Below are 72089 nucleotides of genomic sequence, written 5' to 3'. Positions count from 1 at the left end.
CTTTGTATGTCGCAAATGGATCAGTGACTGGCCACAATTCTTGGTGATAACCAGTCGTCATCCCGAAGATACGCTGTAGCCTGAATATTTTATCTTTTGCATTAATTAAGGATTTCTCTCATTTATAGAACGCTTTTCATACGAACTTTAGAACAAGATATCATTCGTTGTAAGTTGTATTTTGTTCACTGTGAGTAAGTTGTATTCGAGACCCAAGCATTAGGCGAGGCGTAATACGAACAATTCGTCATTTTTCTCCCGAATGAGCCACTTTTGGTTAAACTTGATATTCACTTGGTGCTTTTAAACAACAGTGCTTGTGTTAGATGCAGTTTAATATGATTCCACTGAAGTCCACAGAACGTCCACCTGCTTTTGAAATAGCTCTCGTTTGTGTCAAAAAAAATGCAGATTGTGAAAACCATATTAGTTGCTCCATTCTTGCTAAAAAACCATCGTGTTCGCCAGTAACATCACAAAATTTTACTTCATAGTTTAGTCGCAACATGGCGAAACAGCAATTATATCACAATTGAGAAAGCAACAACGTCTATGTGCAGCCTCCTGAATTTATGTGGAGAGGCCAACTGCGGAGAACCTTGGTCAACGGAGCATAAGGACAATTCCAAATTTCGAAGTGACAGGAGAGAAACAGAACGCTGAAGGTCTCAAGTAACTCTGACTCGTCATCTTGTGTTGTAGTCATCTTCGCCACCCACAGTTTTCGTTTTATGTCCCGTACAACTGGAAGAATCAAGAGTCATGCCCTGTGTAATTACAGTTACACAATAATTGCATTGCATAAGAGCTTGAACGAGCTATCAAGGATCAATGATCTTTATTCACGCGGCTCACAGTGTGTGGTCCGCAGTTGCATCCCCTTAGGTTACGTAAACTGCACATTGCATTCCTGGCTAGAGAAGTCCAATGCTTCGCTCACTGGGTCAGGCGTTTGTTTAGGCGTATTGTAAAACGCGCTTTGTTTCTTGCTCTTTTCGTTTTTTCCTAGTTGGTGCCTTGCACATTACCATAGTCATGGGATGGTAGTACCTCACCGTCACGCGAACAGACTTGGTAGGTGTCAGCGTTGTTTTTGGGAAGCAGTTGCCAATCAAATCACGTTTTGCAAAGAAAAACAACCCCTTTTCAAGCCTCATATCACTGACATTGGGTTTGTAATCTTCATAAGAGTATACTGCAATTTTCCCCCGCCTGGCTTATCGAATAATAGTAGCTAAAAAAAATAATCCCCGCCTCATCTGACGCGCTTTTTTTAAGCATGAAATGCTTTTAGCTTCTGTTATCGGCAGCATTCAAGGCGCTCCTTCTGGCTGGCCAGTGTGCTCTGTCCCCTTAGCGTCTTTCACTGCATGTCGTGCCGCCTTCAGCCAGTATTCATCTTCTAGCTGGGCAGCGTCCATACGAACCAGTGCACAGTATGGCGTGTTGCCGTGTGGTATGGTGGGCGGTGCCGTTGCGAACATGCACTACACCAATATTAAGGTTGTAGCTAATGTCATCTCCAACCAGTCTGCTTTTCCGTGTAGCCATTTCATGCTTACATCTACTCTCGATTACGGGAGAGCCAGCAATATTTTTTTTCAGAATTCGGCATACCAATTTGCCTCTACAAACACACGGCATACCCTATAATAAGTAAAGTCCGATTGCTTAAGTTTTTAACACATTAGAGGGCCATGAAGAGAAAGATATAAGTCCTTCTGGAGTACCATAGAATCCTCGTCATGTGTGGGGCTCCAGGATCCTGCCGCAGCATTTCCGAAAACCACTGCTTTTTAAATGCAAATAGTCATGTTTGTGGCACGAATGTTGAACTCTACTCAATGATAAATATATAGCTTTTGACCTTGTGATCAAATATACTAGGTGCACATTATTGTACGTCATAGCACGCCCTAGTACATTGCGTCCCAATATGGACCATCTGCAATGAATAAAACAAACTACGTGCGCATTTATTTTCTCTGCCTCTCCTGCCTGTCCTGGTCAATGCCAATTCTTTCAAAGGATTGGTATGGACCTTCCAAAGCCATTTTCGTCACAGCTGATTAATATCTCTTTAAAATGTTAGTGTTCTTCCCCGACTGACTTCCTTGACAGTAGCCCTTTCTTATTTGTGAAATGAATTTAGAATCATCAGCTTTTTCATTTGACACGCGATGTGGCATGCGTGCAGCGTAGCTTGGACTCGCGCGTACAAAATGTGCTTTGCAGTTCGGTCCACCTGTCCCAACATGTAGCAGTTGCGTGTAGCAGTTGCATGCTGCATGTAGCTGGACCTGGTCAACTCAAGCTGGCTAGGTGACTATTTGCCCCACCCCGTTTTAAAGATGTCAATAAACCATCATTATCATCATCATCACCAATACCAACAACAACAACGTACCATGCCACGGGGTCAGGGTATGTGAGATGTGCGCCACGTATTCAGGATACCTCTTCTGTACACGTTATGGTGCCTCCTCGCAAACTACGAACTGTTGCTGAAGAAGCGAATCGCAGAGCTACGTGCGCGATTGCCACGGGGCATCATCGGGCTCAGCAGACTGCTGTGCAGAGAGCAGTACAAGCCGCAGCTCGCCGTTGACGCCGGGTGGACAATTCGATTATTCTCGTGAAAACGAAGCGAAGAGACTTCGCCGCCAAGATCCTGTTGTGCGTGGTGCCGAAATTGGAGCTACTCTTGAGCGTCTCCTCCACCTTACGCTGTGACTCGGCTGCGCGTGCCACACAGGCCTGCTACTTTTTATTGCGAAAGCAATTACATGGACACTTCAGCCGCATTTCTGCCGTTGGCGTTGCCGTGAGGTTCCGTATAAAGTCCAAGGGCGATAAAATCGTGGCCGCGCGCGGTATGCGCGAGCGAAAGCGTGCGGGGGACGCGCGCTATCGCGGAGAGCGAACGCACGGCGGAAAGTAAACGACCGTCCCTCGAAACGCCGTGGGTATGGGAGGGAGGGAGGCGGGGCGACGCTCTTCTGCGGCACCAAAGGCGTATCTTGCAACCGGGCGCAAGGGGAACTGGCCACTCAATTTCCCACGCGAAAGCAAGAAAGCGGGAAGAGAGCGCTGGAGAGGGGGGGGTTGGGGGGGCGCAGCTTATACTTTGCCAACCACTGCGCTCGTACTTTGCCCGGCTGTGGCGGTCGCCGCACCGTCTCTTATCTCCACACGGCTCTGACCTTTGGATGCACTGCGCATTCGTCGCTCAGTTTCCGTGGAAGCGATAGACCGCACGAACCTTCGCCCGCTGCGGCGGCTTCCCTTGCTGCCAGCGTTTTGACAGCCGTTGTCTGCGGTCATTCAGTGTGATCTATTCATGTTTGCTTGTGCGCGCTCACACCACGTTTGTTAATTCAGTTAGTAAGCAAATGTTTCCAAGTTTATGCAGCCGATAAAACTACTATCCCTACTCCGAATAGCCCTCTACTAATTTCCTATCGCAATTGATGCTTCGCCTTTCGGGCGAAACTGTGACATTCTTTTCCTTCGTTCCTTCCTTCTTTTTTTTTTTTCTTTCTTTCTTGTCCCTATCTCATACCCGCTTATGCAATGTGGGTATGCGCCACACGTGAATTTTTTGGTGACTACAACGCCGCCCAAACTTGTCAGCCAATATAGGCTTCACTTGAAAGCGTTTAGCTTAACGTGGAGGAACCGGTAAAAAAAACACGTGCGGGCATACCAAACATGCCCAAAACAAGGTAATTCATAAGCCCCAGGTTGCCGTTTGCTGTACCGGTGCGTCTCTACAGGCCTGCAGACTGCAAAATTACCAAAGAGTCTCTCAAGTTATGGTCGGGCTTGGCTCAGGTCACGTGTGTTTCGGCTGGCTTGAATGGAAGCAAAATTTGAAACAAAATTTATTCGGGACGAACGATAACGAGAGCCTGCAGATGTCAACATCATGAGTAAACTATTGCAACGATATTTATTACTTCAAAAATCCCATTTTAGTGTACGCATAACAGCATTTTAAACTTCCAAATAACTTATATAAATATAGCGTACGTAAGCCACGGGAAGGCGATAAGGCGGCGAACAGCCGGCTTGAAGAGAACGCAGCTTCTTTATGTACGTAAAGCACTCCCGTTTGGTCGCGAAATCTATTTTATGCAAAACTGCATGAGTTTATGTCTATACTTTGTGACTTGCTGCACCAGATGATGATAGAGAAAGAGAGTGAGAAATAACACTTATTAGTCTGAAAGGAATTAAGACCCCAGTCCGCGGGCCTCCTGGTAGGCCCATGCCGCCTGGCCCAGCACGTTCTTGACGTGCTGCACCTGAAGCGGCCACCATAATTTTGATGAGGAATGGGTTCCACACCGATCTCTTCAATTTTAGGTTATATTTCACTTAAAGCACGTGCCCCTCTATCGCGAGTGCTTTAACCACGTAGTACGCATAATGCTTTAAAGTGTTACGGAAAGACATACACTCCTTTGCGAAGCAGAACTCGTAAGAAGCACGAACTCGTAAGAATCGTATACGAATCATCGGTTTACGAAACCCAAGGCTTGCACTGAGGCAGCGTTCACCGTCGGCTCTCTCGACTCACTCGCTGCAATTGAAGAGGACGCTCACTTCGCGTACCCGTAAGCGTCCAACCATCTCCGCGTACCAACGGATCGCGAAAGTTCTCGCAGCGTGTGTACTCACGGTTCCGGAAACTTGCTCGCGCCATTCCGAGTAAAGGCGACACTCGCGTTCTTAGGGCTTTCGCTCTATTTCTGTTCCAGGATGAGCCACAAACGCAGCACTGCGCGTAATAAATCACTTCAAGTTCGCTGCGCTTCACGCGTCCGACGTAGATGTGGTGCGTGGAAACTTGCCGAAGCATGGCAACCGCCTGGGGACACACCCAGGGTCCAAAGTGCGATGAACTATTGCTATTCGCCGAGGGAGCGTGCCTCCCTCGGAGGGGGCATTTTTAACACGAAAGTGTTTTATGCCTGGGTCCGCCAAGACTTCACTGACGTATTTCCGTCACGGAAATACGTCAGCTTACAATGTACACGAACATAATACAAAGAAAGAAACCTGAAGAAAAAGTTCCACAAACATGCAAAATTTGGAAATCGAACCCACGACCTCTCGGTCCGCGACGATAGATCGCCGAGCGTTTAACCCATTGCGCCACAAACGCATTTGCAGAGAGCTACACAGACGCGCCTTATATATCTAACACTCCTCCGTGTACCCGCGCTCTTGCTCGGGGCGGTGCCGCCGCCTACGAGCAGAAAAGAGAAGTACTGCATTATGACACTAACGCGCACCGACAGTGAACGCTTCGGTGGTCTCAGCACTACGACGCCTCGATGCCAGCATTCGAAGGGACGCTGGCATCAAGAAGCACTACCAACGCCACCTAGGTGGCGTTCACCGTACTCAGCACAGCGGAGCGTGGCCTCCGCAATTAGCTCTGAAAATGTTTCTGAAGTTGATCGCGGAGGCTGCAATTACGACGCGCTGTACGCGCTGATTTGACTCGGTGACGATTCAGTTACGTGCTTTGTCTTGCACGTTGTATTAGTGTGTCAGTTACGTGCTTCGTCTTTCGCGTTGTGCTAGCGTGTGCAGCGTAGTGCAGCTTCCATATGCACGACGGTTGCTCATGGTCATCGACGTTGGTAGTCGTGATGGAGGAGACGTGCCACCAGGCGTCAGCGTGGGTGCATCAACGCCTAAGGACGCTTTAGCCACAAAACACCAATAGACATTATATATCAATGTGCAATAAACATTACACTACTTCTGTGAAGACACGTTTCACTTTCGTGTTCTATACCGATTCCTATATAAGAGGGATCAACCACATTTTTTTTTATCGTTTCTTTGTCTTTAGCGGCAACTGCGGTACTTGTAACTTTTCTGACAAACAGTCACGCGGTTACGTCATCTTGGATAGCGGAAATTAGTGCGAAAGGAGACTCCGTAAAGCAGACGATACGTTCCTGCTTGTTTATTTCGAGGATTTGTTTATTCGATTCTTCAAAAGTTGAATTTTTATTCTGCATGCGCGTTCTGACTCGAGAGTTGGAAGGCATGGCTAAGGTTACCCTGTCTTCATGAAATGTGTATGATTATGTGGCTATGAATCATCTTTTGTTTCTACCACGAGAGGTGCGCCAGTGCAGCATTCTAGGCCCTGTCTTACTGAATGCTTATAATAATTACCTTGAATGCGTTGACAAGTCAGTAAATTATTTTATGTATGCTGAAGACAGTGCCATTTTTCTCTGTGTTTCTGACGTAAATGCTTTAATAACACAAACGAATGATGTTTCATCAAAATTTTTCGCTTAGTACCTGTCAACCAAATAAAAATTAAGGTTGCAAAAACAAAATAAATCCTTTTCCAATCAAGGAATAAGCCATCTAACATGAAAACCTAAATTATAAATGAAAGTAAAATTATCGATGTTGTTAATGGGGATAAATAATATACTTGCTGTCACATATTCTCCACACCTCAGCTGCAACTCACACATTTATACGCTTATGCAAGAAACTTTCTTCCGCAAACGGTGTACTATTATGATGCCACTCTCTTCTCCCCTATAAAGTAAAAGTGAATGTTTATGATACATTTTTTGGACGGTATATTAGCTATTCCCGCTTAGACTCGTTACCTACAACAAAGAAAAACTTGACAGAAATTTTTCTTTCGCAAAGGAAGATTATTTCCCAAGTTGCACATTTGCCTTAACTTAGCCTCCACTCAGAATGTGTTTCAGGAGCACATATTTATCAAAATCTAGCGCTTTTCCAACATTGAAGTCTCGCAATCTCTTTACTTTATATAACCGGCTTATCAGCAGTTTTTAGCAACCGGCGCGTCCTTAACCCCAAACGAAAATAATATGTATATACGCAGGATTTTTTCATACTATATGCCTCGTTTTCAGACGAAATACAAAAAGCAAGTACTTCAATTTACAGTTCTGTTTATTCTCAGCAAATACAGCCATGCGGCTCTCACTACAAACAATTGTACAGTTTCTTCGTTTGCCAACCTTGACGCAGGACTACCCAATTTCATGGCTATGCTTCCTCCTGATTTTATGGTCTTCTTTCGTGCACAAATAAAACTCGTATTACACCTGTGAACACATAGTTTACACATCATTGTATAGTCATACGGGCTATCTCTGCCCATTAGGCCTCTCTGGATTTTTATATATGTAACTGCTATTATCGCAAGTCCTCTAAAGTGGTACGCTTTATTTGCTTCTGCTCTCATTACCCGAGCTGCTGTTGGGGTACTATAATTTTTTATATGCTATTTTCTTTTCTTTGTAATGCGCTGTTGCATACTGTCAATGTAGAGGGTTTTCAGGGACTCTGTCAAGCTGCCTAGAGCAGCTTTACCCGGGAAATCCTTTCAGCATTTTTTTGCTAGACAAATAAAGCTGACTTGACTTCACTTGTCTATACTAAAATTTACCAATCGGGCAAGACAGCTAGGAGCCAGTACCCGAAAAGGGATGGGTGAGAGGGGAGGATGGTTTATAGGCAAAAAGCAAACTGTTCATTAGAAATAAGAAAAGCCACAGGCGTGCGTATTCTTCATCTATCCTTTAATTTTATATTATTCTTCTTCCTTACTTGTGCGTGACGTTGACGGCGCGGTTTAGTGTGGATTTTTTTAAAAGAAAAGCGATGCCTTGCCCTGCACTGCGTGCCTTTTTTAAGGTTTCGCGAAGCGATACCGGATGGCGGAAGGTGCTCGTGTATAGCGAGCAATTGTGTGTTTCACGCGAGCGTGTGTGCACCGGCACAGAACACACGATCGCAGGACGACGACGGCGACAAGACATTGAAGCACTGAATGCACTCCCTTGATCAGAAATGGTGTCTGTTCATTGTGTACTCGTGTATGTTTTATTGTCGAGTGAGATGTGTTCATGTTTCCCTGTGCGTGCGTGACACCATGCTTGTTAATTAGTGAGGGAACGTTTACAGGTTTATGTGGCCCATAAAACTACCATACTGGGAGTTCAGAACTAGTTTTTACGGAATTTTAAAAATTCGCCCGTGGCAGGTCGCGTAATTTTTATCCTTGAGCTGGGTTATTTGAAGAGGCGGACATTAGTAGCACGAGAAATCGAAACACATATTCATCTAAGGAACAATAAATGAGTAATAAACTGCTTAGTTAATTACTTTACGACACATATTGCAAGTTATGAATTGCAGCCGGTGAGTTTGGAAGGCGCATCCACTTGAAATGAATTTCTAGGATGACATCCGCTTCGAGATATTATTTCCCGAAGTGTGGGGCGAAATACATGGGCATTCCACTTACTTTTGTGCTTCAATGTATAAAACAGCATTTTGGGAAAAAAGTAAGGGGAACAGCAGTGCATATTTATGGCGAGATTGGGGGTGGGGGGGGGGGGGCATATCTCTACACTGGTGTCATTCTAGCAATTTATTCCGAGTGGATACGCCTGAAATGCTCACCGGCTACAATTCGTAAATTGCGATATGTGTCATAGTAATTAACTACGAAGTTAGTGAATTTGTGTCAATTAGTTGAATATGAGTTTTGATTTCTTGTGCTACTAATGTCCGTTTATCAAGGTAACCCAGCTAAACGATAACAATTATGCCTACATCCTACAGGCGACTTCTAAAAATTTCGCAACACTTTAAAATCAACACCCTGTACTTACTACCTATAGCAGTGTACTAATTCACTAGCGCAACTGCTACTTCGCCTTTCGGGCAAAACTGCAACTTTCTTTTCTACACACACAGAACCACCTACGACAGAGATTGCGCGGGATTCATAATTTATGAAATTGAATTGAATGTATATAGTTCACCTCAGGCAAGGCGAAATATGTTTTACCTCATCTTCCCCGACAGCAAATATACCTTTAACAGCAAAATAAAAAAAGAACATGGTTTCTGTGCGCGCGTGAAACCCATTATTGAATCGCTCTCCGAGTCATACGTCGTTTTCAGGCTCCCGGGGTCCCCCCTAAGAATAGCCTGCTTCCTTAATGAGAGGGTGTAGCGACGCGTTCTTAACGCCGTTCCTTGGGCGCTAAGCGGCTGCGTTCGGCATTCAAAGAAAGATGCAGCCCGTGCAGGCTATCAGAAATAATGGAGGGTACCAGCAAGGAAACAGCCATTTGAGACCGAAAACAGAAGTTATGGCTGCGTTCTGCGCTCATTCTCGAGTAAACACTTCTACTCATGGTGATTGATGATTCCAGAGGCAACATCGGACACGTTCGCGAAGCTGCAACAATTCGCAACTTTTCTAGCAAGATAAAGGAAGAGTAAAGTTATATTCCTTTTTTAGCAGGCGAAAAAAAAAATACTAGGGCGGAAACTCTTTCCCGGCATCGTTAATCATTCCTCTCAATGTTTCAGCAAGGAAAAATGAACGTAGTGGTTCGTTGTACCAAACGTATGACGCACATTATAAGAAGACTAGTTTAGCATGGTCCGCAATGTTTTAAAATAGTTAAGCTAGCACTAAGGCTACGTGGGCCTTTTTTATCCCTAACTCAAGAACATTATTAATCTATTCTTATGTATCAGTCGCTGAACAATTCATGTACAAAAACAATTTACACGCCTCAGTAAGCAACATATCTGAAACGACATAACAAATGTTTAGAATCTGACCGGACGATCCGACGTCATTTTGGGATGGATATTTATGCTGTTGTTTTACTGCGCTCTCATTTCCCAGTGCTGTGCTTCCTGGGATTATTTAAAGCAGCCTGATAAAATTTATACATATTTCTTTTGAGTTAGCTGACCCGCTAGATATTTCATACCACTTGTGGAATTGGGCTATTTAATTACACTCACGTTATAAGCATAACTCGTTGTGTTATCTCCCCTCTACCGTACATTTCTATTTGTTGTTGTTGATTGGTATCATGTAAATTGTCGACTGGAAACGTATGCTTACATCCCTGAATAACTGTGTTGGTGAGTCAATCCGTCAGTGAGTGAGAAAGCAGGTTTGGCAATAGCTAGCCAACGAGAGAATATGGTAATATACGTCATACTACGAGTTAGTAATCAGCTGTCTACAAATGTGACAGGGCTATAGTAGTTGTAGATGTAGTAGTAGTATACCTATTTACTGCTTGCCTACACGCACAAGCGAAGACACACAAGCGAAAGGCGCTTTCTACATCTGACAAAGGTTTCTGCAGCTGCGGTTCGCAACATATACACTAGTGTTACAAAAAAATATCACATTTTAACGCCTCATAAAACAGCGTAAGCGATAACAAAGCGGTATTTCGCACTTACAAAATGAGCTAATAACATACACTTCTCATAGAGTAGTAAAGAAGGAGAGGCAATAAAGAAAACAGCATCCCCTTGGGCCTACATATGACAAAAATATAATTGCCACATAAATTCTACGCAATATTGTTTAGTATTGATAAATTATTTGTTGCTCAAAAATGTATTTAGCTAGCCTTTTAAAAGCATGTGGGCTAACACAAATATAAAAGCTACGTTCCAATTTATGCCATATTCACATTGCCTGGTATTGCATTGTTTGTGTTCCATAATATTTCCTCCTTTTTGGCAATCGTACATTTATTTTGGCTTGGTGACGCTGTCTATTTTCTTTGCGTATGTAAGTTCCTTCTTATTTTACATTTAAATAGTTTAAGGTAATATATTTTTCTTTCTTTAAGCAGTTATTGTTTATAAAATAACGTTGGTGTACGCAAACGGTCGATACTACCATGGCAGTTGTCATAACAAGGAAGTGTTTACTTTTGTAGCACAATAACCTTCTTATATTTTTGTACTTGCCGTCCCCCATGCTATTACGCAATAACAAAGCAAAGAATAGAATAACGCATTTCACAAACCTTTTTTTAGCCGCTGAGAAATATGAAAACCAATACTGCACAGGCATAAGAACATTTGAGCAATTTGTTGACCTAAATAGTTGCTGTGGACGTTCCACGTTAAGCCTGACCTGAACCACATGCCAGGAAAGCTTTGTTGTTTTATTCGCGTCAAAGTTTATCGTTGTACCATGTTTTCAATGTTCGTTTACTGTGCGAAATATTATATACCTTGAGTTCATTCCATATCAATGCAGCTTGTTTTGTTTGAGTCACATTGACAGTGATGTCATGTCATGATGTCATTTTCTTTAGGTGTTTCTAAATTTTGTAACGTATATAAAAATAGCAGCTATTCCCCTTTGTGACTTTGGGCGACCAGCGGAGCTGTTCTTCGGCAGTACGCACTACGCGCGGCCTGCCCACACCAGTGCACGGAACATTCTAACTGCCTATTCGGTTGTTTGCGCAGGCGGGGAAATGCAGAAGGTGGCTTGTTAGAAACCACGTTCAGACCAAATGATCAGTGAGCGCTACGGCCATTAGCGTTCCCTCGGCGCAGCCAAACCGAGCAACTTGCTAAGGCAGGAGATGGGGTACCTGTCAAAACCGCATCACGTTCACGCTTCGCGACATCTAAAACGTTGCCAATCACCATCAAACCGTTTCGAACCGCAGTCGATCGCACACCGCACAACTGAATCCGAAATATCTCCCGAGAAAGCTCCTCTGAAATTTCGCATATGCACACTTGTGCTCATCCAATTTACTGGCGTGGTACCTGCGTCACCTCACCGCATTCTCCGCTTTGGAGCACCCGTCTTCCTGTCGAGTTCGCCGCTTACGGGCAGCCTTTCGTGCACGATATTCGCTGTTACTCGCCGGCCATTTCCTAGCTTTCCTCTTGCTACGCCAGGTGTCAGCACATGTCTGACTGGTTTGCTCCTACTTCTCATAGAGGAGGCAGAAGTATGGCGTTTTGAGGCATGCACATTGAAAAATCTATGGGAGGGTAGACATATACAGCTCCGCTGTAATACGTTCAGATCGTCTGCATACAAAATGAGCTGTGGAGAGTCCCGTATAAAGACGATATCATTCATGTAAACCAGGAAGAGTAAAGGATCCCATATGGAAACTTGCGCAACTCCTGACTCCGTTTAGAAGCTTGAATTTGGAATACTTCATACTGGTTGCACAAGCAACTTTCTAAAATCTCAATGGCAACCCCGATTATGCCATACCTTGACGTCTTCTGTTTTAACACGAAAGTGTTTTATGCCGGGGTCCACGAAGACTTCACTGACGTATTTCCGTCACGGAAATACGTCATAGAACATAATACAAAGAAAGAAACCAGAAGAAAAAGTTCCACAAACATGCAAAATTTGGCAATCGAACCCACGACCTCTCGGTCCGCGACGATAGATCGCCGAGCGTTTAACCCATTGCGCCACAAACGCATTTGCAGAGAGCTACACAGACGCGCCTTATATATCTAACACTCCTCCGTGTACCCGCGCTCTTGCTCGGGGTGGTGCCGCCGCCTACGAGCAGAAAAGAGAAGTACTCCATTATGACACTAACGCGCACCGACAGTGAACGCTTCGGTGGTCTCAGCACTACGACGCCTCGATGCCAGCATTCGAAGGGACGCTGGCATCAAGAAGCACTACCAACGCCACCTAGGTGGCGTTCACCGTACTCAGCACAGCGGAGCGTGGCCTCCGCAATTAGCTCTGAAAATGTTTCTGAAGTTGATCGCGGAGGCTGCAATTACGACGCGCTGTACGCGCTGATTTGACTCGGTGACGATTCAGTTACGTGCTTTGTCTTGCGCGTTGTATTAGTGTGTCAGTTACGTGCTTCGTCTTTCGCGTTGTGCTAACGTGTGCAGCGTAGTGCAGCTTCCATATGCACGACGGTTGCTCATGGTCATCGACGTTGGTAGTCGTGATGGAGGAGACGTGCCACCAGGCGTCAGCGTGGGTGCATCAACGCCTAAGGGCGCTTTAGCCACAAAACACCAATAGACATTATATATCAATGTGCAATAAACATTACACTACTTCTGTGAAGACACGTTTCACTTTCGTGTTCTATACCGATTCCTATATAAGAGGGATCAACCACATTTTTTTATTTGTCTTCTGTTTTAAAAGCGTTTTTATTGTCCAGGTATAAACCACGCGTAGATTTATCATTGACCACGTTTTCAATTATTATTGCGATAGCATTTATTGGACACTCCAAGGGCATTTTTGCCGTCGTCGTCGCCGTGACCTTTCACATAAATTCGAAACATAACAGCGTCATCCCGCGCCGTACACTGTATGTGCGAGGGAAAGCTTGCGAGGGTAAGCCGACGCTCGCGGCTCAATCTCGCGCGCGTGAGGTACAAAGGCTGGCCAGAAGCGCATCGTCTTCTTTCGCGCGCGAGGCACGGGTGGGGGGCGGGGGAGAGGAGGACGTTCTTCTCAGGCGACTGCTGCTTACGGCGTGGCTGCACGGGTGCCGTAACTTGAAAGCGATCTGCGATGTGGGCCAAGTGCGCGCCCGAACGGGCCTCATCTTCAAAGCAATCTGCGATGCAGACAAAGTGCATGCGCCCAGTGCCGTTAGCTGCGTATGCTCGGTGCTTTCTATGTTTTGTTCGCGTTGAAGCGAGAGTCAGCACGAAGGTCAATTCTCTCACTGCTGCTGACGTGCTTCCTATCTCCAGCGTTTTGACAGCGAGTTCCCGTGGTCATCGAGCGAGATGTGTTCATGTTTACCTGTGCGTGCATGACACCGTGCTTGCTCATTTAGTTTGTAAGCGAATTTTTACAAGTCTATACGGCCGATAAACTACCATTCCTACTTTGTAGAGCTGCCTACTAATTTGCTGTCGCAATCGATGCTTCGCCTTTGAGTCAAAACTGCGACTTTTTATATTTTTGTTTATGCTTATATATATAAAAGGTCGCAATTTCGACCGAAAGGCGGACAGCACGAAGTTATCTTTTTGTTTACGGCTGTGTGGGCTCTCCAAGAGGCTCTTGCAAATCGAGGGCATAAGTCATACCCTCTACGCCGACTGTATCACGGTCTGGTGTACGGGTGGTAGCGAAGACAGAGTACAGGAGGCACTCCAACAGGCTGTGGATTACACCGAGGCTTTCCTTAGTGGAACCGGACACCGACTCTCTCCGAGCAAGTCGGAACTTTCGCTGTATAGACCCAAGAGAAGAGGTGTCAAACCTAATGGCTGGGTCCCCCTCTCGGACGTCAATATAAAGCTTCGCACCAGATCCGTTCATCTCATCCCCAGGGTAGAAGTCATCAGAGTTCTTGGAATGCTTATAGAGGCTAATGGCACAAATGAACAGACCATAAACAAGCATACAGCTAAAACGGAAAGCATGGTTCCACTTATTACTGCAGTCTCCAACTCTCGAGGTCGCCTCAGGGAGGACAATTTACTAAGGTTGTTCCACGCTTATTTAATGAGCAATATTACCTTTGTTGCTGGCATGCACTGCTGGCAGGGTCATGAAAAGACTAAGCTCAATCTCTTGATCTGCAAGACCATCTAGAGAGTGCTAGGAGTCCCTTCGAGCACTAGCACGGAATGCCTCATGCAACTGGGTATTCACAACACGTTGGAAGAGCTAATCGAGGCACAGCATACGGCTCAGATGGCCAGGCTTTCCTCCTCGGCCTCGGGAAGGAGCATCCTGGCCGTCCTAGGATGTAGTCCAGCTCTTGAAGAGGAACGCAAACATAATCTCACTAAGGATCAAAGGTCTTACATTACGGTCTCTCCTTTTCCCCGCAACTTTCACCCGCAGCACAATGCGGGGAGGCGGAGGGCCAGGGGTGAAGCCCTGCTAAAAGACGTTCGTACAAACCGACAGTCTGAATGCTTCGTAGACGCGGCGCAGTAAGGTCAATCGGCCAACTTCTCGGCCATCACCGTTAATCAGACAGGTTTTGTTCCCCACTCTGCTTCTATCAGGAACGCCACTCCCACTAAGGCCGAGCAGGTAGCTATCGCTCTTGCTCTCCTTGACGATTCTAAGCAACAGATCTGCACACACTCCCGAGCGGTGGTCAGGGCCTACCCTTATAAAAATGACTATTGAAATGTTGTTGGCATATTGTTGAGGAATTGTTGACACAATATCCTTTCAATAATGTCTCAATAGTTATTGAACGTACAAACAATACCTCAACAATAAAGTTGTTGAGCGCTTCACAACAGTAAAGTCATTGACTAATTGCTGTTGACATATTGTTGAATAATGTTGAGTACTATTGAGAATTTTTGAGCAATATTGACATTAAATATATATCTGAAACACACACTTGTAGACGTGTATGTGTTTTACACATATATATCGTTTTATTGTTCACTTAATCACCACTAAATATATAGAGTGTCACATAACTTGAACCAAATGCCTATCTCTCGAGTCGTAACTGGTAGGACCTTGTGGCAAGACGACGCTGCCGCAGGCATTCCGCTTCGTTTGCCCTAAATTCAGGGTCGGCGGCTCTTCGCTGACGTTTCGCCTGGGCCTCGGAAGCCGTCACGCTAGAATCAGCATGCTAGAATCGGACGACAAGCTTCGCTTACTAGAATCGGACGACAAGCTTTGCTTACGTAAGATATGCCTTTGCTTACGTAAGATGCTTACGGCGACAAGCTTTGCTTTCAGATATATATTCAATGTCAATATTGCTGAACACTTCTCAATAATACTCAACATTATTCAACAATATGTCAACAACAATTAGTCAATGACTTTACTGTTGTGACGCGCTCAACAACATTATTGTTGAGGTATTGTTGTGTACGTTCAATAACTATTGAGGCATTATTGAAAATATATTGTGTCAACAATTCCTCAACAATATGCCAGCAACATATCAATAGTCAGTACTCCATTTTCTCGACAGAGGAAAGGCTGTTAACTTTGTCTCTTTGGGTCCGACGTATGACAAGGGCAGTTCAAGGAAGCGTTAGAGGTCCCCGTGCCCACAGGGGATATGTGCCATTGAGCTTGGACCCTTTCTGCACGGCCTCCAGGATCGGCCCACATGAAACGGGTGCCATTGATCTTGGACCCTTTCTGCACTGCCTCCAGAATCGGCCCACTTTATCTGCCCCTGTATCTATCGGCCTTTTGAACGTTGCTATTGGAAATGACAAAACTTCAGCGTAATAGAAGTTACAGCTTGAGTGATATTGTCAAGAAACATTGGGAAGAGCTCGCAAGCAATATTTTTTTGTAATTTGTTTGGAGAGTAACTAGCATGTGTAGTAAAGGGTTGGTGCCAGAGACCGCCTTTTTTCAAGTTTGACTGGTTGCTCGGATGACCTCGTTTTGTTCTCGCAACTTGTCATAGTGGTTTTTGATGTGTGGCAAAGCCAGTGTCAAGCAGACACCATTTACTATTTTGTTTGCTCATATGTTTTGTTTATATCAAGTACAATGCATTGCATGTACAGTACGCTATATTGCACTCTACGTCCATGCCACAGTTGTACTCGTGCCTACGGGTGCATTTCATTTTCAACTTGCCGGCATGTTCTCGTTTTGAATGCCCGGATAACAGCTTTGGCTTCTGGCTCAAGGTCACTTGAAGATCGCCGACAACGGGAGCTAAAAGCATTTCATGCTTAAAAGAGTAGGCAACCTTAAACTTTGACTTAGGTGTTTCTTTTTGGCACTCGCATCCCGGCGTTGGTGTTCTGTGCTTTGGTAAACAGTAATAAGTGATTTCTGATCAATTATAATTATTCCAGACACTTCAGTAACTCAACTTGAACTAAGCTTATGCTTTGATATCATGTCTCTAAAGAAACCGATAGATTTTGCACTGTACTACTTTGTTTCTTTTTTTCCTTATTTATTTTTAATCTGGTCTCAGCTAATTAGTTACAATTATCCCAGACACTTCAGCAAGTCAGCTTGCAACAAAACTTATGCTTTGATATCATATCTATAATGAAAGTCATGAATTCTGAACTGAACCATTTTTTTCTATTTTTATGATTTACTTGGATTGCAACCCCGGTCGCCTCAGCTAATTACTTCTAATTATTCCAGACACCTCAGTAACTCAACTTATAGCTAAACTTATGCTCTGATATCATATCTATAATGATATTCGTGAATTTTGTACTGTACTATTTTTTTCGATTTATTTTCAACTCTTGATCATCTCAGGAGGTGAACCGAAAGTACTGTCCAAAGAACAAATGGCACTCGACGCTCCTGCTACTAAAAACTCCCGATACAGCTTTCTATTGCTCAATACGTGCAACATAAAATTGATTTTCTTTCTTTTTCTTTTTTTTTCTAGCGTGAGAGAAGCCCGCGAATACACGCAAAATTGCCGCACAACTAGCCGCTCGAGGCACTATGCGTGTATCCGCGGGCTTCTTTCACGCTCGGAAAAACACTTTTATGTACCACGTATTGGGCAACAGAAAGCTGTATCGGGAGTTTTTCCTGTTGCTCTATAATTTTCTGATTGACACTTTTCAGCTAAATATAATATCTGAGAAGCTAATTATTTATTATTAATTCAATAATAATTATTAATTATAATGATTATCTAATTAGTTATCTAATGCAAAAATTGAGTATCTGTAAGCGACGGCAAACAACATTACCTTGGTTCTGTCCAGCTACGTGGCATTTGCCTATATTTAAGTGTCGGTGCAAGAAAGTTGGGACACCCTGTATATACTGGGTGTTCAAAATTATAGGCTTTACGAAAATTTTTAAAAATCGCTTGTAGGAGGTAGCATAATTCTTATCATTTAGCTTGGTTATTCGAAGAAACGGACATTAGTAACACAAGAAATTGAAACTAATATTCTAATAATTAACAAAAAATTACTAATGAACTTCTTAGTTAATTATTTTACGACACATATTGCAATATATGAATTGTAGCCGGTGAGTTTGCAAGACGCATCCACCTAAAATGAATTTCCAGTATAACACCAGTTTCGAGATATTATTGCCCAAAGTGTGGGACGAAATACATGGGCGTTTTAGTTACCTTAGTTAGTTAGGTTTTAGTTATGTATAAAACAGCATTTTGGTAACAAAGTAAGTGTAACAACAGTGCATTTTTACGGCGAGTTTGATGGCGCATATCTCCAAACTGGTGTCATTCTGGAAATTCATTCCAAGTGGATACGCCTGAAAAGATCACCGGCTCAAATTCGTAAATCGCAATATGTGTCGTAAAGTAATAAAATAAGAAGTTAATTAGTGATTTCTTCTTAATTAGTTGAATGTGTGTTTCGATTGCTCATGCTACTAATGTCCGCCTCATCGATTAGCCCAGCTCAATGATAAGAATTATGCTACCTGCCACAGGCGATTTCTAAAACTTCCGTAAGACTTAACAACGACCCCCCTGTATGTATATACATATATATAGACACAACATTGGAGCACAAGACAAACGTCCCAACAAGCAGTGATCAATGACCGATGATTGGGCACCTCCTGGATTCCCATCGGCTTCTATTGTAAGTGGCCAGTACCCTGTCTGTGTCAGAAAACGGCATTGCCTCCATGTTAAATATGGGCAAGATGGTTGGAAAAGTAGTATGTAAGCATGATAAATAAATATGTTTTTAAAGAGTGCGTTTTGTTTAGTTGTTAGCCCTTAGCGCACAATAAAATGAAACAAGTTTGGGTGATCACTGCGACGTGGTGTCCATATTTTACATGAAAGCCTAGGTCTATTCTGTAACACGTAGAGACGGGGTGCTGGCCAGTGTGCTGGGAAACTGCTTGGCCACCACGCACAATCTGCGCTGTTATACTTTGCCGGTAGCAAATTGTAGCGCAGAAGCACAGGTACAAATGTTTAATCAATGGGACGGCATGCATGCTGTCTACCGTTCGTCATGATGTCCAACTAACAAGCACGAACAGCGACAATTGTGTACGTTGCTGGTCCGTAGTTCACTTCGCGCCGGTTGCTTCACGTATTAAAACAAATATTTCTTTTTAATACAAACGATTAAAACTGTGCGCGCACACAGGGCGCGACATTTGCGACGTTTGAATTTTGCACTATTTCCCGCGCGCTCCGTACGTGACCGGCCGGCGCACTGCGGTACCGCCATAAAGAAAATAGTTCCTCAAGGAAGCTAAGCAGAAAATTTTCACACTCTTGCAAACCACAGAAATTGTTAAGAAATACCATTATATATTGCCACATGCTATATCGTCGCCGCGGGTATGTGCCCGGCCATGGAAACGACGCTGAAGTAGCGCGCGGGTAGAAAAACAGAGACGACAACGACGTTGCGTTTTGCTGCTCAGATAAAGTGCTTGCATACGTGCTGTACGCCGGCCTCCCCGTCTCCTGCGAGGTCGTGACACTGGTGGAGGTGCGGGGTAGGATTGCCTCATGCTTAGCACCCCTTCGCGGAGCCATTTAATCGAACGCGGAATCGCCTTCGCTCGTCGAAACTCCTGTTCACCGGTACAGCCCCCGCCTGCTAGGCCTGACGCCCGAGTTCAACCCCTTGCAGGATCCTGCCGGACCGCGTCTAACTACTACCGCCATGGCCACTGCAACTTCATCGCAGGTGACGCTACAGCATCCTATGGTCCCAGAAAGTTTCCATGGTGACGCCATTGAAGATGTCCAAGATTGGCTGGACCAGTTCGAGCGTGTCGCCAGTCATAATGAATGGAGCTCCCGGCAAAAGCTGTCTTATGTCTATTTTGCTCTTGGAGACAGTGCGCGGACATGGTTTGTGAACCGGGAGAGGAGCCTGACCACATGGGATGCCTTCCGCACCCAGCTGCTAGACACATTCACTAGCAGCGACAGAAAAGACATTGCGCAGCGCCTTCTCGAATCTCGTGTTCAGAAGCCAAATGAGAGCGTTGCCATGTTTGCAGAAGATATGGCCCGCCTTTTCCACAGAGCAGATCCTCAGATGGCCGAAGAAAAGAAGTTGCGCTATATCTTGCGGGGAGTGAAGGAGCAGCTGTTTGCCGGACTCGTGAGGAATCCACCGACGACAGTGGCCGAATTTACCAAGGAGGCTACCGCTATCGAACGGCCACTACAGCAGCGGTACCGCCAATACGATCGCGCGAACTCGCCAACAAATGCTTCATTGCTACCTGAGGGCGGCGGCACATCTCTGCGTGAAGTTATCCGAGAGATTGTGCGAGAGGAGATCCGGCAGCTCGGAATTGCTCCCATGGCACCAGCGGTGGCTTCTGTCGCTGATGTCGTCCGGGAGGAAGTTCGACAGGCCTTTTGTTCGCCCGACTGGCAAGCAGCGCCGCGACGATGCACATACGCGGAAGCTCTTTGTCGTCCAACTCCCGCCACTTCGATGCTGCTGACACCGTCGACCACTCCGACGCAGCCACCGCCACCATCCCCGACGCCTTATCTTCGACAGTCACAGCCGCCGCCAGCAATGCCGTATCGCCGACAGCCGATCGTTGCGCCGCGGTCTTACGGAGAATTCCCTGCCGCCTATCCGCTACGAAAAACCGATGTGTGGTGCACCGCTGACCGCCGGCCGCTATGCTTTCATTGCGGTGAAGCCGGACATGTTTATCGAGCTTGCCACTCCCGCGCAGCTGGGTTTCCCAGATTTCCCACCAACTATAGTTACCCTCGGTTTGACGCTCCACGTACATGCGACGACAATCCTTCAAACTTTCGACCGGAAGGTTCAACGACGCCTCGATCGCGTTCCCCATCACCGGCTCGTTACACCCAACCAACCCGTCGCGATTTTCCTGACGCCTCTAGGGGCAGGTCTCCTAGCCCGCGCCGGGGAAACTAGAGGCAGCGACCTCCGGGGGTGAGGTTGCATACCGTCCAGCTTCCCAAGAACCCCCATCACCGACGATCGACGACTCTACAACTCCGACGATTCCAACCACACCACATGTAACAGACGCCGTCAGCGCCGATCTTGTCGTTAGCATTGACGGCCACCAAGTGGCCGCTCTCGTTGACACTGGTTCGCATTTTTCGATAATGAGTCTCAAGCTAGCCGACAGACTAAGAAAAGTGAAGACGCCCTGGACCGGGCCCAACATCAGAACTGCCGGGGGCCAGTTGATGACGCCGATTGGAAAATGCACAGCCAGAATCATAATCGCCGGTTCAGCCTTCGTTGCCACCCTCGTCATTCTCTTTGAGTGCTGTAAAGAACTTATTTTGGGAATAGATTTCTTGAGGGAGTACGGTGCAGTTATTAATGTCCGCGACCGCATGGTGACATTTGCTACGAGCTCTGAAGACGTCGACCCCGCGGATGACCAGCGACCGCGTTTACGTATCGCTGACGACGACGTCACGCTTCCGCCGCGAAGTTGTTCTCTCGTGCCTGTCATTTGCGATAACTTGCACACCGGGCCTGGCGTCGCTGAACACATCAACGCACTAGTACTGAGTCAGGGCGTTTCCGTCGCCAGGGCCGTAATTAATGTACTCGACGGACATGCTGAACTCCTGCTGACGAATTTTAGCAGGGAACGTCGACAGATTGTTAAAGGCTCTGATGTTGCTTACTTCGACGAAATTGCCCCAATACAAGACTGCCTCTCAGTGCAGCACGCGGTGTCCTCCGCGCCTATGCCTGCACCTGTGGTTGATGTCAGTCGAACTTTTTCGCCCATCGAACGCAACAGCCTTCTTGAGCTCATCAATGAGTTTAACAGCTGCTTCGCATCAACGTCAAGAGTTAGCCAGACGCCGCTCACCAAGCACCGTATTATCATCGAAGACGACGCAAGACCCATCCGGCAGAATCCTTATCGTGTAGCACCGAAAGAGCGGGAGGCAATCCAAAAACAAGTGAAGACGATGCTTGAGGACGGAGTTATTCGGCCATCTAAGAGTCGATGGGCATCGCCTGTCGTATTGGTGAAAAAGAAGGACGGTAGTCTGCGCTTCTGCGTCGACTATCGAAAACTCAACCAGATCACAAAGAAAGACGTTTATCCGCTACCGCGTATCGATGATTCACTGGACCGGCTACGAAACGCACGTTACTTTTCGTCGATGGACTTGAAAAGCGGCTACTGGCAAATCGAAGTTGATTAGAGAGACCGTGAAAAGACCGCTTTTGTGACACCCGATGGACTTTATGAATTTCAGGTGCTTCCCTTCGGTTTGTGTTCTGCGCCAGCAACGTTTCAACGACTCATGGACACGGTACTCTCAGGCCTCAAATGGCAAACCTGCCTAGTGTACCTCGACGACGTGATTGTTTTCTCCGCCACGTTCGACGAACACTTACGGAGACTGAAGACGGTCTTTGAGGCAATACGCTCAGCAGGCCTAACTTTGAAACCGGAAAAATGCCATTTCGGTTTTGAGGAACTTCACTTCCTCGGTCACGTGGTTAGTCATGAAGGTGTTCGACCTGACCCTGATAAAATCACTGCCGTCGCTAATTTCCCGACGCCATCTGATAAAAAGGCCGTGCGACGTTTTCTGGGCCTTTGCGCCTACTACCGGAGGTTTATTGCGGACTTTTCGTGCATCGCGTGTCCATTAACACATCTCACCCGCGAAGATGTCCCCTTCGTGTGGGGCGAAGATCAGCAACGGGCATTTGACGAGCTACGGCAGCGGCTGCAGACGCCTCCTGTGCTCGCACACTTTGACGAAGACGCCCCGACGATTCTTCATACCGATGCTAGCAATGTCGGCCTTGGCGCAGTGCTCCTTCAGCAGCAGGACGGCACCGAAAGAGTGCTTGCTTACGCCAGCAGGACCCCATCCAGAACGGAGACTAACTACTCCACTACAGAAAAAGAGTGCCTCGCGGTAGTCTGGGCCATCCTGAAATTTCGCCCATATCTATACGGTCGCTGTTTCACCGTCGTCAGTGATCACCATGCACTTTGCTGGCTGACTAATTTAAAAGATCCAGCTGGTCGGCTAGCACGCTGGAGCCTTCGGCTCCAGGAGTTCGACTTCACTGTTGTCTACAAATCGGGGAAGCGCCAGGAGGACGCCGACTGCCTGTCTCGATCGCCTGTTGAGACTGCATTGCACGACGATGACGACGCGGCTTTTCTAGGCATGGTAGACGCTGTCGCCGTTTCACGCCTGCAACGCGAGGACGCAGAACTGGTTCCTCTTATTGATTACTTAGAGGGAAAAACAAGCTGCGTGCCGAGGTTATTCGCCAGAGCGTTGCCTTCATTTTGCTTGCGTCACGACGTTCTCTACAAAAAGAACTTTTCACCCAGTGGCAGCAGCTACCTACTTGTCGTTCCCGCATCTCTACGGAACGAAGTCCTACACGCCTGTCACAACGAGCCGACCGCTGGTCACTTGGGCTACTCCCGCACATTATCCAGAATTAGGCTAAAGTATTACTGGCCGAGACTTGCGCCGGTCGTGAAACGTTATGTCCAGACATGCCTGGATTGCCAGCGCCGCAAAACCCCACCGGTCAAGCCTGCTGGACTGCTGCATTCTGTTCAGATACCACAAGCGCCGTTCGCACAAGTTGGCATGGACCTTTTAGGTCCATTTCCAGTGTCTTCTGCCGGCAATAGATGGATAATCATCGTCACAGATTATCTTACCCGATACGCCGAAACAGGTGCTCTTCCGCGGGGAACAGCAGCCGAAGCAGCACGATTTTTTATCGAAGCCGTCGTCCTAAGGCATGGCGCTTCCGCAGTGGTCATTACCGACAGAGGTTCTGCTTTCACGGCCGCGCTTCTGGATACCGTGTTGCGATTAAGTGGTACAACTCACCGAAAGACAACCGCTTATCACCCCCAAACCAATGGGCTGACAGAACGTTTGAATAAGACTCTGGCAGACATGATGAGTATGTACATCGACGTCGACCACAAGAACTGGGACGAGATTTTACCATATGTTACATTTGCGTACAACACGGCTCGCCAGGAGACAACACGCGTGACACCTTTCAGCCTCGTCTATGGCCGGGAAGTAACAACACTGTTGGACGCGATGCTGCCACACGAGTGTGGTGATCACGAGACTGGTGCCGAGGAGTTTACGCAACGCGCCGAGGAAGCAAGGCAGCTTGCACGCTTGCGCATCCAAGAGCAACAGAACTACGATGCCAGACACTACAATCTTCGACACAGACCCGTCACGTACAACGTCGGCGACCAGGTGTGGGTTTGGACTCCTATTCGTCGGCGGGGGCTATCTGAGAAGCTCCTGCGAAGATACTTCGGGCCGTACACAGTTCTACGCCGCATCAGTGACGTGAATTTTGTGCCTGACAGTCCTAACTGCTCCAAACGCCGGCAGCATCTGCCCGAGGTTGTGCACGTGCTTCGTATGAAGCCATATTCTGCATCATGACCTCACTTTTGCACCAGCACTGCACTTTCTTGGGCGCTTGGCGCATCGGGACGATGCTTCTTTCAAAGGAGGGGCAAATGCCACATGCTATATCGTCGCCGCGGGTATGTGCCCGGCCATGGAAACGACGCTGAAGTAGCGCGCGGGTAGAAAAACAGAGACGACAACGACGTTGCGTTTTGCTGCTCAGATAAAGTGCTTGTATACGTGCTGTACGCCCACTTCCACGTCTCCTGCGAGGTCGTGACAATATTACAAGATTTGTTAATAAATATGGCAATGCACATCTATGAAAGCGTGGATTTGTATGCGCGTTTTTGTGTGAATGCGCGCTTGCGCTGTTGATTCTTTGGCGGATTCCGGAACTTTGTGCGTGCGGCGTATGTGTGCGGGTTGCGTGATGAGTTTGCTGCGTTTTCTGTGCCATTTGCCTCGCTGTGACGTCATTGGTATATTCCAACTTGTTGCTCGCTCTTTATGGGCTACACGTTGCCTCGAAGATCACCATGATCGCCTCCGACTCAGCCACATCGAAGGTGAGTGAGTGTTTCGAATTCCACTTGCTCGTTCATTGCGACGCTATCAGCAAAAGTGCGTACAGAGCCCGTGCGTGTCTTCCACGCGCCTCTGTGCTCGTTTTCATTACTAGTACTATCCTTCCGTTGCGAGAATTGGTTGTGCAGCACTAGATTTGTGATATTGAGCATGAAGTTTCGTCCTGATTTAACTTCACAGCGCGCTTGCGGCGACGTAAAGCATGCTGCTATGTGGAGCCAGCTAAAACAGGGCATGTTGTGTCACGGCCAGGCTCGACTGGCGCGCGCGCTCGCTTCTTGCGAACGCGCGCGCCAGTCGAGCCCGGCCGTGGTTGTGCGCGCCACGATTTTTGGTACGGTGTTCCAGCACCGATTGAAATTAACCTTATTAATGAGCGCTCGTGCTCTGCTGTTTTGGTGGGCAGCTATGTGGAGCCAGCTAAAACAGGGCATGTTGTGCGCGCCACGATGTTTGGTACGGTATTCCAGCACCGATTGAAATTAGCCTTATTAATGAGCGCTCGTGCTTTGCCGTTTTCGTGGAAACAATGCAACGTGAAATAATCCGAACTGTACTGTAATCAAGTATATTTCGTTCGCGCAACGCCGTCCATTGACGTGCATCTACTACATGGCGTGTCGGGATCGGCGAAAATATGCGCGGGGCGTTTTGCCGTTCTAATGTATTCTGCTGCGCTGTTCGCTTGAGGATCGAGTGCCCAGACTCCGCTGACACGCCGTGCAGTAGACACGCGCTGTGGCGCGATAATAATAAAGAATTGCAATGGCGTATATGTGATTCTATGTGATAGGTGAGATAAAAAAGGGTTGATACCAGTGAATGCTGTGAAATCATCAGGTTATGTGTGGTTTGTTTTCCACCGGTACGCGCGCGCTGAACTTTTTTTTAACCATTATCTCCCTTCGACGCCATCGAGTACTTCGCGCTAACGCCTTCGCGTAGGCGCTCTATATTCACGGAAAAGGCGGATTGTGTGGGATGCTATGTTCTGCTTTAGTGAGATGAAACATTCAAAATAATGTCATCGTGCCTTTGGCCCTTCAGTAACTGATTGATATAACTAAGTTCGAAAATCAGTAAAGGAACGAGATGCTTGGGCATATTTGCCGTGTCGTCCCACTGTGCTCCCAGTGGTATGTAAGCGTTATCGACAAATGTCAAAAATTAGCAAGGCTTTTTATGAGATAGAAGCAGACAGCTATGTCAATAAGTTATTTTTGCTTTGAATTCACACACTAAAGAGGAGAGAGAGTTAAAGGGGAGCGTATCCTTGTGATCTAAATGACGCTTTGCCATAAGCTTGGAACAATGTTTTGTTGGTGGAGCAGTTCTGTGGAATACTTAGAGAGTAAGAAAACTGCAGTAGCAGCAGTTAGACGGGGAGTAAAAAATGCAGCACTGGTTTTATATGAACGAGCTACCTTTAAGATGTGGCCGCAACAGTTCATGCAGTAGATGAGCAAAAATAATTTTAAAATTTAGGAGAGAAATTAAAAATCAATTATTTGCCCACCTCACACTGCCAGTGGCAAGAGCAGCCATGCTTTAATGTTTTCAATCAGTCATTTATATCCATCCATTTATGTCTGCCTAATCGTCCATGTAGATGTTTTGATTGTTGCTTTTGAGTTATCGTGGCGTCACATTTTAATACTGACATCTGTTTTCAGTATCAAAATGAGCCTGGAGACGCGACAGCCGGAATGCGAAAGGTGAATTCTTTGGCCATTCATCATCTAGCGTCACCATGATCAAATGCACTGTTGCCAGGAGAATGTATTGCCGGGAGGTATTCTCCTTAAGATTTAGTAAAACTGGTAGCATTAAGTGTCTCCTTTGCGATTTTGCATAGCCTTTGATTTGCGAGTCGATTAATTTATTTGATGAGGTGGATGAGGCACACCCTGTCTTTGTGTCTTATGTACACATTCAGCTGAGTAGGTCTGGGACACAGCAAGCGAATCTGATGTGTAGTGGTAATATCGCATTAACGTGGACAGTAATCTTCCTGTTTGAGCTGCTTGCCAACACAAGCAGCAGTTGCCCACGATGGCGTGAAAGAGGTTCATGGAAGAATGGCACATACTCTGAGTAACATACCCAGAGATCCAAGCAGGCCCATCAGATGGTTATTACCCACTTCCCGTCTACATAGCAGCCCTACCCATTAGGCCATTGACCACCAAGTGACACAAATTGGCTGGAAAATAGTTAGACAGACACCCGAAAGTATGTGAAGTATCCTAAAAATGCTACTTGCATTAAAGTTTTCAATGCTTTGTTTTACTTACTATTTTATTTTGTACTGGGTGAATCCTTGTTTTTATGAAGCACATGGCATCCCAACAGCATAACAAGCTATCACATTTGTTTTAGTTGTTTTTATTAGTGACATTAGTTGACATTTTAGGTCTGGAGCAGGCAGTGTTTCTGTGATTTATTCGGAGTATGGCTGTTGTGTAAATGTGCTTAAAATCCTTAAACTACCTCACTAATATTAAACGTGCCGTTTCACATAGGTTGGAGAGGTGCTCATTCCGATGATCCTGGCACAGCTTGCCATGGTGGACCAGGCAAGTTTGCAAGGGCCTTGATTCACCATGTGTTCACTGAGGAGAACCTCTTGGGCCACTAACTTCTCGGAAACACCACCACCAATAGGCAAAAAGAGGCTCTTGGCCTTATCAGGGTCAGCCCTGTTATAGGCAAGTACCGTACATCCTTTTACTAACCCATTGCATTTTTGCCTTCAAATTTTGTACTTGGAATTACCAGCTTGCTATTAGCACAACAAATGACTTTCAAGTAGCCTGTGTCTGCAACTACGTGCTACAATATCCTACTATTTGGAATGAATGTTCATTTGATCTCAAGTCTCTAACGCCTCCATACTAAAGTGCTAAATTTTAAAAGCAGCCTTAACTGCCAGAAGTGATTGGTGGCTCCAACTGACAAAGTTAGGTGTATTTGCGCATTAGTTCACTACTTGACTGTCATTGCAATGAACAGTTGCAATGAAGCAACTACCAATCTGTAGTATCAATCTGTGAAGCTTGCTACCAATCTGTTGCTATAGCGGGTGTGCTTAAGTAGCCTGAAAGTGTTATAGGAATTGTGGAGAAGCTATGCTCAAGTGCAGTTACTGCTCAACTCGAGGGACAGCACTTCCACCAAATTTCAGCAATCAAAATGGCCCTCCACATTCTGTAACGCAAAACATAGTGGTTTCACCTATTTCAACAGACCACATTGAATTAAAGTTGCTCCTGTCTTGAAGGAGGTCCGTGTGGTGGCAGACAGTAGCCTTTAAGCAGAATGAGCTTAAGTTACGGGGCATAATTGTTTGGTTGTTTCGATGAAAGCAACAATAGGAACAGTTGCCAAATTCGTTGTCAACATTGCTATGTTTAGCAATGTCCATTCATTCTAGGCACTCAACCAATTAAGATCCAATTTATCACATTGTATTCTAGGATGTGGAAAAAACAAAGGTATTTATTTGACTTTTCCTCACGTTCCCATAAAATGATCAGTACTCAATAGGCCCTTGGCAGCTACTATATAAAGCTTCTTACAGAACATGAGGCATGTCCACAGCTCCCACTCTGAAATTGTTGGAAATGTCTCCTGCTTTCTTAATTCAAGGACGCACTTGCCTGTTTTCAGTGTTATTATAAACCAGTGCTCAAGTACTATGGGTTTAGATTTATCAAAGCTTGAATGAGCTTTGTAGGTGTTCATGTTTAACCCTTTGAGGATCACATATTTCCTGGCAAACGTCCCCGAATTTAAGTGTTATATTTTTATTCTGGATCGTTCTTCAGAGTGACCTTTCGAGAAAAAAAATGGGTAAATAAGTTTTTAGGTCACAAAGTGACAAAGATTTCTTAGTGTCCGCTGTTTTACACCATGTTTATTGTAGCATGCAAGGCAAACTAGCATAATCACATATTTTAAATGTAACGACACTCACAAAACATTAAACTAGTTGAATACTCCCAAACTACTGCAGTGATGGGCACCATAGAATAAAGAGAAAGATCAGTTTTGGAAGAAGCCAAGGGGCAACAGCACAATCAGGATTTTTGTAGAAGTCGCAGAAGGTTAAAGAATCTGTAATGTGATGCTTGGGGACACTTCATTCTTGAAAGGTATGCTTATTTATATGTTCTTTCGCCGCCTCATATTTATGGTCGTGACCACATGATTTGTTTCCACCACTCGACATGTATGGCAGTGACCCTCAATGGAATAGCAGAGCCAGTCCACTTGCATATTTCTCTTGTAAGACTGAGCATTTCTTCGTATTTCTTCTTCGCATTTATTTGTGTTAGTGTAACCAGGTCGGCGTGCAACTGCAGTAAATCCTCGTTATAAGCAGTATTTTGTTTTCAGTTGAGAGGCATAAGAATGGTCATCACGATGCGAGAAGTGCACTCCAGTAGCATATGAGCTTGTAAAACAAATTCAGATATACCACACTCAATTCTGGCCGCATAACCGTATTTGGAGCAACTCCTGCAAGGAAAAGTGCAATAAAGTGCTGCACATTTTGATTATGATTGTTGAGAGAACTTATTTTAGTTGCCAGTAGTCTACCTTTAAGTTTTTTCACCAACTGTATGAAGTCTTTTTTCCACCATTTTGTTCCTAAGAAAGCAACGTTCACATTTTCACACCAAGGATATTCATGAAGTTATTCTGCCACAGTGGGCTTTTCCTGTTTGCCTTCTGCATATTGTACTAAGTGGAGTCCTCCGGTGCCACTCCACTTTGAAAGCTGGTCATTCTCTAGAATTGAACTCGTGAAAACTTGGAATAAACAAAACAAATGAAACAGTTTCATTATAACAGGGCGTACTGTATATCGCACTTTTGCATGTGGAACATTGATCTTTAACGTCATGCTGTTTTTCCTTTTTTTACAGGCTTTACCTGTCACAAGTTTCCTGGGACAAACATGACCTACATTAAGAACACTCTGGCCTCACTTCTCGCAAGGGACCTGAAGTGTCTAGAAGAGCTGAAGTCTGTGGACAGTTCAAGTGTTGTGCACTTGTAGCCCTGAACATTTTTTTTATTATTATGATGTTTCTACTCACGTGAAAAGCCCAGGTTGGATGGTTCAGACACAAGTACTGTGTTGTGATTAATAATTAATTGCACAAGTGTTGCGCTTTGTATTTTAGTGCATTTTTACGTCAATCTTTAATATATTTCTACAAAAGCTAGTGTTTCTTGACTATTTTATTTCATAGGTATCTCGGGTCATTTCATGCCAAGACTGTTCCATGACGGCACACCATTTCAAGTTTGTTTGATAAAGTAAAAGTAGGCCCAGTGAGAAATTTTACAGAAAATTAGGTTTCATACGTACACCGGAAAGTGGAATCTGTGCTATTGTCAGAGTGGTTCTGTTTAAGAAAAACTGCATATTAACATATGTTTGTAGTAATGGTTTATTTTGCTATTTCAAAACAGTAAGAATTAAGTGTTAAAGTTTGCTTAAATTCAGAGTGCAACAACAGTTCTCGGGCAAGGCAGCGATGTGCTTTCTTTCATGTATGCATGAAATCTGATTTCTTGTAAATTCTTTCATTCTAACTTGTTTTGCGGCACTCAAAATTAAACAAAATTTCCTCATGCCAGTTTCATTTAAGGCTTCCAGCAGGTAACTAATGGCCACTGTGTATCAGATAAAAATCTTAAGTAGTCAAAGTGAATAAATCGCTTGGTATGTAGTGACCTGCCCAGGAATCTAGTAATCATGACAGAAAACGCAACTGGATCCTGCAACAAGAAATGCAGCACAATAAACTGCTGCCATGGCACAAGTTATTGTAATTACCATGTCATTTCAGAGGTAGATAACGTTTAGTAAAATGGGCGCACCATTTAACCAACAAATAAGAGTCTCAGTGGGCTCATGCAGATTGTGCCATAATTATTAAGTTACTGGCTACCAAATAGAGAAATCAAGTACATTTTAAATGGTATTTACTGTAATGCTTGTATAATATTTATTTTCTATTTATTTCAATTTTTAGAAATGTTTTACTTTAGGGCCACGCAAACTTTACATCTCTCAGTATTTAATTTTGTTATTGTATCAAGCTGCTGGCAGTTTGTAGATTGATTTAGGAATTTTTTTATCTCAAGGCAGGCATGGCTGTACAGTTAACAAATGTTTGGCTTCAATAAACAATTCATCTAGAAAAAAATGCTTTTTGTCCACATAAATTTTGAGCTGGTGATTTTGTGAAGGAGTATTCATTTTGTGTGTTAAGCCAATTAAAAAACTGGCTTAATGGTTCTGCTAGCAGCTCTATAGTATGTTTTATAACAGGCTGTATCTAAAAGTGGTTTTGATCCCTAGGTGACCCAGGTCTTCTATACAGAAGTGCCTGAATTTAAGTTTGCCCCTGTCCTCTAGTATGCAAGGACCACATCAATATGGATGGCATCAGTGGTAATGCCATGAGGCTCAACGTAGCTCAGCGGTATTTAAAGAAAAGTCTAGGGCAGTTTTCAACACTATTCACCAAACAGCATATTTCAGTGGGCTCTCAAGTGATTCCAATAGTGACGTTCAACACTGCTCCAATAATATTTAAATGGTGTTGCATTATTGACTAACATTGCACGTTGGGCTTGTTGGTATAATATAATGAAGGCAAAAGGCGTGCATCAGAAACAGGACACAAGAGGAAGAACACAGACAACACATGTTTGGTGCTTAATGTGTGTGTTGTCTGTGTTCTTCCTCTTGTGTCCTGTTTCTGATATGTAGCAACTTTTGCCTCCATCAAGCAATATTGACGTTTAACGCTCATCCAATAATACTTCAATGGGGTTTCAATATTGATGTTCAACAATGCTTTAATAATATCTCAATGGGGTTTCAATATTGATATTCAATACTGCTCCAATAACATTTCAATGGGGTTTCAATATTGACATTCAACACAGTTTCAACATTATGTCAATAAGGTTTCAATATTGGAATTCAACATATTTCAGCAATGTCTCAACAGATTTTCAATATTGACATACAACACATCTTCAACAGTTCTTCAATGGGCTTTCAATATTGAAATTCAACGTGGTTTCAACAATCCATCAATGACTTCTCAAATTGAAACGACCCAATGATGTTTCAACAAAATGTCGCGGGCCAATTTTCAACACCTGTCAACAATTTCCTCAATAATGTTTCAACAAAGCCTCAATGTGCTTTCAATGCTATTTGTTGACATTGACCAATGACTTTTCAACAACTTTTCAACAATTTTTTTTGTAAGGGTATGCGTTCGGATCGCCATCAGCTGAAGTAACTTGTATTTTAAGTCATATGGTTATTTCTCCTCACACAATCATCTGGTTTCCGGCTCACCTCGGATCACATATGGCCTCCATGGCGAACTTGAACGAGATCGCCCACGCCCGAGCGCGCCAACTTACTCACCGCGCTAGGCAACCTGGGAGATCTTCGGGCTCCAAGCTAGCGGTCTTTAAGGACACTCTCCTCACTTTTAATAAGATCATCAAGCATTACCAGTTGGGCAGCAGGGTCTTCCCCTTCCTCATGCGAACTTCTCTAGAGCATGCTCCATACCAGGTCATACCGTAGTCTTTATACCCACAGCCAGTTCATCGAAGCCCTTAATCCAGCATTCCCTGAGTGTGGCGCTGCCTGCACGTTACATCACATACTCTGGCCGTGTCCCACATTACAGGATCATCAACGCACAACCGAAGAGAAATGGAGCTCCATGCTCTGGAGCTCAGACCTTCCACATTAACTCAGGGCCGTCCAGAGGGCCCGCAACGTGGCGGTGAGGCTCGGCCTACCCGTCCCGACGTAGGAGCGGCCCGCTGCTGTACCGCTTTGAGTAGTAGCGCTCCTCAGGACATAAATAAAGTTCTCTCTCTGTCTGTCTGTGTGTTTACGGTTAATACCTGCTGAGTAGACTTATATATTGAAAAACCATATTGATATTCTGTAAAACTGTGGTAATATAAAATACAATAACAAAACTTTCATGCAAAACAGTTTCAAAAATGTTTGACAACTTCGTAAATACCGATATTTGTGTAAACTTTGACAAGTTCTTCATGCCACCACCTCTATAAATTGGTATAACCCTTGCAATATTATTTGTTTAGGAAACGTCAGTGTTGATTTTAGATTTGCTACTTAAGCAAAAACCTCCGATGTCAACGAGTCGTATACAATGATTCAATCGTGTATAAGCTTCAATTCAGCTGCTGGCATCTCATCTGTACCTGACGCAACAGTACCTTTAGTTGAATATATTAAGTTAGCTATATCCGCACTGTCAGTGGAATGTATAAATATAGAACTGTGCAGCGCTTCGGTTTCCACAACACAAGAGCCTTGTTTGCTTTTCAAGCAACTACTGTGTGCACCCGCTTTGGAGAAATGACGGTATATTGCCAGTTTATTTCTCCAATGCGTGAGTAAGGCGGCGAGGAAGTGGCTTAGCGAGCGGCTGTTTTCAAACGAATCACAAGCAAAAGCATCACACCTGTAGTTTTCACAGCTACATAGTCTTTATTATGCAAACGGAGAACGTGTGAGGCTCAAACAAAAGAAACAAACAGAAAAGCGCTGACCAAACTTGCGCGCAGCAATGCTGCACCTGCCTGAACATTTGGTTGCAACGTAACGTTAAAGTTAAGCATAGGTTGTGACGTGGTGAACTTTGTTATGTAAAAGCTAAAGAACAATGATGTAGAGTCCTTTGTATTTACGTTTTAGTGCACGCACGATATCACAGAGTCCTCTATTTCCCCTATAAGCGCAACAAATAAATTGAGCACTGTGTATCCCGTTAGCTGCTGAAACAATAGTGCCGCGTGCTCCTTTGTATAGCTGAGGCACGTTGATAAGCTGTCCAATTGGCCCACCCATTCCTGCCTACACAAAATATTGATGGTGTGATTCCTAGTGGAATACAGTGTGCTTGTGCGTGTTCCTGTTTGCGGGCTTGCATGTGCGTGTGTTTTGGTGGCGTTCGATCCTGCATACCTCTATAATGAATGCATGTAGCCACACACAAGGTTTCCGCCGATCCCCGCGGAGGGCGCTCAAGCCGTGGCCAATCTTTGGACAGGAATGTTCTCTTTTGCCGAATGCCGACGGTATACAAACGGCAAGCGTACGAGAAAATGCAGACGCAGGACAAGGCGATAGCTTCCGCAAGCAAGCAAAGTGTACGAGCGTAAAACCAACCACAACAGCTGTATTGATGAACGCATAGAGCACGATCGCTACACGAAATTGACTGCGCGAAAGCGAGGGGGATGTTGGCGCGCGACAGACATGAAGTACACATATATGCAAAAAGATCACGTGGAAGGCATGCTTGCTGCTTGTCCCTGAAATAAGAGGCGACCAATTTCACGGGTCCCGGGATCGATACAGGGTCAACTCGTTTCCGGGGCGGAATATTTTACGAGCACTCACAATTGCAGCCCTGCCTATCCTTGCTCAATATCCGCGTGCACCGGCTGCTTTAGCATTCTGCCCCACTCCTTACTGGCCAAAGAACGCAAGAAGGGCGATTCGCTGCTCCTACTGCAAACGCAGGGGCGTTCATTAAGACATTTAGGCATTATACGTAGACACACACACACGCGTATTGTACGTATGTATGTATGTATGTATGTATGTATGTATGTATATATAATCAGATGGGAAAAACCCAAAATTTTGCATACACCTAATGGTATCTCCGTATGCTCAAAACCACCATCTGATTATGAGGAACGCCGTAGTGGGCGAATCCTGATTAGTTTTGACCTCCTGAGGTTCTCTAACATTTCCAGAGCAAGGGACACGGGCGTTTTTTTCTCTCTCTTTTCTTTCTACTTCACCCCGATCGAAATGCGGCCACCGCGGCCAGGATTTGATCCCGTGACCTTGTGCTTAGCAGCGCGACACCACAGCCGCTAAGCCACTGCGGCGCGTCATCGTGTAATCACAAACGGCAACGTTGTGCATTGGCAGCTGAGGTCTGATGAACAACGTTTTTCCATTCACTGTATTACTCAGTCGTCAAGAGACAGCACTGGAAAATCCGCAGTGCAGGCTCTGGTGCAGGCAAACTTCTAATACTGGTCGCACGCGGTAAAGCCGCGTTATTTCTTGCACGTGACAGGGTGGAGGTGTTGGACGTGGTATGCAACGTGCCCCTCTGTAACATTGCTGACGTATCTTCTAAAATGACACCCGGCCGCTTGTAGAGAAGTATTTCGTATATTTGTTCATGAGCTACAGGACTTCCATGATGTGAAAATAAAAGTTTCTAATTAACGAGCAGTCTGTCTTTTGAAGGCACCCATTCTTTTTTTAAGGTTAGAGCAGCAACATTTTATTTGATACATAATGTGTCTGAAGAACTACAAAGGCTCGAGCAGCAATAGGCACACTTCGTACAAGAAATAAGAATTGCAAGTTTAAAAATAATTCAATAACAACAAGCAGAGCACAGCCATGAGTCGCTGAAAAAAGGAAAACAAAACAAGTGGTTTGTCTGAGCAGATTGAACTTTCACATCAATATTGCCTGTTATTGCAAAAACGTCTGAACTTCATCACATTGCAGGCCTTTCATGGAGGAAGAACCACGAGAAACTATAAAGCTAAACATGAACAAGCGCTTTATTAACTCCCGCGTTTCCTTTTTTTTATCTCCATCTCCAGGTTTTATCTCCATGCTTTCAAATCTTTCAGGCATCACCAGAGATTACGGCATTTTTGCAAAGCTTCATTCCAATCTGTCCGCTGTTCCTACGTTTCCCTCTCTCTTCTCGCAAATACCCGCGCTGCTCAGTGAGGTCATTTGCACATTCTTCGGTATACAGATTGTTATCGTACTTTCTTGGCTTCGTACTTACGAATGTCTCCAAATACTGAGGTCACAATCACTTATTTATTCGCGATGTTTAGTTGATCGTGAGCCAATTCTCATAGGCGTATCGTTTTGGCCCATATACAATGATTGGAAGCCCCACTGGGTACCTCAAAATGAAAGTCATTGGCCTACATCGCCCTTGGAACGTTCATTGCACAGAAGAAAAGAATCGCTACTTGCGCTTATGCCATATAATGCCTAATTATAAATAATGCATTATTATACATGCATAATTAAATGCATGCATAAATGCAGAAATGCATTGTATTATAAAAAATATAATGCATATTATATGCCATATTAAAATAATGCCATATTTATCTCTGTCTGGGAAATATCTTCGTTCCGCAGTGGTAAAAGAATACGATGACCATGATACTTGGTTTTGCTTAATTTCCCCGAAATCTGTTTCTAATTCTGTCGCGTGCGTAATGCACCTAAGTTTTATTTCTTCCGCATATACTTTTATTCCTTGCTCTATCCACGCCTTATTTAATTCTGTTGCTATCACTCCATCTTTGTTGAGTCTTCGAGGTTATGCCCCCTCAAGTTTCACGCGCATTCGGGTCTTGGATATAGCGTTTTGAACTTAATTGTATTTCTTTGAAACTTTGCTCTGTACCATCAGGTTAGTCGTGCGTTTCTGTAGTTTTTGCTTTGGTTGTCATTATTAAGTAATGTGCGCTTGTATTTGCTTGCCTAAAGTGAGCATTTGATCCACCACTTCTAACTATACTTACTTTTTTTGTGACTTGTGTTTCTCTCTATCTTACAGATATCAGTGGCCCTGTTACATCTTCATGCTGCCTTCTATGTGGTCTAATACACGGCAACAATGGCAATAAAATAAGATAAGCAGCAGGCATGCATAGCCTGTCTGGTAAAACAATGCAGTTAATCAACACATTCCTTAACGTACATGATATCGAAAAACACCTCAAAATGCAATGCTGATGCTCCTTATGAGTGACACTGTATATGACCTGCCATAACTCGCCGACAGCGCGAGAAACGGGTGTTGCTTCACGGGTACAGTGCTGTTGCGCCGTGTTATTAACTTAGGTAAGAAGCCTTATAAAGAAATCAATTAAATTAGTTTAGGAATCATTCAATCAAGAATGCAAGACGTTAGAAGAATGTAGCTTTAAAACCTGGAAAGAACTGCCACCTACCAAGCGTGAATTACAAAAAAATTACAGTGGTTCAGTACAGCGGAAAGTCAGCTGGCGGGGCACGTATGAAAGAGTGAGTTGAGATAATTTTATTTGGAATCATCTAGAATGATGACGTGCTAGCAATGACGAGGTAGAATTGCCAAGAAGTTCATCACGTGAAGGACCGTGGGGTGCCGAGGCTGAGTTTCCCGGTAAATCTCTTTGGCTGAACGCATAGATCTCTTTAGCCGTTAGAAACAAGTATTGAGTTTTGAAAATATTACAGGAAGAAGATACGTCGTCATCATACGCAACTATGGCTTCAGCGTCTCTCATTCTTCGTCTCGCGCCAATGCTCTATGCGTGCAAGTGTACGCCATAGTGTCACAGCATGCATTATCTTTTTTTTTCATGGGAACATCGTGAGAACCCCGCCACAAATGCGCTTGCTAACAGAAAGAAATGTACGTCAAAATTTAGTCAATGACATGCGATGGTCGCTGAAAAACTTTCCTAATACTGTCGCTTTGTGGTTGACCTAGACAAATAGAAACAAAAACTTTATGCAAAACAGCAGAGAGCACCTTATGTTAGAACATTTCTCACATTTGTGATATAAATTAAGCAAGAAATCATGAAACATGAAGAGATGATCGCGTAACTGAAATTCAATCCATCACTTCGCGCATACCGTGCCGACCATCTCAATTTGAATTCACATCCATATTTGTTGCAGGGTGGGAAGCTTTGCGGTCAGTGAGCAATGGTGCTATTTATTTTTTTATAGAAGCGCACGCTTTTTTCTGCTTGTACATTTCCGTTCTAAATAAATGATCACATCCTGCAAAAATCTAAAGGATGCAGTGAAGCGATTTTATCAATTATATAATTTGTTAAGAGGCGAAACGGGTTGCCTTACTTTGTTTTTTTCGAAATATTACTTCTATTTTTCATTAATCAACATTGCCCGTTGTCTTCAAAGCGCGTTGGTAACATATAACGGTGCTGTGCTTGATGGTAAGCTCGAAAGGCAGTTTATCATTCTTTCATTTATCTACTCCCATGTGCTGTCTAAACTTTAGCAACCATAAATTATGCAGATCTTACGAACTATGGCAGTTGATGTTGTGGGAATCTCCTTGCAGGTTGCTGGCTATCCAGCATTCCTTAGGGTTCCACAACGCGTTACCAGGTGGGCCAAATTGTTTGAGCAAGGCGAGCAGTGGTGTTTATTGCGGCGATCGTATCACGGTGACGACAGGAGTTCCACAACGGCAGTTCGGTGCGAGTTTACAACTTGGCAGTTGTTCGGTTTAGCATAGGCAGTGGATGGGCGTAATCGAGAGAAACGCGCATTCTGTCATCATCTGTGAGCAAGTATGGTGCAGTCGTACGTACGGATGCCTATCTCATGTGGTGTATTTTAAAACTTCCATGACCTTCGTGCTATGGCGAAGAAATGTTAAAACCTGTTGGACCTGTGTCGATCATGGAGACGGTACAATGTAAGACAGCTTTTACGAAATGTTAGCCGCCACAAGTAACGTACTGCGGAATACTTATTCTTCCTAGGGAAGAACAAGAAATATAGGCAATAGAGAAACGCTAACCGCTACCGAAGCAGGCGCATGACAGTCGGCCTATTGTCCACCTCCCACACCTATCATATCGATCTGATGTGTTTAGAAATTACGGAGATGCAGGTCACCAATAGGAAAGGCGCACATTTGAAAGGATGCATTCTAACCCATGCTATTACTTTTCCATTGACTAACTACAGCTGTGGCTTTAAGCTAACAATGGCAACTTGTAAATAAGCATGGAAGATGCAAGATCAAATTTGCCCTGTAAACATATTGCTACCCGGGCTACCACAAACACCATGGTATAATGACACGAGAGCTGTAACTGTCGTAGCTGCTTCGTTAGGTTGCCTTGTTTTTGTTTTATTGAAGACAGAATCTTCCTAGATTTGAATTACCAAGCTCATTTCGCTCAGGTAACTTTAAATACAGATGATGCACCACTCCTCATAGAAGCAAAGACAGAAAGAAAGGAAGCATTGAAGGAAAGAAAAGTGTATTGGGTGGTTCTCAATATGGGGCGCTATAACGTAAAATTATTCCAAACTGTTGATTTCAATTTTTGCAATCAGCCTCCACGATTGGTGAAAACATTTTAGGGCCACTCCCAACATCGCCTGTCTGTCACGCGACGTCACGAAAACCGCGATAGCTCCCCATCTGATATAACGTGTATAGACTGATTATACGTGATGAAACCGCACAAAAGAAAAATAATCAGTCCTGATTCGACGCCTTTTCACCATTAGCCCTCTGCTATTGGTCCAATGTTTTCTGGTTACGCCCACTTCGCCTATCTGTCACGCGACCTCACAAAACCGCGATAACTCACCAGGTCGAAGTGACGCGTACGCGAAAAAAATGCATTAATATGCCGAACAAAACTGAAAATTTTTCTGAATAGCCACAGACTGCCCCGTTCCGAAAGGAATCAAAGATGGCTGCCCGCCGATCGCTCAGGCCCTCGCTACTCGAACCTGCCTATGAGCATGTATTTATTTGCGCATGATAAACCTTTTTGCGTGGCAGTGAAACGTTATCTTGCCCTTTCGGCATGCATACAACATCGCTCTGATAACTCTTCCTTGCTGAGGATCCGTTTTAGCGGCATTCTTATCCTTCCGTTGCACGCCGCCGCGATTTTCGACCAGCCACCGCAAGCTAAGTAGGCGAAGCGGACCAATCGGAGAAGCCGGCACCACCCTCTTCATGCGGTTATCTATTTTCACTGTGCTGGCTCGGCCCCATCGAAACCCTATCCACTAGAGCGTGCTCCTCGCCTCTTGTCAGCCAATTAGATAAGAAAAACCGCTGAGTGTAGACAGTGTAATTGGTTTTGAAAGCGAACAAAGAAAGGTGACTGCCTATTAACGAGCAGAGAGTTTGATTGGGTTGTTCAGACAACGCTGCAGGTCTCCACCCGATGCTTGCGTCGGTGGTTGCGTAAATTTGACGTCAGGAGTTTGGAATCAAAACAGTTTGGAATCATTTTACGTTATAGCGCCCATGGTTTACAAATATTTTCCAGCAATATTTGTCCTAAAAAAGAGGCAGCACACGTTGATTGCTGCCGGAGAGCCAGGTAATATGCCTTTTATTCATCGGCGAACTCATAAACAAACCGCATAATTGACAATGACCTATTTCAGGTAGCAGCAGACACTTAGTTAAGCCGAACTACTAGTCTTTTGTCTGTGCCTCTATTATGTGAACACCCGTAGGTATGTGCTTTAAAATTCAATGTTAAAGGCAACGTGATAAATAAATGAGTCTATCGAAGCTACCAAAAATTTACCATGAAAATTGAAAGCTCCGCTCTTAAAACTGGGCACATCTAATCAGCATTTTTATTCCCGGGACACCATTGTTCGAGCTAGCGTAGCAAAGTCGAGCAAAAATGCTGCTTCAATCTAGCTTGCAGTCGTGTGAGGCCCGCCTGTGAGACAGGGGCGGACTCAAAGCAGGTCCATGGGGGTGGTGGTGGTGGTGGGGGGGGGGGGGGGGGGTATCAATACGTCCGGGAAAGAAGGTGGGAGGGGGGTGGCTCGCAACTTGGATATATTGTGAGCGCTGAATTCAGTGCTGCCATTCCCAAGGGGGGGGGGGGGGGGGATGGGCCTTCTCTGTGTATACACCAGTGCTGCGAGATGACCAAGCAGTTTTGAATTGTTGTTCCTGCTCAACAATTCCACGAGTAGATCAGTTGGTACGGTTACAGGACCTGTCGGTACTTTTATTATTACTATTATTATTATTCTTATTTTATTATTATTATTATTATTATTATTATTAGTAGTAGTAGTAGTAGTAGTAGTAGTAGTAGTAGTAGTAGTAGTAGTAGTAGTCGAGGCAGAAGTATATTTTTAGTCATACATTAGTATTACTACGGTGCCTATACCTTTTCATGTGTCTAATTCTGGCGTCTCAAAGAATCCGTTGGCCACGATTCTGCGGGCATGCAAGGAGCACTCACACAAAATTGACATTTTCCACATACATTTGCCAGCTTTTTAAGCAGCACTCGAGCCCATTTCGTGATTTAATTCTAGAAATGCCAATTTTTGTTTGTATGTTATGTGGTGGGCTGTTGATGTATGACATGTGTACTCTTGGTTCTTGTTTGTTAGTATGCGTCCACCTTGTTTCATGTTACCGGGTGCTTGGTGTCCAGACTTCCCAAAATATCGATGAGTTTTGTCATTAATGACATGATTTGCTATGGTATGCTATGGTATGCTATTTTATGATCTGTTACGTTTTGGTATGCTATGTTGTGTTATAATAGGTATGGTATTTGTTGTAAACAACAATTGTATGGAACATGCATCTTTTTTCCTGTTTGTTGATCTATATGAATCTATGCATGTGTGTTATACCATTTCTAACGTGTGCCAGTACCAATGCCACGAAGTGTTCCACGGGTACGTTAATAATTTTGATCGAATAATTATAACAATTTTTATTTTGGCCCATCTCTGAGTAAATTCACAGATTAGAAGAGCAAGGAGAATCACGTCGTCCTACCATGCATATTACTAGTAGGGACCATCGCAATTCTCTGCATATTGGAAGAGTGGCGAAAGGAATCGCTATGTCCAGAACTGCTACGCGCACATGTTGTCCTGCCGCTGGTGGACTTTATAATAGGGAACCAAATTACTAACGGGATAAGGAGGCCTCAGCCCTTCAATCCATTACATAAGGTTCTATCATGTTCGAATGTGGCATCTTAATAGAACATTTTTTTTCATAGTATATATACCCTTGCTACCGTGACATACCCGTCGGCAAGATAGCCTTCTTAGTTCAGTGACACGGTATTCATGCTGCGTTTTTTCGGAAAAGCTTCATCCGCTGTAGTTCCCAATTTATTAGCAGTGATCGGTTATTGATCGATGGAATCTTACTATATTCTGTATCTTGCTATCGCACCCAACAGAAGTTCAACCTTTCTGCTGAAGTCATTTTTTTTTCTTTCCCGTCCTCTTCCCACAAAGGTGATTACACCGACATTTTTCAGCAGCCCTGAAAGAACACTTTTGTTTTACCTCAATTCAGTAAAGAAACAGTTTATTGAACCCTCCATTGCACGGTATCATGGCAGATGGGATGTGAACGAAAAGGCGCAAGGCGGCAAGCTTTTCGGAAGAAAATGAGGGCTGAGGAAGTGCTCCTCTATATAACAGCCAGGATGCCAGGCAAGCCATCAGCTCAAAGCCGGCTTTCGCCTACTGAAAATAGTGGTATCAATTTTTCCACTCTTTCGACTAAAGTTTTAGTACTTGGAGATCGAGCGAAATACCTTTGGGCTAAAGAGAACTGGAAAGAACGAAATGCACAAGCAATAGAAAACTGTATTTTTTTCGCTTTTTTGTGTACAATATATTTTGTTTTTGCAGCTCCGTTTCCTTCATTCTCTGCCACGACAAAATATATCGTATACAGCAGAGTGCTGCTAGGGCTGCTGTTGACCGTTAAAAAATTGTATCTTGCAGCGTGTCTGCTCGAAACAGTTTACGCCTTTGTTTGCTATTCTGCATTTTTTTTACAGAAAGATGAGATGTGTAGGGTGTGAGAGAAAATCTCAATCCGGTTACCTGAAGTTTTCGGGTTTGTTTAGAACGCAATGATGAAGTATTTAAGCCTTCATTTCTGATCCTTACTTCTGGATTTTCGACTTTTACTATAAAACTCCAATGAAACTGGGCTGTAGTTTAGGACTGAAACTTTAAAGCGACCTCTCCTGCCTTACGCACTTTGTACTCGGACAACAGAAACATGAAGGTGATATTTAGATGAAGAAAAGCTGATTTGCTCCTTATTTCACTTTTCTACGGTATGCCTACGTACCAGAGAGGCAAACTTGGCTGGCAAAATGATCTTCAAGCAACTCGCGCAGGGCAAGTGTATTTTGATACCACAAGTGCTTCGTATTGCGGTTGACTGCCGTAGTGATAGCGACAAACGTAATCACCCAGCGTAAACTTACTCAGCATCATCATAATATACATTACTACGGCATTCCCTTATAAAAATGACTATTGAAATGTTGTTGGCATATTGTTGAGGAATTGTTGACACAATATCCTTTCAATAATATCTCAATACTTATTGAACGTACACAACAATACCTCAACAATAAAGTTGTTGAGCGCTTCACAACAGTAAAGTCATTGACTAATTGTTGTTGACATATTGTTGAATAATGTTGAGTACTATTGAGAATTGTTGAGCAATATTGACATTGAATCTATGTCTGAAACACACACGCATAGGTGTGTATGTGTTTTACACATATATATTGTTTTATTGTTCACTTAACCACCACTAAATATATAGAGTGTCACATAACTCGAACCAAAGGCCTATCTCTCAAGTCGTAACTGGGGGAGCTTGTGGCAAGACGACGCTGCCGCAGGCGTTCCGCTTCGTTTGCCCTAAATTCAGGTTCGGCGGCTCTTCGCTGACGTTTTGCCTGGGCTTCGGAAGCCGTCACGCTAGAATCAGCATGCTACAATCGGACGACAAGCTTCGCTTACTAGAATCCGACGACAAGCTTTGCTTACGTAAGATATGCCTTTGCTTACGTAAGATGCTTACGGCGACAAGCTTTGCTTTCAGATATATATTCAATGTCAATATTGCTCAACAATTCTCAATAATATTCAACATTATTCAATAATATGTCAACAACAATTAGTCAATGACTTTACTGTTGTGAAGCGCTCAACAACTTTATTGTTGAGGTATTGTTGTGTACGTTCAATAACTATTGAGGCATTATTGAAAGGATATTGTGTCAACAATTTCTCAACAATATGCCAACAACATATCAATACTCATTTTTATAAGAGACTCCATTTTCTCGACAGAGGAAGAGCTCTTGACTTTGTCTCTTTGGGTCCCACGTATGACAGGGGCAGTTCAAAGAAGCGTTACAGGTCCCCGTGCCCACAGGGGATATGCGACATTGCGCTTGGACCCTTTCTGCACTGCCTCCAGGATGGGCCCACTTTAGCTACCCCTGTATCTATGCCTTTTAAAGAGAAACTGAGACTTCCACCCAAATGTAGCAATTCGCTACTATGGAAACCCAACCGGGTTCCTCGAAAGAAAACTTCGCAGTTGAAGAAAAATTCGTCCTGGTCCGGGACTCGAACCCGGGACCACCGCCTTTCCGGGGCAGCCGCTCTACCATCTGAGCTAACCAGGCGGCTAGCAGATGGCAGGGCGAAGTCGAATTTGTCGACAACTCGAAGCAAAGGCAAGTATATGATGTAATAGTTCAGCGGAAATCCGCTAGGTGGAGATAAGTAATTAAAGAGAAACTGAGACTTCCACCCAAATGTAGCAATTCGCTACTATGGAAACCCAACCGGGTTCCTCGAAAGAAAACTTCGCAGTTGAAGAAAAATTCGTCCTGGTCCGGGACTCGAACCCGGGACCACCGCCTTTCCGGGGCAGCCGCTCTACCATCTGAGCTAACCAGGCGGCTAGCAGATGGCAGGGCGAAGTCGAATTTGTCGACAACTCGAAGCAAAGGCAAGTATATGATGTAATAGTTCAGCGGAAATCCGCTAGGTGGAGATAAGTAATTAAAGAGAAACTGAGACTTCCACCCAAATGTAGCAATTCGCTACTATGGAAACCCAACCGGGTTCCTCGAAAGAAAACTTCGCAGTTGAAGAAAAATTCGTCCTGGTCCGGGACTCGAACCCGGGACCACCGCCTTTCCGGGGCAGCCGCTCTACCATCTGAGCTAACCAGGCGGCTAGCAGATGGCAGGGCGAAGTCGAATTTGTCGACAACTCGAAGCAAAGGCAAGTATATGATGTAATAGTTCAGCGGAAATCCGCTAGGTGGAGATAAGTAATTAAAGAGAAACTGAGACTTCCACCCAAATGTAGCAATTCGCTACTATGGAAACCCAACCGGGTTCCTCGAAAGAAAACTTCGCAGTTGAAGAAAAATTCGTCCTGGTCCGGGACTCGAACCCGGGACCACCGCCTTTCCGGGGCAGCCGCTCTACCATCTGAGCTAACCAGGCGGCTAGCAGATGGCAGGGCGAAGTCGAATTTGTCGACAACTCGAAGCAAAGGCAAGTATATGATGTAATAGTTCAGCGGAAATCCGCTAGGTGGAGATAAGTAATTAAAGAGAAACTGAGACTTCCACCCAAATGTAGCAATTCGCTACTATGGAAACCCAACCGGGTTCCTCGAAAGAAAACTTCGCAGTTGAAGAAAAATTCGTCCTGGTCCGGGACTCGAACCCGGGACCACCGCCTTTCCGGGGCAGCCGCTCTACCATCTGAGCTAACCAGGCGGCTAGCAGATGGCAGGGCGAAGTCGAATTTGTCGACAACTCGAAGCAAAGGCAAGTATATGATGTAATAGTTCAGCGGAAATCCGCTAGGTGGAGATAAGTAATTAAAGAGAAACTGAGACTTCCACCCAAATGTAGCAATTCGCTACTATGGAAACCCAACCGGGTTCCTCGAAAGAAAACTTCGCAGTTGAAGAAAAATTCGTCCTGGTCCGGGACTCGAACCCGGGACCACCGCCTTTCCGGGGCAGCCGCTCTACCATCTGAGCTAACCAGGCGGCTAGCAGATGGCAGGGCGAAGTCGAATTTGTCGACAACTCGAAGCAAAGGCAAGTATATGATGTAATAGTTCAGCGGAAATCCGCTAGGTGGAGATAAGTAATTAAAGAGAAACTGAGACTTCCACCCAAATGTAGCAATTCGCTACTATGGAAACCCAACCGGGTTCCTCGAAAGAAAACTTCGCAGTTGAAGAAAAATTCGTCCTGGTCCGGGACTCGAACCCGGGACCACCGCCTTTCCGGGGCAGCCGCTCTACCATCTGAGCTAACCAGGCGGCTAGCAGATGGCAGGGCGAAGTCGAATTTGTCGACAACTCGAAGCAAAGGCAAGTATATGATGTAATAGTTCAGCGGAAATCCGCTAGGTGGAGATAAGTAATTAAAGAGAAACTGAGACTTCCACCCAAATGTAGCAATTCGCTACTATGGAAACCCAACCGGGTTCCTCGAAAGAAAACTTCGCAGTTGAAGAAAAATTCGTCCTGGTCCGGGACTCGAACCCGGGACCACCGCCTTTCCGGGGCAGCCGCTCTACCATCTGAGCTAACCAGGCGGCTAGCAGATGGCAGGGCGAAGTCGAATTTGTCGACAACTCGAAGCAAAGGCAAGTATATGATGTAATAGTTCAGCGGAAATCCGCTAGGTGGAGATAAGTAATTAAAGAGAAACTGAGACTTCCACCCAAATGTAGCAATTCGCTACTATGGAAACCCAACCGGGTTCCTCGAAAGAAAACTTCGCAGTTGAAGAAAAATTCGTCCTGGTCCGGGACTCGAACCCGGGACCACCGCCTTTCCGGGGCAGCCGCTCTACCATCTGAGCTAACCAGGCGGCTAGCAGATGGCAGGGCGAAGTCGAATTTGTCGACAACTCGAAGCAAAGGCAAGTATATGATGTAATAGTTCAGCGGAAATCCGCTAGGTGGAGATAAGTAATTAAAGAGAAACTGAGACTTCCACCCAAATGTAGCAATTCGCTACTATGGAAACCCAACCGGGTTCCTCGAAAGAAAACTTCGCAGTTGAAGAAAAATTCGTCCTGGTCCGGGACTCGAACCCGGGACCACCGCCTTTCCGGGGCAGCCGCTCTACCATCTGAGCTAACCAGGCGGCTAGCAGATGGCGAATTGCTACGCAGTAGCGAATAGCAGTAGCGAATTGCTACATTTGGGTGGAAGTCTCAGTTTCTCTTTAATTACTTATCTCCACCTAGCGGATTTCCGCTGAACTATTACATCATATACTTGCCTTTGCTTCGAGTTGTCGACAAATTCGACTTCGCCCTGCCATCTGCTAGCCGCCTGGTTAGCTCAGATGGTAGAGCGGCTGCCCCGGAAAGGCGGTGGTCCCGGGTTCGAGTCCCGGACCAGGACGAATTTTTCTTCAACTGCGAAGTTTTCTTTCGAGGAACCCGGTTGGGTTTCCATAGTAGCGAATTGCTACATTTGGGTGGAAGTCTCAGTTTCTCTTTAATTACTTATCTCCACCTAGCGGATTTCCGCTGAACTATTACATCATATACTTGCCTTTGCTTCGAGTTGTCGACAAATTCGACTTCGCCCTGCCATCTGCTAGCCGCCTGGTTAGCTCAGATGGTAGAGCGGCTGCCCCGGAAAGGCGGTGGTCCCGGGTTCGAGTCCCGGACCAGGACGAATTTTTCTTCAACTGCGAAGTTTTCTTTCGAGGAACCCGGTTGGGTTTCCATAGTAGCGAATTGCTACATTTGGGTGGAAGTCTCAGTTTCTCTTTAATTACTTATCTCCACCTAGCGGATTTCCGCTGAACTATTACATCATATACTTGCCTTTGCTTCGAGTTGTCGACAAATTCGACTTCGCCCTGCCATCTGCTAGCCGCCTGGTTAGCTCAGATGGTAGAGCGGCTGCCCCGGAAAGGCGGTGGTCCCGGGTTCGAGTCCCGGACCAGGACGAATTTTTCTTCAACTGCGAAGTTTTCTTTCGAGGAACCCGGTTGGGTTTCCATAGTAGCGAATTGCTACATTTGGGTGGAAGTCTCAGTTTCTCTTTAATTACTTATCTCCACCTAGCGGATTTCCGCTGAACTATTACATCATATACTTGCCTTTGCTTCGAGTTGTCGACAAATTCGACTTCGCCCTGCCATCTGCTAGCCGCCTGGTTAGCTCAGATGGTAGAGCGGCTGCCCCGGAAAGGCGGTGGTCCCGGGTTCGAGTCCCGGACCAGGACGAATTTTTCTTCAACTGCGAAGTTTTCTTTCGAGGAACCCGGTTGGGTTTCCATAGTAGCGAATTGCTACATTTGGGTGGAAGTCTCAGTTTCTCTTTAATTACTTATCTCCACCTAGCGGATTTCCGCTGAACTATTACATCATATACTTGCCTTTGCTTCGAGTTGTCGACAAATTCGACTTCGCCCTGCCATCTGCTAGCCGCCTGGTTAGCTCAGATGGTAGAGCGGCTGCCCCGGAAAGGCGGTGGTCCCGGGTTCGAGTCCCGGACCAGGACGAATTTTTCTTCAACTGCGAAGTTTTCTTTCGAGGAACCCGGTTGGGTTTCCATAGTAGCGAATTGCTACATTTGGGTGGAAGTCTCAGTTTCTCTTTAATTACTTATCTCCACCTAGCGGATTTCCGCTGAACTATTACATCATATACTTGCCTTTGCTTCGAGTTGTCGACAAATTCGACTTCGCCCTGCCATCTGCTAGCCGCCTGGTTAGCTCAGATGGTAGAGCGGCTGCCCCGGAAAGGCGGTGGTCCCGGGTTCGAGTCCCGGACCAGGACGAATTTTTCTTCAACTGCGAAGTTTTCTTTCGAGGAACCCGGTTGGGTTTCCATAGTAGCGAATTGCTACATTTGGGTGGAAGTCTCAGTTTCTCTTTAATTACTTATCTCCACCTAGCGGATTTCCGCTGAACTATTACATCATATACTTGCCTTTGCTTCGAGTTGTCGACAAATTCGACTTCGCCCTGCCATCTGCTAGCCGCCTGGTTAGCTCAGATGGTAGAGCGGCTGCCCCGGAAAGGCGGTGGTCCCGGGTTCGAGTCCCGGACCAGGACGAATTTTTCTTCAACTGCGAAGTTTTCTTTCGAGGAACCCGGTTGGGTTTCCATAGTAGCGAATTGCTACATTTGGGTGGAAGTCTCAGTTTCTCTTTAATTACTTATCTCCACCTAGCGGATTTCCGCTGAACTATTACATCATATACTTGCCTTTGCTTCGAGTTGTCGACAAATTCGACTTCGCCCTGCCATCTGCTAGCCGCCTGGTTAGCTCAGATGGTAGAGCGGCTGCCCCGGAAAGGCGGTGGTCCCGGGTTCGAGTCCCGGACCAGGACGAATTTTTCTTCAACTGCGAAGTTTTCTTTCGAGGAACCCGGTTGGGTTTCCATAGTAGCGAATTGCTACATTTGGGTGGAAGTCTCAGTTTCTCTTTAATTACTTATCTCCACCTAGCGGATTTCCGCTGAACTATTACATCATATACTTGCCTTTGCTTCGAGTTGTCGACAAATTCGACTTCGCCCTGCCATCTGCTAGCCGCCTGGTTAGCTCAGATGGTAGAGCGGCTGCCCCGGAAAGGCGGTGGTCCCGGGTTCGAGTCCCGGACCAGGACGAATTTTTCTTCAACTGCGAAGTTTTCTTTCGAGGAACCCGGTTGGGTTTCCATAGTAGCGAATTGCTACATTTGGGTGGAAGTCTCAGTTTCTCTTTAATTACTTATCTCCACCTAGCGGATTTCCGCTGAACTATTACATCATATACTTGCCTTTGCTTCGAGTTGTCGACAAATTCGACTTCGCCCTGCCATCTGCTAGCCGCCTGGTTAGCTCAGATGGTAGAGCGGCTGCCCCGGAAAGGCGGTTGTCCCGGGTTCGAGTCCCGGACCAGGACGAATTTTTCTTCAACTGCGAAGTTTTCTTTCGAGGAACCCGGTTGGGTTTCCATAGTAGCGAATTGCTACATTTGGGTGGAAGTCTCAGTTTCTCTTTAATTACTTATCTCCACCTAGCGGATTTCCGCTGAACTATTACATCATATACTTGCCTTTGCTTCGAGTTGTCGACAAATTCGACTTCGCCCTGCCATCTGCTAGCCGCCTGGTTAGCTCAGATGGTAGAGCGGCTGCCCCGGAAAGGCGGTGGTCCCGGGTTCGAGTCCCGGACCAGGACGAATTTTTCTTCAACTGCGAAGTTTTCTTTCGAGGAACCCGGTTGGGTTTCCATAGTAGCGAATTGCTACATTTGGGTGGAAGTCTCAGTTTCTCTTTAATTACTTATCTCCACCTAGCGGATTTCCGCTGAACTATTACATCATCTATGCCTTTTGAACGTCGCTATTGGAAAAGACAAATAAAACTTCAGCGTAATAGAAGTTACAGCTTGTCAAGAAACATTGGGAAGAACTCGCAAGCAATATTTTTTTGTAATTTGTTTGGAGAGTAACTAGCATGTTTAGTAAAGGGTTTGTGCCAGAGACTGCATTTTTTCAAGTTTGACTGGTTGCTCGGATGATCTCGTTTTGTTCTCGCAACTTGTCATAGTGGTTTTTGATTTGTGGCAAAGCCAGTGTCAAGCAGACACCATTTACTTTTTTGTTTGCTCATATGTTTTGTTTATATCAAGTACAATGTATTGCATGTACGGTACGTTATATTGCACTCTACGTCCATACCACAGTTGTACTCGTGCCTACGGGTGACTAAATTTCATTTTCAACTTGCCGGCATGTTCTCGTTTTGAGTGCCCGGATAAGAGCTTTGACTTTTGGCTCAAGGTCACTTGAAGATCGCCGACAACGGGAGCTAAAAGCATTTCATGCTTAAAAGAGTAGGCAACCTTAAACTTTGACTTAGGTGTTTCTTTTTGGCACTCGCATCCCGGCGTTGGTGTTCTGTGCTTTGGTAAGCAGTAATAATTGATTCCTGATGAATTATAATTATTCCAGACACTTCAGTAACTCAACTTGAACTAAGCTTATGCTTTGATATCATGTCTCTAAAGAAACCGATGGATTTTGCACTGTATTATTTTTTAATTTGTTTCCTAATTTATTTTTAATCTCGTCTCAGCTAATTAGTTATAATTATCCCAGACACTTCAGCAAGTCAGCTTGCAACAAAACTTATGCTTTGATATATCTATAATGAAAGTCATGAATTCTGAACTGAACCATTTTTTTTTTCTTTTTTCTGATTTACTTGGATTGCGTCCCCGGTCGTCTCAGCTAATTAATTCTAATTATTCCAGAGACTTCAGTGACTCAACATATAGCTAAACTTATGCTCTGATATCATATCTATAATGAAATTCGTGAATTTTGTACTGTACTATTTTTTTCGATTTATTTTCACCTCCTGATCATCTCAGGAGGTGAACCGGAAGTACTGTCCAAAGAACAAATGGCACTCGACGCTTCTGCCACTAAAAACTCCCGATACAGCTTTCTATTGTTCAATACGTGCAACAGAAAAGTGATTTTTTTCTTTTTCTTTTTTTTCCGACCGTGAAAGAAGCCCGCGAATACACGCAAAATTGCCGCAAAACTAGCCGCTCGAGGCACTATGCGTGTATCCGCGGGCTTCTTTCACGCTCGGAAAACACTTTTATGTACCACGTATTGGGCAACAGAAGCTGTATCGGGAGTTTTTTCCTGTTGCTCTATAATTTTCTGATTGACACTTTTCATCTAAATATAATATCCGAGAAGCTAATTATTTATTATTAATTGAATAATAATTATTATTTATAATGATTATCTAATTATTTATCTAATGCAAAAATTTGAGTATCTGTAAGCGACGGCAAAAAACATTACCTTGGTTCTGTCCAGCTACGTGGAATTTGCATATATTTAAGTGTCAGTGCAAGAAAGTTACGAAAATTTTTAAAAATCACTTGTAGCAGCTAGGTACCATAAATCTTATCGCTTAGCTTGGTTATTCGAAGAAACGGACATTAGTAACACAAGAAATTGAAACTAATATTCTAATAATTAACAAAAAATGACTAATGAACTTCTTAGTTAATTATTTTATGACATATTGCAATATATGAATTGTAGCCGGTGAGTTTGCAAGATGCATCCACATAAAATGAATTTCCAGGATAACACCAGTTTCGAGATCGTCCCAAAGTGTGGGACGAAATATGTGGGCGTTTTAGTTACTTTTGTGCTTTAATGTATAAAACAGCATTTTGGTAACAAAGTAAGAGTAACAAAAGTGCATTTTTGCGGCGAGTTTGATGGCGCATATCTCCAAATTGGTGTCATTCTGGAAATTCATTCCAAGTGGATACGCCTGACAAGCTCACCGGCTCAAATTCGTAAATCGCAATATGTGTCGTAAAGTAATAAAATAAGAAGTTAATTAGTGATTTTTTGTTAATTAGCTGAATCTATGTTTCGATTGCGCGTGCTACTAATGTCCGCCTCATCGCTTAACCCAGCTCAATGATAAGAATTATGCTACCTGCCACAGGCGATTTCTAAAAATTCCGTATGACCACCCTATGTATATATATATATATATATATATATATATATATATATATATATAGACACAAAATTGGAGCACAAGACAAACGTCTCAACAAGCAGTGACCAATGACCGATGATTGGGCACCTCCTGGATTCCCATCGGCTTCTATTGTAAGTGGCCAGTGCCCTGTCTGTGTCAGAAAACGGCATTGCCTCCATGTTCAATATGGGCAAGATGGTGGGAAAAGTAGTATGCAAGCATAATAAACAAATATGTTTTTAAAGAGTGCGTTTCGTTTAGTTGGTAGCCCTTAGCGCACAATAGAATGAAACAAGTTTGGGTGATCTCTGCGACGTGGTGTCCATATTTTACATGAAAGCCTAGGTCTTTTTTGTAACACGTAGAGACGGGGTGCTGGCCAGTGTGTTGGGAAACTGCTTGGCCACCACGCACAATCTACGCTGTTATACTTTGCCGGTGGCAAATCATAGCGCAGAAGCACAGGTACAAATGTTTAATCAATGGGACGGCATGCTGTCTACCGTTTGTCATGATGTCAAACTAACAAGCACGAACAGCGACAATTGTGTACGTTGTTGGTCCGTAGTTTATTTCGCGCCGGTTGCTTCACGTATTAAAATAAATGTTTCTTTTTAATACAAACGATGAAAACTGTGCGCGCACACAGGGCGCGACATTTGCGCCGTTTGAATTTTGCACTATTTCCCGCGCGCGCCGTACGTGCCCGGCCGGCGCACTGCGCTACCGCGATAAAGAAAATAGTTCCTCAAGGAAGCTAAGCAGAAAACTTTCATACTCCTGCAAACCACATAAATTGTTAAGAAATACCTTTATATTAGAATATTTGTTAATAAATATTGCAATTCATGTCTATGAAAGCGTGGATTTGTATGCGCGTTTTTGTGTGAATGCGCGCTTGCGCTGTTGACTCTTTGGAGCATTCCAGAACTTTGTGCGTGCGGCGGTATGTGTGCTGGTTGCGTGATGAGTTTGCTGCGTTTTCTGTGCCCTTTGCCTCGCTGTGACATCTTTTGTATATTTCAACCTGTTGCTCGCTCTTTATGGGCTACACGTTGCCTCGAAGATCACCATGATCGCCTCCGACTCAGCCAAATCGAAGGTGAGTGAGTGTTTCGAATTCCACTTGCTCGTTCATTGCGACGCTTTCAGCAAAAGTGCGTAGAGAGCCCGTGCGTGTCTTCCACGCGCTTCTGTGCTCGTTTTCATTACTAGTACTATCCTTCCGTTGCGAGAATTGGTTGTGCAGCACTAGATTTGTTATATTGAGCATGAAGTTTTGTCCTGATTTAACTTCACAGCGCGCTTGCGGCGACGTAAAGCAGCTATGTGGAGCCAGCTAAAACAGGGCATGTTGTGCGCGCCACGATTTTTGGTACGGTGTTTCAGCACCGATTGAAATTAGCCTTATTAATGAGCGCTCGTGGGCTCTGCCGTTTTGGTGAGCAGCTGTGTGGAGCCAGCCAAAAAAAAAGGCTTGTTGTGCGTGCCACGATTTTTGGTACGGTGTTCCAGCACCGATTGAAATTAGCCTTATTAATGAGCGCTCGTGCTCTGCCGTTTTGGTGAGCAGCTGTGTGGAGCCAGCTAAAACAGGGCATGTTGTGTGCGCCACGTTTTTTTGGTACGGTGTTCCAGCACCGATTGAAATTAGCCTTATTAATGAGCGCTCGTGCTCTGCCGTTTTGGTGAGCAGCTGTGTGGAGCCAGCTGAAACAGGGCATGTTGTGTGCGCCACGTTTTTTTGGCACGGTGTTCCAGCACCGATTGAAATTAGCCTTATTAATGAGCGCTCGTGCTTTGCCGTTTTGGTGGAAACAATGCGACGTGAAGTAATCTGAACTGTACTGTAATCAAGTATATTTCGTTCGCGCAACGCCGTCCATTGACGTGCATCTACTACATGGCGTGTCGGGATCGGCGAAAATATGCGCGGGGCGTTTTGCCGTTCGAATGTATTCTGCTGCGCTGTTCGCTTCAGGATCGAGTGCCCAGAGTCCGCTGACACGCCGTGCGGTAGACACGCGCTGTGGCGCGATAATAATAAAGAATTGCAAGGGCGTATATGTGATTCTATGTGATAGGTGAGATAAGAAAGGGCTGATGGCAGCGAATGCTGTGAAATCATCAGGTTATGTGTGGTTTGTTTTCCGCCGGTAGGCGCGCGGTGAACTTTTTTTTTTAGCCATTATCTCCCTTCGACGCCATCGAGTACTTCGCGCTAACGCCTTCGCGTAGGCGCTCTATATTCATGGAAAAGGCAGATTCTGTGGGATTCTATGTTCTGCTTTAGAGGGATGAAACATTCAAAATAACGTCATCGTGTGAAGTTTCAGCCTTTGGCCCTTCAGTAACTCATTGATTTAACTAAGTTCGAAAATCAGTAAAGGAACGAGATGCTTGGGCATATTTGCCGTGTCGTCCCACTGTGCTTCCAGTGGCATGTAGGCGTTATCGACAAATGTAAAAAATTAGCAAGGCTTTTTATGAGATAGAAGTAGACAGCTATGTCAATAAGTTATTTTTGCTTTGAATTCACACTCTAAAGAGGAGAGAGAGTGAAAGGGGAGCGTATCCTTGTGAACTAAATGATGCTTTGATATAAGCTTGGAACAATGGTTTGTTGGTGGAGCAGTTCTGTGGAATACTTAAGAGAGTAAGCAAATTGCAGTAGCAGCAGTTAGACGGGGAGTAAAAAAATGCAACACTAGTTTTATATGAACGAGCTACCTTTAAGATGTGGCCACAACAGTTCAGTAGATGAGCAAAATAATTTTAAAAATTTTGGAGAGAAATTAAAAATAATTTATTTGCCCACCTCACACTGCCAGTGGCAAGAGCAGCCATGCTTTAATGTTTTCAATCAGTCATTTATATCCATCCATTTATGTCGGCCTAATCGTCCATATAGATGTTTTGATTGTTGCTTTTGAGTTATCGTGGCATCACATTTTAATACTGACATCTGTTTTCAGAATCAAAATGAGCCTGGAGACGCCACAGCCGGAATGCGAAAGGTGAATTCTTTGGCCATTCATCATCTAGCGTCACCATGATCAAATGCACTGTTGCCAGGAGAATGTATTGCCGGGAGGTATTCTTCTTAAGATTTAGTAAAACTGGTAGCATTAAGTGCCTCCTTTGCGATTTTGCATAGCCTTTGATTTGCGAGTCGATTAAATTATTTAATGAGGTGGGCAGTTGGCACACCCTGACTTTGTGTCTTATGTACACATTCAGCTGAGTAGGTCTGGGACACAGCAAGCGAATCTGATGTGTAGTGGTAATCGCATTAACGTCAACAGTTATCTTACTGTTTGAGCTGCTACTGCTGCTTGCCAACACAAGCAGCAGTTGCCCACGATGGCGTGAAAGAGGTTCATTGAAGAGGCACATACTCTGAGTCACATACCCAGAGATCCAAGCAGGTCCATCAGATGGTTATTAACCCACTTCCCTCAACATAGCAGCCCTACCCATTAGGCCATTGACCACCTAGTGACACAAATTGGCTGGAAAATACTTAGAGGCAGACACCCGAAAGTATGTGAAGTAACCTAAAAATGCTACTTGCATTAAAGTTTTTGATGCTTTGGTTTACTTACTATTTTATTTTGTACTGGGTGAATCCTTGTTTTTCTGAAGCACATGGCATCCTAACAGGATAACAAGCTATGACATTAGTTTTAGTTGTTTTTATTAGTGACATTAGTTGACATTTTAGGTCTGGAGCAGGCAGTATTTCTGTGATTTATTTGGAGTGTGGCTGTTGTGTAAATGTGCTTAAAATCCTTAAACTACCTCACTAATATTTACCTAAATGTGCCCTTTCACATAGGTTGGAGAAGTGCTCATTCAGATGATCCTGGCACAGATTGCCATGGTGGACCAGGCAAGTTTGCAGCGGCCTTGATTCACAATGTGTTCACAGAGAAGAACCTCATGGGCCACTCACTTCTCGAAAACACCACCACCAATAGGCAAAAAGAGGCTCTTGGCCTTATTAGGGTCAACACTGTTATAGGCAAGTACCGTACATCCTTTTTCCCATTGCATTTTTGCATTCACATTTTGTACTTGGAATTACTAGCTTGCTATTAGCACAACAAATGATTTTCAAGTAGCCTGTGTCTGCAACTACGTGCTACAATAGCCTACTATTTGGGATGAATGTTCATTTGATCTCAAGTCTCTAATGCCTCCCTACTAAAGTGCTAAATTTTAAAAGCAGCCTTAACTGCCAGAAGTGATTGGTGGCTACAACTGACAAAGTTAGGTGTATTTGCACATTAGTTGCTCTACTTGACTGTCCATGCAATGAACAGTTGCAATGAAGCAACTACCAATCTGTGAAGCATGCTACCAATCTGGTGGTATAGCGGGTGTGCTTAAGTAGCCTGAAAGTGTTGTTATAATATAGGAATTGTGGAGAAGCTATGCTCAAGTGCAGTTACTGCTCAACTCGAGGGACAGCACTTCCACCAAATTTCAGCAATCAAAATGGCCCTCCAGATTCTCTAACACAAAACATAGTGGTTTCACCTACTTCGACAGACCACATTGAATTAAAGTTGCTCCAGTCTTGAAGGAGGTCCATGTGGTGGCAGACAGTAGCCTTTTAGCAGAGGGAGCTTAAGTTATGGGGCATAATTGTTTGATTGTTTTGATGAAAGCAACAATAAGAAGAGTTGCCAACTTCGTTGTCAACATTGCTATAGTTTAGCAATGTCCATTCATTCTATGCACTCAACCTATTAAGATCCAATTTATCACATTGTATTCTAGGATGTGGAAAAAACTAAGGTATTTATTTGACTTTTCCTCACGTTCCCATAAAATGATCAGTACTCAATAGGCCCTTGGCAGCTACTATATAAAGCTTCTTACAGAACATGAGGCATATCCACAGCTCCCACTCTGAAATTGTTGGAAATGTCTCCTGCTTTCTTACTTCAAGGACGCACTTGCCTGTTTTCAGCGTTATTATGGGTTTACTATGGGTTTAGATTTATCAAAGATTGAATGAGCTTTGTAGGTGTTCATGTTTAACCCTTTGAGGATCACATATTTTCTGGAAATACGTCCCCCAATTTAAGCGTTATATTTTTATTCTGGATTGTTCTTCAGAGTGACCTTTCAAGAAAAAAAATGGGTAAATAATTTTTTAGGTCACAAAGTGACAAAGGTTTCTTAGTGTCCGCTGTTTTACACCATGTTTATTGTAGCATGCAGGGCAAACTAGCATAATCACATTTTTTAAATGTAATGACACTCACAAAACATTAAACTAGGTGAATACTCCCAAACTACTTCAGCGATGGGCACCATAGGGTACAGAGAAATATCAGTTTTAGAAGAAGCCAAGGGGCAACAGCACAATCAGGATTTTTGTAGAAGTCGCAGAAGGTTACAGAATCTGTAATGTGATGCTTGGGGACACTTCATTGTTAAAAGGTATGCTTATTTATATGTTCTTTCGCTGCCTCATATTTATGGTTATGACCACACGATTTGTTTCCGCCACTCTACATGCATGGCAGTGACCCTCAAAGGATTAGCAGAGCCAGTCTACTTGCATATTTCTCTTGTAATACTGGGCATTTCTTCGTATTTCTTCTTCGCATTTATTTGTGTTAGTGTAACCAGGTTGGCGTGCAACTGCAGTAAATCCTCGGTATAAGCGGTATTTTCTTTTAAGTAGAGAGGCATAAGAATGGCCATCATAATGCGAGAAGTACACTCCAGTATCATATGAGCTGGTAAAACAAATTCAGATATACCATACTCAATTCTGGCCGCATAACCGTATTTGGAGCAACTCCTGCAAGGAAAAGTGCAATAAAGTGCTGCACATTTTGATTATGATTGTTGAGAGAACTAATTTTAGTTGCCAGTAGTCTACCTTGAAGTTTTTTCACCAACAGTATGAAGTCTTTTTTTTTACCATTTTGTTCCTAAGCAAGCAACGTTCACATTTTTCACACCAAGGATATTGATGAAGTTATTCTGCCACAGTGGGCTTTTCCTGTTTGCCTTCTGCATATTGTACTAAGTGGAGTCCTCCGGCACCACTCCACTTTGAAAGCTGGTCATTCTGCAGAATTGAACTCGTGAAAACTTTGAATAAACAAAACAAATGAAAGTTTCATTATAACAGGGCATACTGCATGTCGCACTTTTGCATGTGGAACATTGATCTTAAACCTCATGCTGTTTTTTCCTTTTTTACAGGCTTTACCTGTCATAAGTTTCCTGGGACAAACATGGCCCACATTAAGAACACACTGGCCTCACTTCTCGCAAGTGACCTGAAGTGTCCAGAAGAGCTCAAGTCTGTGGACAGTTCAAGTCGTGTGCACTTGCAGCCCTCAACATTTTTTTATGATGTTTCGAGTCACCTGAAACGCCCAGGTTGGATGGTTCAGACACAAGTACTGTGTTGTGATAAATAATTAATTGCACAAGTGTTGCGCTTTGTATTTTAGTACATTTTACGTAAATTTTTAATATATTTCTACAAAAGATAGTGTTTCTTGACTATTTTATTTCATAGGTATCTCGGGTCCTTTCATGCCAAGACTGTTCCATGACGGCACACCATTTCAAGTTTGTTTGATAAAGTAAAAGTAGGCACAGTGAGAAATTTTACAGAAAATTAGCTTTCATACATACACCTGAAAGTGGAATCTGTGCTATTGTCAGAGTGGTTCTGTTTAAGAAAAACTACATATTAACATATGTTTGTAGTAACGGTTTATTTTGCTATTTCAAAACTGTAAGAATTAATAGGTAAAAGTTTGCTTAAATTCAGAGTGCAACAACAGTTCTCGGGCAAGGCAGCGATGTGCTTTCTTTCATGTACGCATGAAATCTGATTTCTTGCAAATTCTTTCATTCTAACTTGTTTTGCAGCACTCAAAAATTAAAACAAATTTCCTCATGCCAGTTCCATTTAAGTCTTCCAGCAGGTAACTAATGGCCACTGTCTATCAGATAAAAATCTTAAGTAGTAAAAGTGAATCAATCGCTTGGTATGTAATGACCTGCCCAGGAACCTAGTAATGATGGCAGAAAATGCAACTGGATCGTGCAACAAGCAATACAGCACAATAAACTGCTGCCATGGCGCAACTTATTGTAATTACCGTGTCATTTCAGAGGTAGATAACGTTTAGTGAAATGGGCACACATAATTTAACCAATAAGTAAGAGTCTCAGTCGGCTCATGCAAATAGTGCCATGATTATTAAGTTACTGGCTACCAAATAGAGAAAGCAAGTACTTTTTAAATGTTTTTTACAGTAATGCTTCTATATTATTTATGTTCTATTTATTTCAATTTTGAGAAATGTTTTACTTTAGGGCCACGCAAACTTTACATCTCTCAGTACTCAACTTCGTTATTGTATCAAGCTGCTGGCAGTTTGTAGATTGTGTTAGGATTTTTTTGATCTCAAGGCACACATGGCTGTACAGTTAACAAATGTTCGGCTTCAATAAACAATTCATCTAGAAAAAAATGCTTTTTGTCCACATCAATTTTGAGCTGTTGATTTCATGAAGGAGTATTGATTTTGTGTGTTAAGCCAATTAAAAACTGGCATAATGGTTCTGCTAGCAGCTCTATAATATGTTTTATTACAGGCTATATCTAAAAGTGGTTTTGATCCCTGGGTGACCCAGGTCTGCAATACAAAAGTGCCTGCATTTAAGTTTGCTCCTGTCTACTAGTATGCAAGGACGACATCAATATGGTATCAATGGTAATGCTATGAGACTGAACGTAGCTCAGCGGTATTTAAAGAAATGTCTAGTCTCGTTTTCAGCACTACTCACCAAACAGCATATTTAAGTGGGCTCTCAAGTGATTTCAATAGTGATGTTCAACACTGCTCCAATAATATTTAAATGGTGTTGCACTATTGACTAACATTGCACGTTAGGCTTGTTGTAAAACATAATGTAGTGCATCAGAAACAGGACACAAGAGGATGAACACAGACAACACACGTTTGGCACTTAACGTGTGTGTTGTCTGTGTTCTTCCTCTTGTGTCCTGTTTATGATACGTAGCACCTTTTGCCTCCATCAAGCAATATTGACGTTTAACGCTCATCCAATAATTCTTCAATGGGGTTTCAATATTGATGTTCAATAATATCTCAATGAGGTTTCAATATTGATGTTCAATACTGCTCCAATAATATCTCAATGGGGTTTCAATATTGACAGTCAACACAGTTCCAACATTATGTCAATGGGGTTTCAATATTGGCATTCAACATATTTCAACAATGTCTCAACAGGTTTTCAATACTGACATTCAACACATCTTCAACAGTTCTTCAATGGGCTTTCAATATTGGAATTCAACATGGTTTCAACAATCCATCAATGACTTCTCAAATTGAAACGACCCAATGATGTTTCAACAAAATGTCGCGGGCCAATTTTCAACACCTCTCAACAATTTCCTCAATAATGTTTCAACAAAGCCTCAATGTGCTTTCAATGCTATTTGTTGACATTGACCAATGACTTTTCAACAACTTTTCAACAATTTTTTTTGTAAGGGTTGCTACACTAGTTTAGGGTAATATCAAATCTTAGGCAATACGAGAAACTGAACACTGTATTGGCTTCCACGGTAAGGTCCTGAGACAAATAACTGAATGTTTTAGTGTGAATAACAATACTGGATGTCACGGCTAGCACAGAACGGGTCATAAGAAAACTAGGACTACTTTGCTCTAAATAAACGGTATACGTAATATTCACAATCAAGCTGAAACGCCACCGGTAATGTTTTGTTATTATTTTACCTAAGTCATCATTTATCTTAATGGAAAATGGTTAAATTATGAAGCTGCGACAATTATCAGAATAATCGAATCAGTATTTTCAGGAGGATAAAATTTGGGTGCCTAATTTATACAGCTGTGCGGTGTTTCTCTGCTATGTTTATTATTACAGTCACACCATGTCCCTTATACTGAATTTCCCTTTTAATGTTCAATTATAGCGGTTGCGTTTCGAAGGTTCTTTATACTATAATATTAACTTGCGGAAAAGTGTTTATTTTTGCTTTGTGTGTTAAGAGCCTGTGTGCGTGCTACGTGTACTTTGCATCGATTCCTTTATATAATTTCGCCTTGGATACTAACTGACCTGGAGCTATCCTTCCCATATTTTCCTCTGTACTATACGCCGGAAATTCAATTTATTACTTTGTGGGCTAGAATACGCTGTGGAGTCTCGTCCGTTGCATCGCTCACAATGAACCGACTTCCACCGGTTGGCCAGCGAGATGCCCGACGATCAAGCGCGCAAATGAGTGCGCAGTTATCGTTTGTGTCCCAATGTTTCGTGCACAGGGAGTCTTTTTGAGGGCCAACGCAGATTTCTTGTGTGAGCAATCACGTTTGACTTCTCATGTTTCACGGGTGTTTATTTGAATTAGAAGAATTCAGCACGCTAAATTTATCTTGCTGAAAAAAATCACAGTTAGATATTTCTGATAACGCTTTAGCGCAAATTTCCTATTCCTAACATTGCTGCGCAGAATGAGGGAGTCAGTTAGTGATTGACAGTGCATCCCCTATCCTCCTTTGCACCCTTTCCCACTAATCGGTTACATTCTATGCAACCTACCAACCGTCTTCGCTGCTTGGTCGCCAGAAAGCATGTGTCCCTTCTGTCGGCACGTTTTATTGCCTTCCCTCCCTGAAGTCTGACCTTCAACCGCAGTATCATCGGAAAGGAAAACGTCCGAGATAGCAAAAAAAAAGCAGTTCACTTAATGAGAGAGAGAGAGAGCTTGGATAGATTCTCCTTAATTCATCGCGCGCCACCCGTAATAGCGCGTCGGCTTGGCGGAATGCGTGCTGATAAATTATGGCACTTCATCGAAACATGGTCTACGCATTTATCGTTTGTGTCCCAACCTGTTTCGTGCATAGGGAGCATTTCTGAGGCCTGGCGCTGATTTCTTGTGCCGATAGGTGCGTAATCGCGTGGTAGTTCTCATGTTTCACGGGCGTTTCATTCGATTAGAAGAATTGAGCGCGCTAAATTTATATTGCTGAAAAGAAATCACAGTTAGATGCTTCTGATAAGGCTCTACAACATATTAATTGATGCATTGTCAACTACAATGCCACATATCAAGCTGTAAATAATTGTAAATAACTAACTGAATGTTCCAAGCAAATAAATACGGAGTTATCTCACGACGACTGTCGATAGTAATGTGAATATCATTCGAGTTATATAGCGATACGCTATATTTTAAAGTCACGTTTAATAAACATCTGTAGCGGTCATCCTGGGACTGCTGTTGCTTCGGCTATATGCCCGCATACTCCTGGACTGTCCCACTTTTCTAAGGTACTCGCTTGCCATGGCCGCCGCTGAGCTGGCGTGATGACGATGATGACTGTGTGACGCCGACACAGTGACGGCCGTAGAATAAAGAATACTAAATGAGTTCACTGGAACGACAAAGCCGGCCGGTATGACGACGGCGGCATCAAGAACGTCGGATGACAAAGAATAACAACGATGAAACCAAGGCAGCCGCATCACAACAGCGCTATGAAAACGAGTGTATGACGCCACACAGTGCTGATGATATCATGATAATGGTATAAGTCGAATGGGATGACGACGAGGGTACCATGACAAACAATGGTGTAGCTAAGATTCTATTATGAAGGCTGTATGACGACGATGACATAACGAATGTCGGATGACGTAGCTGGAGTGCCGGCGACGGAACGACCAGGACCGCATCACTGCGGCGGTGCGAAAGCGAATTCATGACGACCGTACGGCGACGATGGCGTGGCGACAACGGGATGACGATAGGCCGTTTACAAAAGTGGAATGATGGCGATGGGACGAACACGACATCACAACGATGAGCGCATATCTAGTGGTCCAAGTTATCGGACAACTTGAGACAATGGGTTGGCTTAGAAGGCGTGGCGACGACTCCATGACGAGAGTCAGACGACTAAGCTGGAATTACAACGATGAAACGACCACGATGCCATCACTACCATGAGCACATACATAGTACCTGAGGCTGTTAGACAACTTGCGCCACTGTGTCGGCCTAAGAGGATAGATAGATTGATATATTGAACACGTCTGAAGTAGGCAAATAATGCCTGTCGTACGTATAAATCCTGACAGTTTCTTACCTATATTGCTAACATTATGTGTTCAATTTGGTTCGCTCGAAAAATCCATCTCTTTTTGAAGCCACCTATGATTTATCTGGGACACAATGTACGACCGGCGCTATCTATCTATCTATCTATCTATCTATCTATCTATCTATCTATCTATCTGTCTATCTATCTATCTATCTATCTATCTATCTATCTAACCATTTTGCCGCATACATTGTAATTTGTGGTCTATGGTTGAGTGGGCAGCGCATCAGCCTGCCGTGCTGAGCGAACAGGGTTGGACAGGAAACCGACCCTAAGACAAAGTTGAGCCTCTGAGTATGTGGCATTGCCTACGTGCCGCTATTCTACGAGCCTCTTTCACGCCCACATGCGTCCCTGTATAGATGTGGGACTGGGTAGTACTGCTGTTGAATGAAACTTTGAGGATCACTTGGTGCACTGGGTATGTGCCTATTAGTGCGTGCAAAGTCTTCAGCGAACTACTTGGATGCCAACTTGGGTATGTGTGCATGTTAATCCATTAGCATTCTAGGGCACTTCACACACTTCTTGGGGAGTATCTATGCATGCAGATAAAGAAAGCACGCTGGTGAGCATGCAATTCACAACTATGGCATCGATTCTAGGAACACTAGAGGAGAGATACTGGCACATTTCGCGGAAAGGAATAGGCTTCGAATAATGAATACCTTCTGCAGGAAGCGCAGCAACAGGAAGTTGACCTGGAAAAGTCCTAATGCACAAACAAGGAATGAAATAGATTTCATACTCTCTGCCGATCCCAGCATAGTGCAGGATGTAGAAGTGTTGGGAAGGGTAAAGTGCAGTGACCATAGGTTAGTGAGGACTAGCATTTCTCTCAATTTGAAGAGAGAAAGAATAAAATTAGTCAAGAAAAAGCAGGTCAACCTAGACGCAGTAAAGGTAAAAGCAGACCAATTCAGGCTGGTGCTCGCAAACAAATATGCAGCTTTAGAACAGGAAGATGAAGACAGCATAGAGGTAACGAATGAAACCGTGACTAGGCTGATCTCAGAAGCAGTATTGAAGTGGGAGGTAATTAAGGCCCCAAGGCAACCAGTAGGTAAGCTCTACCAAGTAACAAAGGACCTAATAAAGAAGCGGCAAAATATGAAAGTGTCAAACTTGAGAGATCAGATTGAATTCGCTGAACTGTCGAAACTGATCAACAAGAAGAATGTAAGGGATATCCGAAATTATAATGTGGAAAAGATTGAGGAAGCAGTAAAATAAGGACGCAGCATCAAATAAGGGAGAAGAAAACTTGGCATAGGACAACTCAAAATGTATGCAATGAAAGATAAGCAGGGTAATATTATCAGCAATTTTGATGACAGTAAAAGCAGCGGAAGAATTCTATACTGACCTGTACAGTGCCCAGAGAAGCCTACCTACTTTTATTCGAAGTAGTGATGAACAGGATACAGAGGCTCCTTCTATAACTAGCGATGAATTTGGAAGGCCCTTGAAAGACATGACCAGGGGAAAAGCTGCTGGAGAAGATGGAATAACAGTCGATTTATTCAAAGATAAAGGAGATATCATACTTGAAAAGCTTACGGCCCTTTACACGCAATGCCTCACGACTTCAAGTGTACCAGAAAGCTGAAAGAACGCCAACATTATACTCATCTTTAAGAAGGGAAACGATAAAGAAGTGAAGAACTATTGACCCATTAGCTTGCTTTCAGTATTGTATAAATATTCACCAAGGTAATTTCAAACAGAATCAGGGCAACACTTGACTTCAGCCAACCAAGAGAACAGGCTGGCTTCAGGAAGGGATATTCTACGTTGGATTATGTCCGGGTCATCAATCAGATTATAGAGAAATCTGCAGAGTACAATAAACCTCTCTATATGGCTTTCATAGATTATGAAAAAGCATTTGATTCAATAGGGATACCAGTGGTCATTGAGGCATTGCATAACCAAGAGTACAGGAGGCATACGTGAATATCTTGACAAATATCTAGAAGGATTGCACAGCAACCTTGGTTCTCCACAAGGAAAGTAGAAAGATACCTATCAAGAAAGATGTCAGACAAAGGAGACACAATCTCTCCAATGCTATTCACTGCATGTTTAGAAGAAGTATTCAAGATGTTAGACTGCGAAGGCTTACGAGTGAGGATCAACCGCAAATATCTCAGCGACCTTCGGTTTGCAGACGACATTGCCCTATTCAGCAACAATGGAGACGAATTACATCAAATGATTGAGGACCTTAACCGAGAAGGTGTAAGAATGAGGTTGAAGAGAAACATAATGTTCAATATCCTGTTAAGGGAACAAGCATTCAGGATCGCCAGTCAGCCTCTAGAGTCTGTAAAGGGGTACGTTTATCTAGGTCACTTACTCACGGGGGACCCTCATCATGAGAAAGAAATTTATAGAAGGATAAAGTTGAGTTGGAGTGCATACGGCAGGCATTGCCAAATCCTGAATGGGAGCTTACCACTGCCGTTGAAAAGAACAGCGTACAATCATTGCACTCTACCGGTGCTAACATATGGTGCAGAAACTTGGAGGTCAACAAAGACACTTGAGAACAAGTTAAGGACCGCAGAAAGAGCGATGGAACGAAAAAGGTTAGGTCTAACGTTAAGAGACAGGAAGAAAGTGGTGTGGATCAGTGAACAAACGGGGATGGCCGATAGTGTGGTTGGCATTAAGTGGAAAGAGTGAGACAAAAAAAGGTAAAGGAAAGACAGAGAGGTTAACCAGAGATTATCTCCGGTTGGCTACCCTGTGCCGGGAGAGTGGTAAAGGGATTCGACAGGAGAGAGAGAGAGAAAAAAAATTAAGTATAAAAAAGGGGAAAAGGGAAAGAAAAGAAAATCACACACACACAAAAAACAGAACTGTTTCTGTGGGCGTTGTCACGCAGTCTGCGAAGGCGTTCTAGTGTTGCACAGTGTCAACGTCCCATCCTACATCAAACAGTGTAGAGTCACAATTTGTCACTGAGTCCGGTGTCTTTTAAATAACGCAGCAGTGCCTTCAGGGCGGCTCGCGCTGTTTGTGTAGGCCAGTTTCCAAGGATGTTGATTTGCGTTATTGGGCGTTTGTCCAGTTGATTTATCGTGGCTGAGCGAGCTGCTCTCTGCGGGTTAAAACGAGGGCACTCACAAAGGTGAGCGATTGTTTCGTTGCACCGGAAGAGCGTTCTAATCACAGTCGGTGAGATAGGCCGGTGGCTCGCAAGAAGCACAGAAGCGCCTGCACGGCCTCCTTCTGTGACGTTAAGTCCAGTCTGTAGTGGAGAATTTTTTCTTCCGACAGAGGCCGGTCGTCCAATTGGTTGACCGCGTTGGTAAGAGAATGTTTTTGAGCACTGTACTGCGGGTAGTCGCACAAAATATGTACAATTGATTCTTCATTGCCGCAGCGGTCGCAGGCTGCGCTGTCGGCCATTCCTATGCGGAACGCTTGGGCGTTGGTAAACGCAACGCCCAACCATAATCTACACAAAGGAGTTGCCTCTCCTCGGCGAAGCCTTGATGGTACTCGAAGGCTTAGGGTTGGGTCCAGAGAATATAAGCGAGCATGCTTGAAGTGCGATTCATTCCACTGTGACCTTTTGCATTGGCGAGCAAGCACGCGGAGCTTCCGTGCAGCGTCAGTCCTAGAAAGTGGTATGGGTCGTTTGTGATCTTCTTTATGAGCTGTGCGGGCAGCTTGATTGGCCTGTTCATTGCCGATAATTCCACAGTGCTTGGAAGCTACTGAAAAGTTATTTCTTGCCCTATCTCAGTCAGAGTGTGTATTGCCTCGGCAATCTCAATGACCAGCTGCTCGTGTGGACCGCGGCGTGAAGGTGATAGTAGAGACTGCAGAGCCGCCTTTGAGTCGGAGAAAATTGTCCATTTGTGTGTCTTTTGACCATTAATGAATTGCAGCGCGGCACAAAGCGCTGCGAGCTCTGCTGCCATCGAAGTTGTGACGTGAGACGTCTTCAATTTAATAGTTGTGCCCATCGTTGGTATCACCACTGCCGCGGTAGAGCTGTTCGGCAGGACGGATCCGTCGGCGCATATATGGGCAGAGTCTTGGTACTTCTCGTACAACAGAAGTAAGGCGAGGTGTTTAAGGGCTGGTGATGACAGCTCTGCTTTTTTCTGGATGCCAGGTATTGTCAGGATGATATTTGACTGGGTAAGGCACCACGGAGGAATCGAAGATCTTGCTGCAGGAGTGAAGCAAGTTGGTAATGATTCACCATGCGTGGCTATTGTTTGGCAGAAAGAGGTACGTGGTCTGTCCGCTGGCAGAGATGCCAGGTGGTGTGGGGGGGGGGGGGGGGAGTCCGGGCAAGATGTCGTATATATGTCCTTAATGCTTCGACCTCAATGTGAGTCTTGGTGAGGTTGCTATTGCTATTGCTCCAACAATTGCTATAGTCGCCACTGTAGATGCACTCCGAGGCAGGCCTGGGAAAATGCGGAGCGCTTGTGCTTGAACACTTTGTATGGTGCGTAGACTCATTTTTTACGTTAGTTAAGGCTGGCAAGCTGTTCTGCAGGTAGCCAAGAAACAGCACATTGTATAGTTGCAGCATAGTACTTGTGGACATTCCCCATGTCTTTCCAGTGAAGAACTTAAACAGGTGACAGATGCCTGTTAACCGCTTCTTCATGTATGAAACATGAGGGCTCCATGACATGTCTCGGTCAATTATAACGCCTAGAAACTTGTAAGATCGAATGTATGGTATTCTATGGCCATTTATCAATACGCTGTACTTCGCCATGGGCTTCCGTGTAAATGCCACAAGTGCGCATTTCTCAGACGATATTTCCAGACCTTGATTCCGGAGGTAAATAGCAGTCTGATGTGCGGCTTTCTGGTTCCTCGCTCGCAGTTGTAGGCGTGTTACTGCAGACGTCCAAACACAGATGTCATCCAAATACATTGATAGCTGAACTGTTTTTGGCATGTGTTCAAGGAGAGAAAGGAGAGTCAGATTGAACAGCACAGGGCTGAGTACACCGCCCTGGGGGACGCCGCGGTAGCTGCAATGTAGAGAGGTGCGGCCGTCCTCAGTGTTCACGAAAAAGGATCGCATGGAGAGGTAGTCGCGTATCCATTGAAACATCCGGCCACCCACACCAACCTCTTCGAGAGCAGTAAGTATGGCTTTATGTGTAATGTTGTCATATGCCCCTTTCACGTCGAGAAACAAAGAAGCGCAAAGACGCTTTCGGCAATTTTCGTGCTGAACGTAGGTGACTAGGTCGACGACGTTATCTATCGATGATCGACCACGTCGAAAGCCCGTCATAGCCTCTGGGTAAATGTTGTGGTACTCTAGGTACCACTCCAGGCGTCCTAGGATCTTTCTCTCCATTACTTTGCCCACACAACTAGCCAAAGCGATCGGGGGATATGATGAGAGCTCCAACGGCGATTTGCCAGGCTTAAGTAGTGGAACCAGGCGACTGGTTTTCCAGCTTATCGGGAGCGTGCCATCTCGCCAAGATTCATTGTAGAGCTCTAGGAGAACAATGCTTGCACGCTCACCCAGATGACGTAGGGCTCTGTAAAAAATGCCATCAGGTCCTGGAGCCGATGTGCGTCCACACAAAGCTAGTGCTGCGTTAAGTTCATGGATTGAAAAAGGTAGATCGATGTGTTGATCTCGCGGTGGTGGAGAGCTACTCGAAGGCGGAAAATTGTTGGGCGAAGCGGGTTGGCCGGATAATCTGGAGCAGAACTCTTCTGCCACGTCAATATCCGGTCGCTGTTGTGAAAGGGCTAGGGCCTTGAAAGGAAACCGTTGCAGCGGTAGTGTCCGGAGACCTCGTACCGTCCTCCACAATTGCGATAAAGGCTTGCGAGGGTCTAGAGACTCACAAAACGCAGCCCAGTGTTGTGATTCCAGCTTAGCTAACCGGCGCTGGATCTTCTTTTGGATGCGTCTGGTGGTCCGTAAATCATCCATTGCATGCGTGCGGCGGTACCTTCGTTCAGCACGTCGACGAATTACTCGAAGTCGTTCTAATTCTATATCAAATTCCGGTAGCTTCGAAGAGCATTTGAGAGTGCACCTACTATCTTGTACTGCGCTCTTGATAGTCTCTTCCGAACGATTTGAAATGTTCTCTTGACAGTGCTCTTCCATGAGAGACTGAAATTTGGTCCAGTCCACTCTTTGGATGGTATCGCGTATCTTGGAAGGAGATAATCCGCTTATTTTGACGTATGTGGGAATGTGGTCACTCCCATGTGTTTCTATATCCGCAAACCACCCAGCACGTCTGAAGAGGCTTCGTGAGACAAAAGCCAAGTCCAGACAGCTGCTTTACGTGGAGGCACCTAAGAACGTAGGACTGCCGTCATTTAACAACGAAAGTTCATTGTCATGAGCGACGGATACCAAATGTCTGCCTTTCGCGTTGATCTTCGTACTGCCCCACAGTGTGTGATGAGCGTTGAAATCCCCAATGATGACCCACGGATCAGGAGTTGATGATAGGATGTCGCGTAGTTTTGTTTGATCAAATCGACTTGATGGAGATAGGTAAGCGCCCACAACGGTGATGGTAAGTTTCTTCTTTTTCACTGTTAAACATATCTATTGATTGTCGTCATGAGGTGCCACAGGCTGGAGAATGAAAAAATGTCGCAGTTTCGCCCCAAAGGCGAAGCATCGATTGCGATAGCAAATTAGTAGAGCGCTATTCGGAGTAGGGATAGTAGTTTTATCGGCTGCATAAACTTGGACACATTGGCTTACTAACCGAATTAACAATCGTGGTGTCAGCGCGCACAAGCAAACATGAATAGATCACACTGAATGACCGCAGCCAACGACTGTCAAAACGCTGGCAGCAAGCGCAAGTTCGCTCGGTCTATCGCTTCAACGGAAACTGCGCGTCGAATGCACCGCGCATACAAAGGTCAGAGCCGTGTGGAGATAACAGACGGTGCGGGCGACCGCCGGGCAGAGAAGAAGTTGTTGGCAGAAGAGAAGCTGCCCCCCCCCCTCCCCTTCCTCTTCCCGTTTCTTGCTTTCGCGTGGGAGATGGAGTGGCAAGATACGCCTTTGGCGCCGGAGCACAGCGCCGCCCCGCCTCCCTCCCTCCCATACCCCAACGGCCTTTCGCGGGACGGTCGCGTTTGCTTTCCGCCGTGCGTTCGCTCTCCGTGGTAGCGCGCGGAGGAGTTCACCCTCCGTGATAGCGCGCGTCCCCCGCGCGCTTTCGCTCGCGCATACAGCGCGCGGCGACGATTTTATCGCCCTTGGAATCTATACGGAACCTCACGGCGACGGCGACGACGACGGCGACGCCGACGGAAGAAATCCGGTAGAAGTGTCCATATAATTGCTATAGCAATAAAAGTGAGATTGCGACGAATAAACACCATAACCTTGCTGTTTTCCCCAGTAGTAGATGACATGAATGATTCATATCCAGAGAGCCTGATTGGTTCGGTTCGCAGTTTGGTTCGCAGATAACAATGATCGGAAACATATGAGCGGAAACGAACCCACAAAAATCAGCAATGCGTGATCTGAGTCCCCGGGCATTCCACTGAAAATTGTTGCTTTTCGGACCTCATCCCTGAAAGGCAGTAGCTGTTGAGCCATGGTCTACTCAAGGGCTGCCAGCACCGGACTCGGAGCGTCCAGTACTTGAAGTGCACTTCTGGCTGATGGTGTCTGCATGTTCTTCAATAACGCGCGAATGGCACTCATTAGGGGTCGCAGAAGAGCGACCACTTGCTTATCTGTATTCTGCAAGTCATCCGATGCAGCACCTTGCTGTACTGGAGGTGGCTTCTGCTGTGGCTCTGCTACAGGTCGTGTAGGCGTAAGAGTTGGCCAATCCTTTATAGGGAGAGATCTCCCAGTTTTCTCTCGTCCAACCTCGGCGTTTGTCGCGCCCAGAGCAGCAGCTGGCAGTGTTCTATGAAGAGTCGACATATCTTTAAAAGTTGAAGTTGTCCGTCGTGAGGACCTTCGACGGTGGCGTCGTCTTCGTCGGACTTTTGCAGCGGCCTCTTAGTGGGTTGAGCAATCTCTCACCATTTGTTTAGGAACAGAAATCTTTTTCTTAATCTGTGGACGGTCTTGGGAAGAAGCACTGTGAGCACCCTGACAGTTTGGGCACTTCAATGTAGTTGCGCTGCACTTGTCTTCTTTGTGGGGTTCGGCGCATATGGGGCATATTGCGGAATTTCCGCAAACTCCCTTCTCATGGCCCATCTTCTGGCAGTTGAAACACTGCATAGGCCTCGGAACATATGGTCGAACCGGGTGGCGAAAGTTGCCTACCTTCACGTACGAGGGAAGACAGTCGATTTTTAATGTTATTCTGAAACAACGTATGTTGCCGTGGCGGCCGACGTACATAATGACGTTCTTTTCGCTTGCTGGTTTAATGAGAATTGGCAGGTCTGCATTGCAAATGTCGTTGTCGATGTCATAAATGACTCCTGTTACAGTGGTACCATCAGCGGGCACGATGGATCGGACTTCTATGTTGCCCAGTTACGTTATATGCTGCAATGTGTTCAGCGCACTCGAGTTCCTCACATCGATCGCCATAATGTTGTTCCTTGTATTCAGCCTGACATATTTAATCTCATTCGGCACGGTGCTCTCTAGATACAAGGAAAGTTCTTGCCTGTTGAGCACGCGCAGATTGTCAGTTGTGTTCTGCGGCACGAACAGGATGGAATGAGGCCATCGTTGAGGCGCAGTTTTCACGGTGGTCGAACTTGACGCCGAAGACGTGTTCATGATCCTTCGTTTGGCCTTGCGGTGCAAAGTTGTCTTCCGAGGACTCAT

The 72089-nt window shown here is 44.6% G+C and overlaps 1 long non-coding RNA gene across 2 annotated transcripts; it reads left to right on the top strand.

Annotated features, from left to right (window-relative positions):
- The first annotated feature begins 24637 nt into the window (after positions 1-24637).
- LOC125943137 (uncharacterized) lies at positions 24638-56695 on the top strand. Of its 2 annotated transcripts, none has more exons than XR_007465588.1 (3): positions 24638-24769; positions 55049-55090; positions 55912-56695. It is a non-coding gene; the product is annotated as an uncharacterized LOC125943137 (long non-coding RNA). The 2 variants fall into 2 exon arrangements; XR_007465587.1 differs by lacking the exon at positions 24638-24769 and adding an exon at positions 52985-53175.
- Positions 56696-72089: the final 15394 nt, after the last annotated feature.

Source organism: Dermacentor silvarum, chromosome 2 (assembly GCF_013339745.2).
Source record: "Dermacentor silvarum isolate Dsil-2018 chromosome 2, BIME_Dsil_1.4, whole genome shotgun sequence".
NCBI classification, from domain to species: domain Eukaryota; kingdom Metazoa; phylum Arthropoda; class Arachnida; order Ixodida; family Ixodidae; genus Dermacentor; species Dermacentor silvarum.
Note: the sequence above shows the minus strand (reverse complement) of the source record. Positions and strands in the feature narration are given on the sequence as shown.